This window comes from Lynx canadensis, chromosome X, assembly GCF_007474595.2.
Source record: "Lynx canadensis isolate LIC74 chromosome X, mLynCan4.pri.v2, whole genome shotgun sequence".
NCBI classification, from domain to species: Eukaryota; Metazoa; Chordata; class Mammalia; order Carnivora; family Felidae; genus Lynx; species Lynx canadensis.
The window spans coordinates 14,282,649-14,341,747 of NC_044321.2; the positions used below are offsets into that span (position 1 = coordinate 14,282,649).

Sequence of the window (59,099 nt, forward strand, 5' to 3'; positions counted from 1 at the left end):
GAGCCAAAGCGTAAGAGACTCTTAAAAACTGAGAACAAACTGAGGGTTGATGGGGGGTGGGAGGGAGGGGAGGATGGGTGATGGGTATTAAAGAGGGCATCTTTTGGGATGAGCACTGGGTGTTGTATGGAAACCAATTTGACAATAAATTTCATATATTAAAAAAAAAAGAATTTTTTTGTTTTTTCTTTTTTTTTTAACGTTTTATTTATTTTTGAGATAGGGAGAGACAGAGCATGAACAGGGGAGGGTCAGAGAGAGGGAGACACAGAATCTGAAACAGGCTCCAGGCTCCGAGCTGTCAGCACAGAGCCCGACGCGGGGCTCGAACTCACAGACCGCGAGATCATGACCTGAGCCGAAGTCAGCCGCTTAACCGACTGAGCCACCCAGGCGCCCCTAGAATTTTTTTTTAAGTAACCTCTACACCCAATTCGGGACTTGAACGCACGACCCCAATATCAAGAGTCACACGCTCCTCCAACTGAGCCAGCCAGGCGTCCCTCTCCTTTCCTCTCTTATGATGAATTCTCTTTAAGGCAGTAGTTTGGCCTCCAATTACATTAAACCTTATAATCTTGATAATGAAAGCTTTGCTTTATTCAAAATCAAAAATAAATAAAAGCAAACAGCCAAGAGAAGTTGATTGGAAAGGTAGAAAGGCAAACTAATATAGGTAATAATGGAAATAGCAGGAAATGGTATCTGACAAAAGGAAGAGTATAATCAGGGGAATGTGAGTACAAGGGAACCGGGAAAATGGTGGGTAGAAGTGGTCACCTGCCTACCCTTGAGGGCAAAGGTGACTGGGAGCCTAAGAGCACATAGCGTTTCTTGTCCTGTGAGGCATGCAATGTCCTTGGCTCCTTGGTGGGTTCAATTCTTTTGAATTCTTTTTCTGTTCTTTTGTGTATATTGGTATCTTTGCTGGTTTACCTCTTCCACTTCCCTGGGGCCTCACACATTCATTTCCCTCCCAGCCCCCGTCTTTCCTGGGCTGGCCTCCTTAGGTCTCCCGGAGTCCCCAGTGCTACCTTGATGAATGGCCCCTCTCACTTCTGGTCCTGATAATAGACTTTCACTCTGGCTATGTTACCACTCCTAGTACAGCTTGGATTTCACCAAGCTAGGTCTTCGGAAGTCTTTTAAGTCTTAATACTTGAACTTAACTATTTTTTTTTCTTATGTGTGTATATGTGTTTAATTTTTCAAATACACAAAAGTAGGGGCACCTGACTGGCTCAGTGAGTGGAGCATGAAACTCTTAATCTCGGGGTTGTGAGTTCAAGCCCCACATTAGGTGTAGAGATTACTTAAAAATAAAATCTTTAAAAATAAACAAAGTGAATTAAAATGCACAAAAGTAGAATACTATAATGGACCCTATGCACCCATCACTCAGCACCCACAATTATGGCCAATCCTGCCTCATCCAAACCCCTCTGTAATCTTCCCAGACTCCTATTATATTGAAACAGATTCTAGACACCATACCATTTATTTTGTAAATATTTAATCAGATATCTCTAAAAGACGACTCTCTATATAACACAACTGTATTGGGGCTCCTGGGTGGCTCAGCCAGTTAAGCATCTGACTCTTGGTGCCGGCTCAGGTCATGATCTCCTGGCTTTGGCTTCGTGGGTTCAAGCCCCGCATCGGGCTCTATGCTGTGAGCACAGAGCCTGCTTGGCATTCTCTCTCTCCCTCTCTCTCTGTTCCTCCCCCATTTGCACTGTCTCTGTCTCTCTCAAAAATAATTAAATAAGCTTTAAAAAGAAACTAACTGTATTGCTGTTCTTATGCTGCTGTAACAAATTCCCACAAACTTATCAGTTTAAAACAACGAGAGTTTATCATATTATAGTTCCAGAGGTCAGAAGTCCAAAATGGGTAGGTAGGGATATGCTCTTTTTGGAGGTTCTAGAGAAGTGGTTTCCTTGCTTTTCCAGCTTCCAGACACCACCTGCATTCTTTGGCTTGCGGCTGCTTCCTTCATCTGCAAAGCTAGCAGTGTAACATCTTCTGATCTCCCTCTCTCTCACTCTGACCTTTGCTTCAATCGTCACATCTCCCCTGACTCTGACCCTCCTAAACCCTCTTTCCTTTATAAGGACCCTGCGATGACACTTGGCACACCTCAGTAATCCAAAATCATTTCCCCATATGAGATCCTTAACTTAATCACATCTGTGAAGTCCCTTTTGCCGCATATTCACAGGTTCCAGGGATCAGGGTGTAGATCCCTTTGGGGGAAAGGCATTATCGTGTCTACCACAATAACATAATTAAAAATAATTTGATTTCAATAAATAATTAGAAATGTCTTAATATCAAATATCCATTCACTATTCAAATGTCCAATTGTCCCATAAAATATCAAACATCTTTCTACAACTTAGGTAAAAAAGGATGCAAATAAGGTCCACACACTGCAATTGGATGATATGCCTTTGAGGTCTCTTTTATAGCGATTCCTCTCTATACATTCTCCTCTATAGATTCCTCCTTCATTCTTCATTTTTCCTTGCAATTTATTAGTTGGAGGACTCTGGTTTCCCATGGTCTGGACTTTGCTAATGTCATCCCCACAGTTTAACGTGTTCCTCTGTCCCTCATATTTTCTATAAATTGGTAATTTAGAGCTTGGTAAGAACCAAGTTCTTTTTTTTTTTTTTTTTCTGCAAGACTAATTCCTGGGTAGTACATATAATGTGTTCTCCCATCAGGAGGCACATAACGCCTGTTTGTCCCTCATTTTATGATGTCAGCAGATATTGATGGCAGTGCCCAGATCTGTTAGATCAGCAGTTCTCAAGTGTGGTCCTCAGACCAGGAGTGTCTGCTTTACTTGTAAACTTGTCAGAAAGGCAAAGCCTCCGGCCTCACCCCAGACTCACTGAACCAGAAATACTGAGGTGGTGCCTAGCAATCTGAGTTTGAACAAGTCCTTTAGGAGGTTCTGATGCAGGTTAAAGTTTAGGAAGTCTTGCTGATAGTTCATGGGTTGCCCAATGCTGAAATTTAAGACTGACATGAACTAGGGGCGCCTGGGCGGCTCAGTCAGTTAAGCGTCCAACTCTTGGTTTTAGCCCAGGTCATGATCTCACTGTTCACGGTTTGGAGCCCCGCATGGGGCTCTGCACTATCAGGCAATGCCTGCTTGGGATTCTCTCTCTCCCTCTCTGCCCCCCAACAAAAATAAATACATAAACTTAAAAAAAAAAAAAAAAAGACTGACCTTAACTCAAAAGGGTTTTGGCAAAATAAAGAAAAACCTCCAAAAGAAAGACCATGCTCAAAAGAGGCAGCTAGAAGAGCAAACATATTTTTAAGTGATTAATCCAAAAGGTGTAAATATAGAATCAACACGGCTTCATTCAAAAACACACATGAGAAAAACCAAACTTGGGGGGGCGCCTGTGTGGCTCAGTTGGTTAAGCGACCGACTTCAGTTCAGGTCATGATCTCGCAGGTTGTGAGTTTGAGCCCCACGTCTGGCTCTGGGCTGACAGCTCAGAGCCTGGAGCCTGCTTCAGATTCTGTGTCTCCACCTTTCTCTACCCCTCCCCTGCTCACACTCTGTCTCTCTGTCTCTCAATAATAAATAAAAGTTAAAAAAATTTAAAAAAAAAAAAAGAAAAACCAAACTTGGGGCGCCTGGGTGGCTCAGTTGGTTAAGAATCTGATTTTGGCTCAGGTCATGATCTCACAGTTCATGAGTTTGAGCCCTGAGTTGGGCTCTGCACTGACAGTGCGGCGCCTGCTTGGGATTCTCTCTCTCCCTCTCTCTCTGCCCTTCCCCCACTCTCACTGGCACGCTCTCTCTCTCTGTCTCTCTCTCTCTCAGAAATAAGTAAACATTAAAAAAAAAAAGGAGGAAAGAAAAAACAAACTCACAAATAGGACAAACTGGTGGTTGCAGGGTGGGGGAGGGGAAGGCTGAAATGGGGGAAGGTGGTCAAAAGGCACAAACTTCCAGTTATAAGATAAACAAGTCCTTGGAGATGTAATGTACAGCATACTGATTATGGTTACTAATACTATATCGTATATTTGTAAGCCACTAAGAGAGCAAATCTTAAAAGTTCGCATCACAGGAAAAAAATTCTTTGTAGCTATGTGTGGTGATGGATGCTAACTAGACTTACTGTGATGAACATTTTGCAATATATACAAATATTGAATCACTACGTCGTACACCCGAAACTAATGTTATATGTCAATTGTACCTCAATCGATAACAAAAAAGAAACAAAACGTTGAGAAACACTGATCTAAACCCATTAAAAAACAACACAAAACAAACACACGTTAAAGAAACTCAAAAATAAAGGCTACTCTTTTAAAATATTTTAAATTACTTCTTTGAAATAATAGGGTAAATTAAGAATGCTTTAGAATCTGCACAGTCTCATCAAGATTTTTAAAAATGGAGAACAACTGTAATGTTGAGTTAATGAACAAGTTGATGGAAAGAATAAAAGGCAATGCTTTGGGCACTTTGGCATTCAAATGCTTGGATTCAGAAAGATACAATCACAATTCAAATCATTCTGTACAGGTTTGATAGCAGTACCTCTATTTCCAACATACATGGTTTCGGAATAGAGAATAATAGAGAAAGCATGGGGAGTCAGGGGATCTGGATTAAATTTGGCTCTGCCCCTTTCTGGGACTGTGACTAACTTAAAGAGCGCCGGACTGTAAAGTGAGTGGAAAACAACTCCACCAGCCAGCCATGACCCCCTCTCAGGCTGGTCCAGACAACCTGTCTAAAGCCAGCATCTGGCATTGTAATGCCAGACACATTGTAACACCTTGCACATTCATTTCCCATCCAGGCAAGAAGTATTTACTGAGCCCCCTATGTGCCAGGTCCTGTGCTAGATGCATCCAGTCTGCAGACAAATAAACAAGCAATCTCAAGGGTAAGGGCCATCAGTGAAGTTAACACATTGATTATAGGCACCAACCCGTATTCATTTGTTGAGCAAATGGACCTTTACATGTTTATGTAAATGACCAAAAATAACCCGTCAAGCAAACTCCTGCAAACTTTGAACACAGGACACAGTGAAAGTAGACGAGGTAACATGAAATTCACTCAGAGAACATTTTCCTCCTTTTCTTAGAGAAGTTCTTTAGCTCCTGGCTTCTGGAAATTTCCACCAAACTCTTCATACATTCTCAGCAAGTTGTCTTTCCAAACCTTCCCTCTAGGCATCTAGAGGGAGGAAGTCAGTCAACCACACGGTCTAAAGCCTGGGGTCCGGCAGGTCTTGAATAGCATAGTGCTCTCAATGGCCTCTCTTCTCCCATCTAGGGCCAGGGACCTCAACCCAGGTGCCTGAGAAAAGAAGATGGAAAGTTGTGGTTTTGTTAGGATGCTTTGTGTAAACCCCCAGTGTGTAAACCTTTTTTATTATATAGTGCCGGCTAGGAAAGGGGAAAAAAATATACCAAACCTAAGTCTGCCAGCTTCCAAAGCACGACACAACGCATTAAAGGTTTAGTGTCACGAACAATCAGGTCCTTGTCGTCTACCCATTTGCTAGCACAGTTTCCACAAATAACAGGCAAGCTCTAAATTTTCAGAAAACATTTTGGCAGCACAGGATGGGCCAGCTTTCTGGCGGTCTCTCTAAGGAAATGACTGCAAATGTTTTTTGGTGTGAACAGCCTTAAGTATTTTAAACCCTTGGTAAATAGACTTGCCAACAGTCCCAAATATGTTTTACTATTTCTGAATTGGACATTCAGGATTCTTTTAGGGGGAGTTTTTCCAACAAATATCTCAATAAATGAGTTATCCTAATACCCTTTCTTACATGTTGATGACTTTGGAAAACTTTGTAAATGTGAAACAAACTTTAGCAGCCAAAATTGCAAAGGTTGAGACAAATAAACATTTCCTAGAAAGCATACTATAAAGACAACATGGCTATTGAGGCTTCCAGGAATAATACACACCCACAGTTTTTACTATATGAGAATACTGATTTCTAAATCAAAGTTTTGAGTAACCAGCAGAACTTACTAACTGAAATGATTCTAGACTTCTTTCAGCCTAGTTATCCTGAAGGATGTTTGCTCTAAACCTGCCTCCCAAAATGGTAGCCACTCGCCACATGTAGCTATTTCAATTTCAGTCTCAATTCATTAAAATGAAATAAAACATAAAATTCAATCCCTTAGTCATACTAGCCTCATTTCAAACGCTACACAACTGCTTGTGGCTAGTGGCTGTCATATTGGACAATGCAGAACATTTCCATCTCGAAGAAAGTCATACAGAACAAAGTGGTTCTAAATTCTTTTTTTTTAATTTTTTTAACGTTTATTTATTTTTGAGACATAGAGAGACAGAGCATGAACAGGGGAGGGTCAGAGAGAGGGAGACACAGAATCTGAAACGGGCTCCAGGCTCTGAGCTGTCAGCACAGAGCCCGACGCGGGGCTCGAACTCACGGACCGCGAGATCATGACCTGAGCCGAAGCTGGCCGCTTAACTGACTGAGCCACCCAGGCGCCCCTAAATTCTTTTTTTTAAATGTTTATTTATTTTTGAGAGAGAGAGAGAGACAGCGCATGAGCGGGGAAGGGGCAGAGAGAGGGGGAGACACAGAATCCAAAGCAGGCTCCATGCTCTGAGCTGTCAGCACAGAGCCCGACACGGGGCTCGAACTCACAAACTGTGAGATCATGACCTGAGCCAAGGCCGGACGCTCAACAGACTGAGCCACCCAGGCGCCCCTGTTCTAAACTCTTACTGCTCAAAGGATGGGCTAGCAACCTTAGCAGCATCCAAGCAGCTTGTTAAGAACACAGAATCGGGGCGCCTGGGTGGCGCAGTTGGTTAAGCCTCCAACTTCAGCCATGTCACGATCTCGCGGTCCGTGGGTTAGAGCCCCGCGTCGGGCTCTGGGCTGATGGCTCAGAGCCTGGAGCCTGTTTCCGATTCTGTGTCTCCCTCTCTCTCTGCCCCTCCCCCGTTCATGCTCTGTCTCTCTCTGTCCCAAAAATAAATAAAAAACGTTGAAAAAAAAAAAAAAGAACACAGAATCTCATGACCCCCCTCAAACCCACTTCATCAGAATCTTCATTTTTACAAGAGGCCCAGGCAACTTGTGTGCATATTAAAGTTTGAGGAGCACTGGTCTAAATCAGTGTTTTCCAGATTGGCTTGATCATAAGAATTACCTAGTATACTCATTAACCATTCAGAGTCCAGGGCTTTGCCCTTGACCTACTAAATTTGACTCCTAAGAGCAGGTGTATAGGAATCTGTATGTTAAACAATCACTCTAGGTGATTCTTAGTACTTTGGAATTGGGCACTGGTCTGTTTTTAAAACTCTCCAGGATTCTGATGGGCAGCCGAGGTTAAGAACCACTGCTATAAATGATTTGATCTCAAAACTGCTTCTGGTCTTAAACTTTGAGTATTAGAGTTTTAAACAGAGGTAAAATGAAATGACATTATACGTATGGGGCGCCTGGGTGGCTCAGTCGGTTAAGCATTTGACTTCAGCTCAGGCTGTGATCTCATAGTTCGTGGGTTCGAGCCCTGCATTGGGTTCTGTGCTGACAGCTCGGAGCCTGGAGCCTGCTTCCGATTCTGTGTCTCCCTCTCTTCCCGCCCGTCCCCCGCTCGTGCTATGTCTCTCTCTCTCTAGGCTGTTTAACTAGGCTGTTTAAATAAACATTAAAATTTAAAAAAATGATACTATAAGTAAATCTAACAGTTTATGCACCTTAGAAACTCAGCTAAAGATCTCCTTATTCTATATTCCATGAGCTAAAACAAGTATTGATATAAGGTTTGGGCTGAGTATTTTGCCAATTTGTAGCTTATACAATCAGACAGAATTCTAAACAGTATTTTTCTGTTTTTGCTATGTTTTATCTATTTTTTAAGTGTTGGCTTTCTGAATAAAATGTTTACATCCTTGAGGATAAAAATGAGGTTTTCTCATTTTCTGAACCCTATAACTCCTACCATTAAATACACACTTGTTGACTCTAGCCAATAATAAGACCCAGATAAAACACAACCACAGTATTTTAACAGCAACAGCAGCAGATAAGAAACCCCCAGACAAAAGACCACCTACCCATGAAGAAATACTAGTCCTATAAAGATAAGAACGGATAACAAAAAGAGAAGTGGCAAAATATGCTATTAATAAGGAAGTGTCCAGAATCAGAAAACAAAAAGTAAGTGGTTGGTTCCCAGATACTAATTTTATTGTCATGCTTTATAACTTAACTTTTATTAGATGCCTAGGGTAGAAAACAGGAAAGATTTAAAATTAATTAATTATCCAACCTAAAACATTTAAAAAAGGGGGGCACCTGGGTGGTTCAGTAGGTTAAATGTCCAACTCTTGATTTCAGCTCAGGTCACAATCTCATGGTTTGTGGGTTTGAATCCCACATCAGGCAGCACAGAGCCTGCTTAGTTAGGATTCTCCCCCTCTCTCTCTGCTCCTCCTCCACTCAGGCTTTCTCTCTCTCTTAAAATAAGTAAATACTTTTTAAAAAGTTTTAAAAATAAAGAATAAATCCAAGGAAAGCAGAAGGAAAGAAAAAATAAAAGCAAGTGAGAATATCAATGAAATAAAAAAAGAATAGACTAGCAAAGCTGAAAGTTGGTTCTTGAAAAAAAAGGAAACATACTTAGAAATGATTCTCATATTCAATCAATTTTCCTCAGATTAATCTGTAGATTCAGGGCAATTCCAATCAAAATTCCAATAAGGTTCCTTTCCTGATAAGCTGACTCTAAACTTTGTATCAGGGTTTCTTACCCTTGTATGTTAATGCTGACATTTGGGGCCAAATAATTTTTTGTCCTGGGGAGTTGTGCTGTATTGCATTGGAGGATGTCTTACAGCATCCCTGGCCTCCACCTACTATATACCAGTAGAAACCTATTTCCCCACCTCAAGTTGTGACGATCAAAAATGACTATAGACACTGCCAATGTCCCCAGGGGAGAAGGTGATAATATCGTTCCCAGATGAGAACAACAGCTTTGTAACTTTAAAAGGAAGGAACCAAAAATAGCCAGAATACTTCTGAAGTAGAACAGATTGGTCTCCCAGATCTCAGGACTAATTATGAAGTTATAGTAATTAGGACAATGATATGGTACTAGAATAGACCAGCGAGCCCAGATATAGTCCTCCCGAATTACAAACTAAGAGAAGGTATTTGCAATCGAGACAACTAGAATATATAAAGAACTCCTACAAATGAATAAGAACATATGTTAACTAACCAGAATTTAAATAAAAATTTGAAAAAGAAAACAAAAAAACAAAAAAACAAATGAATAAAAACAACACAAGCAACCAAACAGGAAAATGGACAAAAGATATTGTTATAGACTAAAGGTTTGTATCCTCCCCAAATTCATATGTTGAAATAATAACCCTCAGTGTGATGATATTAGGATATGGAGACTCTGGGAGGTGACTGGGTAATGAGGGTGGAGCCCTCATGAATGAGATTAGCGCCTTTATAAAAAAGACCCCAGGGGCGCCTGGGTGGCTCAATCAGTTGAGCATCTGACTCTTGATTTCAGCTGGGTCAGGATAGACCAAGACCACCGCCCCCACTCCCACCCTCACCTCCACCCCCGCCCCCGCTTCAGGCTCTGCACGGACAGCATGGGGCTACTTGGGATTCTCTCCCTCCCTCTCTTTCTCTGCCCCTCCCCGGCTCACTTACACTTGCGTGTGCATGCGCGTGCGTGCTCTCTCTCTCTCTCTCTCTCTCACACACACACACACACACACACACACACACAAAATAAATAAATAAACACTGGGGGAGGAAAAAAAGGAAACAGGAAGCAAGTTCTCACCAGACACTAAATCTGCCATCACCTTGATCTTGGACTTCTCAGACCCCAGAACCATGAGAAATAAATTTCTGTTGTTTATAAGCCATCCAGTCTACAGTATTCTGTTATAGCAGCCTTGGGGCACTAAGACAGGCATAAATGGACACTTCACAGAAAACACGTATGATCAACTGACATGTTAATAGATGTTAAACACCAATAATGATTAAGGAAATTCAAATCACAAGACCACAATGAGATGCTATTTCACACCTATTAGTTGGCAAAAATTTTAAAGTCTGGCTACCAAGTGTGGGAAAGGATATACATCAAGAGAATCTCTTATATATTGCTGTTAGGAGAGTGTACTGATATAATCATCTTAGAAAATAGTTTGACCTTATATCATGAAGTTGAACAGTCACATGCTCTATGATCCAGTAATTCTACTCCTAAATCCATCACAGAGAAACTCTTATACAAGTATCTTAGGAGACATGTACATGTATGGCCATAGTAGCATTGTTCACAATATCAAAAATCTGAAAACAACCTAAATATTCATTGACAGAAGAGTAGATTTGATCAACTGCAGTATATTCATACAACGGATTATTATACCCCATCAAAATAAATAAACTACAACAACACATACCAATAAGGACAAAGCTTAGCAATATAATACTAAGTAGATCAAGGCTGCAAATATTCCCTATAACTTGATACCCTTTTTATTTATGTATTTACTTATTTACAATTTTTTTAATATTTATTTTTGAAAGAGAGAGAGAGAGAGAGACAGAGGGTGAGTGGGGGAGGGGCAGAGAGAGGGAGACACAGAATCCCAAGCAGGCTCCAGGCCCTGAGCTGTCAGCACAGACCCCAACGTAGGACTCGAACACAAAAACCGTGAGATCATGACCTCAGCCGAAGTCTGACGCTTAATCGACTGAGCCATCCAGGCGCACCTTGATACCCTTTTCAAAAGTTAAAAACAGAGGCGCCTGGGTGGCTCAGTCTGTTAAGCGTCTGACTTTTGGTTTGTGAGATCAAGCCCCGCTCCAGGGCTTATCAATGAATTCTACCTTGGCCACTGCCCTTCGTTTCTGGTTCTAGTAACTTTCACAGTATGTGAAAGAAAATGTCTTTTCTTTGGCTTGGGGTCCTTGAACCAGGGAACTGTCCCCAAACTGCAGCTAATAGATTGAGCCTTGTAAGTTCTTCTTGAATATGCTCGCTGACGCTACATATGCGCACTTTCAAATTACCGTGACTTGTTGAGGATGCCGACTACATCGTCCTGGGTCCCCTATTCCCTGTTTCTGTTAGACTCACCATAATTGTTCTTGGACCTTAAACCCCTTCATATGTCCACCCTTCTTGTTGTTCCAGCTCACCCAAGCTAGGGAGGAGTCAGTTCCAGGCCCCACCTTGCGACCAGCCAGGTATTACTGCCCCTGCCCCCATGAAAACTAGGATACGACTGTAGATGCTAGAACAAGTGTGGGTCAAGAGTGCACAGAGAGCTAAGCAAATGAAGAGAGGGATTTCTTTCTAGACAAAAGGATGCACTTGGGAAGACTTCATGCGGAAGCTCCAAAGGGCTTTTTTAGGCAAGAGCACAAAAGTGAAGAAATTGGTGAGGTGCATAAGAGCAAATCAGTCCACTTGGCTGGAGCAAAGCACAGAGAGCAGAGTGTGTCGGTTAAACAGGCTGATTCCGTTTCCTAGAGGACCTTGAATGACAATCAATGGAGCCTGGGTATTGCTCACTAGAAAATGGGGAGTCACTACAGGTTTTTCAGAATGACATGATCAGAGCTGCCCTTCTTCAGTTTATGGAATATGTGTACAATTTATGGAACGGGCGGACAGTTTATGGAACAGGTGTACAGTTTATAAACTGGAGGCCCGTAATGAGTACCCAACTTAAAGCAGTCCTAATGGGAAGGGATGGGGCGGGGGGGGACAATTACACGAGTTGTAGAAGAGACAAAATTAAAAGATAGGCTGTCATAACCAATACTTACCTCTTTTTTGGTTTCACTATTCATAGATGACTTTGAGACTTGCAGTCCAGGACGATGGCACTGTGTTTGACAGCAATAAGGAATTCGGGTAATTAGGGTTCTGGTCACCAATTTCAATGTGGGTGGGTAGATTCCCCCCACACCAACCAGCTGGGTATCCTACAGTTTAACTCGATTCTGACACGACCTACCTGGAGACAGCATTGATTCCACAGGTTAAGGGTTCAGTCCTACAAGACTGCCCATTCCCCACACTTCAGATGCCACTCACAAATCCAGATTATCACCTGTGCTTCGGACCGACCGGCCACAAACCAGAGGTCCCAACGACCACCTCCCATTCGGGGTGCCAAATGCAAGTCCAGGTTGTCACCTGCATTTCTGATCGACTGGCTATAAATCAAAGGTTCCCAGGACCCCCTCCTGGGTTCAGTTAATTTGCTAGAGCGGCTGGCGAACTCCGGAAACATTTTACTTACTAGGTTGTCAGTGTATTACAAAAGGACGTAACTCGGGAACAGCCCGATGGAATAGATACACGAGGCCAGGCATGGGGAAACACAGGGCTTCCCTGCCCTCTCCAGGGCACCACTGTTCCCGCACTTCCTCACCAAACGGGAAGATCTCTGAACCCAGTCCCTTCGGGTTTTTATGGAGGATTCATTATACAGGCATGATTGATTCAGTCACCGGCCGTGGATGCAACTTCCAACCCTTCTCCCCTCCCCGGAGGTTTGTGGGGGGGTGGGTATCCCAAGTTCCAACTCTCTAATCATAGGTTGGTTCCCCTAGCAACCAGCCCCCATTTCAGTTACCTAAGGGCTTTCCAAAAGCCGCTCATTAACATAACTAAAGACACCTTTGTGGCTCTTATCACAGGAAATTCCAAGGGCTTTAGGAGCTCTGTGCCAGGAACTGGTGGAAGACCAAATATATATCTCTTATTATAAATCGCAGTATGACAGCTGGAGGAGGTAGTGGAGGAAAATCAGAGCCAGCTTACAACTGATCATGCTAAGCTGGAATCCTAGAGAAAGGTACAAATGGAGATATAAATTTCAAAGTCATGGATTTGGGGGGAGATTTATAAGGGAGAGGTATACAGAAAGCGAGGATTAGATCAAAAGCAGAATCCGGGTGCAGGCAGGAAACAGGAACCACACCAGTGATCCTAACAGTGAAAACTGAATATAAAGGGTTGTTAACCAAGCGAAGGGTGGTTAACTACTGAAATGTAGAGACCTCAAAGTCGTAACAGAAATAACTACTGAGGGAAGGGGCTACCACTTGCAGGGCTGAGGGAAAAGTGAACAAAGAAGTACCTTGGAAAATTCGAGGAGCCTCCCAACTCCCGCCCCGGCAAAGCTGAGATTCAGACCTCTGGATAGATGGGGCCACTGCTGCAGGAACTCATTATCCACCGCAAGACTGAGAAAGAAACCCACTGGAGGCAGCTCCGCAGAACTGTCAAGAGGAGCCCACCCCACAGAGAACACCGAAGGGACCGGTAGCTCACCGAGCCAGTCAAGCCAATCACAGCAATGGGAAGATGAAACGAATGAGCAAACAGGAAGCAGAAAAGTCCTCCAGCGCCCCCTATTGGCAGAGCCTAACATCGAGCCCGCTGCCAAAGGAGGAACTGTGGTTTGTAGAGACGGGCTCCAATTTTACAAAGTGGGAAAAAGAAGGGTGGGTTTGAAGCCCGGAGTCAATAAATTAATAACCGGGACATTGGTGGGGCGCCTGTGTGGCTCAGTTGGGTAAGCGGTTAAGTGTGTGACTCTTGATTTCAGCTCAGGTCATGATCTCATGGTTGGTGGGTTCCAGCCATGGTTGGGCTCTGTGCCGACAGCGTGGAGCCGGCTTGGGATTCTCCTTCTCTCCTTCTCTCTATGCCTCTCCTTTGCTCGTGCTCTCTCTCAAAATAAAAATAAACATTAAAAAATATATATCTGGGACATTGGTATTCATCTAAACTTAGAGGATGGGAAAAAGAGACGCTGGGCAAGAAACAAGATAAACTCGAAATTGCAAGTATGACGCATCCACCAATCAAAGTCCTAGAAACTCCACCGTATTTAGGTGACTAGGAGGTTATCAGAGATATCTGGGGTTTTTTCTTTCTAATTTTTTTTTTAAGGCAAAACTAATCTATAGTTCCAGCAGTTAACCTTGGGAGATGGGATACTGACTGGGAACACAAGAGGGACTTTAGAGGTGCTAGAAACATCCTGTGTATTGATCTGGGTCGTGGTAACACAGGTGTAGACATAAGTAAAAATTAATCAAGCTGTACACTTAAGATTTGTGCACTTTATGTATATTATATCTCAATTTTAAAAATCTTTTAATGACATTTGTTTCAATGCTGTATGTTAACTATACTGGAATTAAAACAACATAAATTTTAAAAAATTGAAAGCACACTTGAAACTGAAACTAATAATGTTGTACGTTAACTATACTGGAATTGAAATAAAATGATTTTAAAAAATAACATTTGTTTCTAAATTTAGAAGATAATTTTTTACCTTCCCTGAGTAACTTTGAAGAATAAAGAAAAGAGGACTTCTAATTTCTGCAGTGATAGGCCATGATATTTGGACCAATTCTCCTTATGAAAACAACTACAAAGCCTGAATAAAATATTGTTTTTAAAACTTCATGAAAACAAACAGACAAACTTCATAAAAACATCGAAAAGCCGACAGGATTTTAAGAATCAGGTGAAAATTTAAGAGAAATCAAGTAGACAGAGGGGTAAACAGGGCACTTTTTGCTGCTTTTGCCCTAAGAAAAAAAGCATTCTGTAAAACACTAAGTTGCAGAATCAGGCTTTGGTTTTGAAAGCCAAAGTAGAGGAGTCCAATAGGAGACCTTGACCACACTGAACTGGGACAAAAGTGAACCAGAAGTCAACCTGCCACTGCTTTTACCTCTGCAGGAATGCTTGCCTGGACTCAGAAAGAATAGCAGGGAAAAGAGAGGGACGCCTGGGTGGCTCAGTCCATTGAGCTTCTGACTTTTGGTTTCAGCTCAGGTTGTGATCTCATGGTTCGTGAGTTCGAAGCCTGCATCTGGTCCGACATCTAGCCCTGCGTTGGGCTCCTCACTGACAGTCTGGAGCCTGCTTGGGATTCTTTCTCTCTCCATCTCTCTTTGCCCCTCCCCTGCTTTCGTGCTCATGCTTTCTCTCTCTCTCTCTCTCTCTCTCAAAATAAATAAACTTTTTTTTGAAGGGACAAAAAAGGGGCGCCTGGGTGGCTCAGTCGGTTAAGCATCCGACTTTGGCTCAGGTCATGATCTCACAGTCCGTGAGTTCGAGCCCCGCGTCGGACTATGTGCTGACAGCTCGGAGCCTGGAGCCTGCTTCGGATTCTGTGTCTCCCTCTCTCTCTGCCCCTCCCCCACTCATGTTCTCCCTCCCTTTCTCTCTCTATCTGTCTCAAAAATAAATAAACGTTAATGAATGAATGAATGAATGAATGAATGAATACATAAAGAGATGTTGGCTGGGACGCCTGGGGTGGCTCAGTCAGTTAAGCACCTGATTTCGGCTCTTACAGTTCATGAATTCAAGTCCCTCATCAGGTGAGCTCGTGCCCTGCTTCAGCAAAACACAAGCCCTGCTTCCGGTGAGCCCCACTTCTTGCTCTCTTTCCCTCCCTCTCTCTCTCTCTCTTTCTGCCCCTCATAGGATTTTCTCTCTCTCTCTTTCTCCTCCTCTCTCTCTCTCTCCTCCTCTCTCTCTCTGCCCCTCCTACACTTACACCCTCTCTCTCTCAAAAAAAAAATTGGCTGAAAATCTTTCAGACCTGTTGAAAGATAACAACCCACAGATTCTAAAATATCAGTGAATCTTAAGTGAGATAAAAGAAATTCAAAGCAGTCACATCATAGCAAAACTTCAGAAAACCAAAGACAAAGGAAATCTGAAAAGTAGCAAAGAAAAGGAAATAGACCATTTCAAAGGAGTAATGACTAGATTCATAGGTGAATTTTCAACAAACAAACAAACGAAAACCCGGAAGGCAGATTTTTTCACTATGCTGAAATAAAGTAACAGCCAACCTAAAATTCTATGCCTGTTAAAAATATTCTTCAAGATTGAAGACAAACAAAAACTGAGAGAATGAGTTTCTGTAAGACCTGCACTAAATACTAAAGTGAGTTCTCCAGACAAAAGAAAAATGATCCCAGGGGCACCTGGCTGGGTCAGTTGGTAGAGCCTGCCACTCTTGATCTCAGAGTCATGAGTTCAAGCCCTACATTGGGCACAGAGAATAGTTTAAAAAAAAAAAAGATTCCAGAAGGAAGATCAGAGACACAAAAAAGATTACAGGCTAATGAAATGGTAAATACACGGGTAAATCTAAATGAATATTGGTTGCATGTAACAGTATTATAATGTCGTATGGGACACATACATCTGTGCTACTTAGCTTGGGCTGCCATAATAAAATACCACAGACTGGGGGTGAGGGGGCTTAAACTGCAAAAATTTATTTCTCACAGTTCTGGAGGCTGGAAGCCTGAGGTCAGGATGCCAGCATGATTGGGTTCTGGTGGAGTCTAGGCCCTCTTCCTGGTTTGAGGATGGCCTCCTTCTTGCTATGTGCTCACATGGCAGGGGAGAAGCTCTGGGGCCTCTTCTTCTTAAAAGGGTAATAATCATATCATGGGGGCTCCATCCTTATGACCTCATCTAAACCTAATTACTTCCTAAAGGTGCCATCTCCTAATACCATTATACTGGGGAGTTAAGTCTTCCATATGTGAATTTGAGGAGGACACCAAATATCCAGTATGCATGTACACACACACACACACACACACACACAAATATATATATATAGAGAGAGAGAGAGAGAGACAGGGGCACCCGGGTGGCTCAGACGGTTAAGGGTCTGACTCTTGATTTTGGCTCAGGTCATGATCTCACAATTCATGAGTTCGAGCCCCATGTCAGGCTGTGAGCTGACAGTGTGAAGCCTGCTTAGGATCCTCTCTCTTTTCTGCTCCCTCTCTCTCTCTGTCAAAAAAATAAAGAAAGAAATTTTTAAAAAAGACAGAGACAGACAGAAACAAGAAAATAAAAATATACAAAACAAAGACATGCAAGTAGGATGACTGTATTATTTTGTATACAACCCAGAAATGCTTGAGAGTGAAAGGCGGAGATATTAATAATTACACAGGGACAACAGGCGTAAACCGGGATGTTGCTGGGCAAACCAGAGTATTTAACCATCGTGAATATAAATCGAGAAGTAGGTAAGTAGAATTAAAGTATTCTAAGTGCCATGAACTTCCAGGAAAAAGGGAAAAGTATGATAAATTTTTGTGGGTGTTGTAAATGGTATATTTACTTAAATTTCACTTTCTGTTTTTGTTTTTAAATATAAACATACTAAACAGTCATTAACCTCATTAGCAATAAGGGAAATGCAAATTAAAGTCACAGTGGGATACCACTACAAACCCTCCAAATTGGCAACAAATTTAATGTGCAGTCTTTTCAAAGAACGCCAATCCAAAAAAATGACAATATCAGCTTTTGACAATAATGTGGATCACAGGAAGACTCATACACTGCTGGTGGGACTATAAATGGGTAGAAATGCTTTAGGAAACAGTTTGGCATTATCTAATAAAGTTGAAGGCAAACACAGCCTGAGGTCAGCACTTCTTTATGTATATACTCTGGAAAAACTGGCACATGAACATTGTAAACAAGATAAATGTTTAAGAATGTTCATGGCAACATGATTTGTCATAGTGCCCAAATGAAAACCCCGAGTGCATCTATGGTAAAATGGAAATACATACTGTGGAATATTTATTCAATGGAATGAATATGCTATAGCAATAAAATACACAGCTCCACACTGTGACATAGATGAAATCTCAAAAACATAATGTTAAACAAGAGAAGAGAAAGAGCAAGAGAGTGTGTTTGTGTGTGTCTGTGTGCGTGTGTGTGTGTGTGTGTGTGTGTGAGAGAGAGGGGGGGGTGGGGAGAGAGAGAGAACCCAAACAGTATGATTCCATTCAGCCAATACTCAAACGCAGGATGCAAACCCAGCGGTAAAACAGAAACAAAGAAACGTGACAAACAAGGACTTGATTATCAGGAATTAGGAGTTACATCTGGGGAGGAGATTGAGGTTCGTGGTCAAGGGGGTTGCCTGTGAAAAACTTCCATGAGGTTCTATTTTATTGATGTAGATGGCAGTCACACTGTATTTGTTGGTCTTTTTTTGACTTTGAAATAGAAAGCACATATGTATGAGCCACATTTTTGTATGTAGGTTATATTTCATTATTTTATTAAGGTAAATATGGGCAAGTACAAAAAAGAGAGAAAATATTGTGTATAATCCACCACTTGGGAATATACATAGTTTTGCATTTTAAGAGATTTCCTTCCTGTTCTTTTTCTCTTTTCCTGGACATAAACACCCTTTCTGTTTTCTGTGTTTTTACAAAATTGAGATTATACCATACAACTTATAAAATTGAGACCAAAATTGTTTTCTTTCTCTTTATTAACATTTAACCCTGATCTTATTGGAATTCTTTGAAAGGCCAATGTCCCATAGAGGTAGAGCCAGAAGACATTGTATGGGAGGTTGTCGGTGTGATTGCAAGGTACTGGACAAAACAGTTTACTTTGCTCTTTCAAGAGGCTTAGCAAACCCAATATCTTTTAGAATAAGTATGACTAACATACCATATCTTTGGGTTAAACAGGACTTTGTGGGCACATCTAATCATTGACCCAACAAAATATGCTGAAACCCGGTGCATTTGTAGAATGGTGAAAAGCTAATCGAGAGTGGAGTGCTGGACATGTAGGAAGTGGCAGAAAATTAGTATGAAATAGTGGATGAGGCCACGTTGTGGACAGTTTTCCAATGCCAATAATACCGGATTTGGATTTATCCTAAAGGTAAGAGGTAGCCAGCAGAGGTTGTGTTTTTTTCTCCTTAAGAAATTTAAAATAAAATTTTTATTTTAGAATAGTTTCAGGTCTACATAAAAGTTGTGAAGATAGGGGCACCTGGCTCAGTCGACAGAGCATGCGACTCTTGATCTTGGGGCCGTGGGTTCGAGCACCACGTTGGGCATGGAGCCTACTTAAAAAAAAGTTGTGAAGATAGTAGAGTTCTCACATACCCCATACCTAGCTTTCCCTATTGCTGACAGCTCACATTGGTTTAGCACACTTATCACAACTAAAGAATCACTATTGATATATTGGTTTGTTAGGATTACCTTAGTTTTTACCCAATGTCTTTTTCTTGTCCCAAGAACCCATCCCGAATACCAGATTACATTTAGTCATCATGTCTCCTTCAGGCCCAACTGTCTGTGACAGTTTTCCAGACTTTCCGTGTTTTTGATAACTTTGACAGTCTTGAGGAGCACTGGTCAGGTATTTTGTAGAATGTCCCTCAATTGGAATTTGTCTTGTGTTTTTCTTTCTTTTTTTTTTAATTAAACATTTTTTAATGTTTATTTATTTTTGAGAGAGAGAACGCAAGCAGGGGAGGGGCAGAGAGAGAGAGGCAGACGCAGAATCCAAAGCAGGCTCCAGGCTCCAAGCTGTCAGCACAGAGCCCCATGTGGGCTCGAACCCATGAACCGTGAGATCCTGACCTGAGCCGAAGTTAGACGCTTAACTGACTGAGTCGCCTGGGCGCCCCATCGTCTTGTGTTTTTCTCACGAAGATAGATGTTATGCGTTTCTGTGAAGAACACAGGGGTAAAATACCATTGCTACCACATCATATTAAGGGAACATGCTATCAACATGACTTATCACTGGTGATGTTAAACTTGATCACCTGGCTGAGATAGTGTTTGCCAGGTTTCTCCACTGTAAAGTTACTCCCCTCACTCCTGGCCCCACAATTTCCATACTCTTCTCTTTGGAAAGAAGTCAGTGCAGCCCACCCTCAAGAGGCATGTGTACGTGTGTGTGTGTGTGTGTGTGTGTGTGTGTATTAAGCTTCACCTCCCTAAGGCTGGAGTGTCTACATAAATTATTTGGAATTCTTCCGCGTGGGAAATTTGTCTTTTTTCTAGGGAAGGTTTTTAATCAAGGAAATTGGACTGCTAGATTTGGTTTGGGGAGGGAACCTGACGTCGGTGTGAAGAATGGGCTACAGAAGGACATGGGGCACCTGGATGGCTCAGTTGGTTAAGCGTCTGACTCTTGATTTCGGCTCAGGTTTGATCTCATGGTTCATGGGATCAGGCTCTGCGCTGGCAGCATGAAGCCTGCTTGGGATTCTCTCTCTCTCCCTCTCCCTCTGTCCCGCCCCAACTTGTGCGCGCTCTCTCTCTCTCTCAAAATAAATAAATAAACATTAAAATATTAAAAAAAAAAAAAAAGGGGAAAGACAGGTGACCAAAAGATCAGAAAAGATGCTGTGGGACAAACTAGGCCAGAGATGAAGATCTGGATGATACCAAGTAACCTCAGGGAATTTTTAGGGAGGAGCTTTGATCACAGCTAGAGTTAAAATGTTGGCAGTTCTAAATCGGCACCTGGAAGGTGAAGCCATAGGAGGGGCTGAGATTATCCAAGGAGAACACAGAGTTGAAGAAGAAAAAAGGAACAAGGGAAGAAATTCTGGGAATACCAGTTATGTGGAACAATATATGCCAAGTTCCAAATCAAGAGATGAATCATTTTGGAAGATTCATGCCTTTGCCTGCACCAGTTCAAGAAATGGCTAATAATCAAGGACATATTTTGGTACTGCTTTCTCCCTTTTTGTAATTTAGTACACTTTTTCATGTAGATATTACAAAGGGACAGGGTTCATCCAAAAATGTATGAAGCATGCCAGTGTAATCTTTGTATATATTCTTAGAGTATGAGTAAATATATATATATATATATATATATATATATATATATATGGGTTTTTTTTTTCAAGTTAGAACAAATACTATTGTTCAGAGCAGGAGTTTAAAAAAAATTCAAAGTTGGAGGGGCACCTGGGTGGCTCAGTCGGCTGAGTGACCGACTTCAGCTCAGGTCATGATCTCACAGTTCATGAGTTTGAGCCCCGCGTCGGGCTCTGTTCTGACAGCTCGGAGCTTAGAGCCTGCTTCCGATTCTGTGTCTCCCTCTCTGTCTGCCCCTAACCCACTCACATTCTGTCTCTGTCTCTCTCAAAAATAAATAAACATTTAAAAAAAATTCAAAGTTGGAGATTTAAGAGTAGACTTTGTTTTTTAAGCGATTCCTTTAATAAATTTTAAATTGTGCAATATTTATGGGGTGTCTGGGTGGCTCAGTTGGTTAAGTGTCCGACTCTTGATTTCATCTCAGGTCATGAACTCATGGGCCGTGAATTTGAGCCCCATGTCAGGCCCTGTGCTAATGGTGCAGAGCCTGCTTGGGATTCTCTGTCTCCCTCTCTCTCTGCCCCTCTTCTGCTTATGTTCTGTCCCTCTCTTTCTCTCTCAAAAATAATTAAATAAACATTTAAAATAATAATAAATAAATCATGCAATGTTTAAGATATAGATCATGGAACAGAATAGAGAACCCAGAAATAGAGCCGCAAACATATGGCCAACTAATCTTTGACAAAGCAGGAAAGAATATTCAACGGAAAAAAGTCTCTTCAGCAAATGGTATTGGTAAAACAGGACAATGACATGCAGAAGAACTAACCTGGACCACGTTCTTACACCATACCCAAAAATAAACTCAAAATGGATGAAAGATCTAAACATAAGACAGGAAGTCATCAAAATCCTAGAGAAGAAAATAGGCAACAATCTCTATGACCTCGGCTACAGCAACTTCTTACTTGACGTGTCTCCAGAGGCAAGGGAAGCAAAAGCAAAAATGAACTACTGGAACCTCATCAAGATAAAAAGCTTCTGAACAGCAAGGGAAACTATCAGCAAAACTAAAAGGCAAATGACAGAATGGGAGAAGATATTTGCAAACGACATATCAGATAAAGTGTTAGTATCCAAAATCTATAAAAAACTTACCAAACTCAACATCCCAAAAACAAATTAATCCAGGGAAGAAATGGGCAAAAGACATGAATAGACACTTCCAAAGAAGGCATACAGATGGCTAACAGACACATGAAAAAATGTTCAACATCACTCATCACCAGAGAAATACAAATTAAAACCACAATGAGATACCACCTTACACCTGTCTGAATGGCTAAAATTAACAACACAAGCAACAACAGATGTTGGTGAAGATGTGGAGAAAGGGAAACCCTTTTGCACGGCTTATGGGAATGCAAACTGGTGCAGCCACTCTGGAAAACAGTATGGAAATTTCTCAAAAAACTAAAAATAGAACTACCATACGACCCAGCAATGGCACTACTAGGCATCTATCCACGGGATACAGGGGTGCTGTTTCGAAGGGACACATGCACCCCCATGTTTATAGCAGCACTATCAGCAATAGCCAAAGTATGGAAAGAGCCCAAATGGCCATCGATGGATGAATGGATAAAGAAGATGTGGTATATATATATATATATATACACACACACACACACACACACACACACAATGGAATATTACTTGGCAATCAAAAAGAATGAAATCTTGCCATTTGCACCACATGGATGGAACTGGTATATTATGCTAAGCAAAATAAGTCAGTCAGAGAAAAACAAGTATGATATGATTTCACTCATATGTGGAATTTAAGATACAAAACAGATGAACATAGGGGAAGGGAGGCAAAAATAATATAAAAACAGAGAGGGAGACCAACCATAAGAGACTCTTAAATATGGAGAACAAGCTGAGGGTCTCTAGCGGGGTGCTGGGTGGGGGGTGGGTTAAGGGTGAGGGGCAATAAGGAGGGTACTTGTTGGGACGAGCACTGGGTGTTATATGTAAATGATGCATCACTACATTCTACTCCTGAAATCATTAATACATTATACGTTAACTAATTTGGATTTAAATTGAAAAGAAATAAATAAACAAATAAAAATTTTTTAAGGATTCTGTAAAATGGGGGGATGGAGAACCTACCTGCCCATCAAAAGATAGTTGAAAGGCTGAAAAGAAACAGATGAATGAATCTGCTTAAAAAAATGCAAAACACTGGGAAAAATAACACATTATTATTATGGAAAACATTCTGCGAGCATATTAGAGAAAAGAATAAGGACTGGAATACCAAGAAGAGAAAGGTAAGAAAATCTCAGCTTTTCATATTTCTTCATCCATTCCATTTATGGAGCACAACTGTGGTGGAGCATTGTTGGGGGTGAGGAACTCGGAGTTTTGAAAGGAAGGTAAGCGAGTCAACTGATGCAAAGAGAGGGAAGGACAGTCTACTAGGAGAAAAGTGACCAAATCTTCCCGGGAAAGTAAAAGTTGGCTTCTCAGAGGAGGTGACATTTGAACTGGGTCTTGATTGGGGCACCTGGGTGGCTCAGTCGATTAAGCGTCTGACTTTGGTTCAGGTCATGATCTTGCAGTCCGTGAGTTCAAGCCCCACGTTGGGCTCAGTGCTGACAGCTCAGAGCCTGGAGCCTGTTTCAGATTCTGTGTCTCCCTCTCTCTCTCTGCCCCTCCCCTGCTCGTGTTTTGTCCCTCTCTGTCTCAAAAATGAATAAATGTTTAAAAAATTTTTTTAAAAAATGAACTGGATCTTGATAGATGAATTGGAGTTTGCAGGCGAAAAATTTCAGGCAAGAGACAAAGCTGCTATAGCCCCAGTAAAGGACCGAGGAGGGGAAACGTACAAATATATCATGGAGCTCTGCAAGACAGGGCAAGATGAGTTTGGGAACTTGTGAGGCATTCAATGAACATGCAAATGACTTGTCTCATTAGTATGTAAATGAGTGCTTTCTTTAAAAAAGCTCCTTTTGTAAAATGAAGTCTAATTAGTTTCAAAATTCTGTACATGTGGCAGACTCCAGGCAGGAAGGATTACTGACAGGGGCTATTTTTATAACTAATTTCTATTATGGTTTTTCACATTAAAAAAAAATCCTTAGAATAGTTAAAATGATAAGGATTTTGATGAATGGTAAAAACTTAAAAGTCACATCTTGATCAGATTAATATCGTGCTATTTTTTTCAAGTTAAAAGATGTTATATTTCATTTTCCCAGTTTTAAAAAAAATGCATTAGGCAAGTCTTAGCAATCAAGCCACCCCTCTTTTTCTAGCTACAAAGTTAACTTCACTTAAAGCTTTCACTCATACAGATACCGTCTTAATTGTCTGAAGGCACTGAAAAACATTTTTCCAAAAGCAACTCAAAAGTTGCTTCAAAGTCAGACTCTTCTGCTCCTTAAATTCTAACGGTGGGGAAGAGTTTGCCCACCTGTCAGAATAAAAGCAAAGCTGGGGCGCCTTGGTAGCTCAGTTGGTTAAGCGTCTCTGACTCCGGCTCAGATCTCATGGCTCGTGGATTCGAGCCGGGCGTCAGGCTTTGTGCTGACAGCTCAGAGCCTGGAACCTGCTTCGGATTCTGTGTCTCCCTCTCTCTCTATCTGCCCTTCCCCCCACCCCTCAAAAATAAAATAACATTAAAAAAAAAAAGAATAAAAGCAAAGCTAACATTTGGTTGCATTCAATTAAATACAACAACTTGGAGATACCTCACTTCCATAGTCTGATGAAGGTGGCTAGAGATTAATCAAAATTAACATGGAAAGGGGCCCCTGGCTGGCTCAGTAGGTAGAGCATGAGACTCTTGATCTTGGGGGGTTGTAGGTTCGAGCCCCATGTTGAGTGTAGAGATTACTTAAAAACATAAAACAAAACAAAATTAACATGTAAAGACTCCCAAATCCAGACCCAAAAAAAGGAAAGAAGTATTATTAGAAATTCACCAGGATCTAGAACCCATGAAAAGGTTGGCTGACAGAATGTGTCCCAGGATCCAACATCAGGGTGTCATTTGAGACGGACTGATTTGTCTGTTTGTTTGTTTGTTTGTTTGTTTATTGGTAATCTCTGTGCCCTGTGTGGGATTTGAACTCGATCCTGAGATCAAGAGTCACATAGTCTACCGACTGAGCCAGCCAGGCACCCCAAGACCGACTGATTTTAAAGATTACAATCTCTTCTCAACCTAAAATGTATAGAAAAAATTCTAGTAAACCTGGGAACTGTAACATGTGCATTGAGATTTTGTAATGACAGATGCAAGCAGACAGTGGACCTTAGGGATTCTTTAACAGAAGAGGAGGGTTGAATCTCAGAACTAGAATTTAGTAACACCAGTTAGAGATTTATACGAGGGCACATTTCCCAGCTGGGGGTTTACCTGAAACACAGGAGACACACGGGTCCTTGCTACTTCCCCAGATGCCTGGGACTTGGCTGCACCAGCTGCAGTGGTGGGGGACTCAATTGGTATTCTTCCATAGCAAGGAGTGTTCAAGCAAGAAGCCAGTTCGGTCTTCATGGTAACACGGAGGGGGTGTTACTAGTCACGTAATGAAGGGATGCAGCTTTTCATACAGAATTTTAAAAATCGCAATAATACCAGTTAGAGATAACACCTCACTAGATATGAAATATTCTTTAAAACTATATAAGTGGGGGCACCTGGGTGGCTCTGTCTGTTAAGCGTCCAACTTCGGCTCAGGTCATGTTCTCATCGCTCGTGAATGCAAGCCCATCGGGCTCTGGGCTGTCAGCACGGAGCCGGCTTTGAATCCTCTGTCCCCCCCTCCCCGCCCTCCCTGTCTCTCTGCCCCTTCCCTGGTTGTCCTTTCTCTCCTCTCTCTCTTTCTCAAAACAAAAAACAGTGAAGGCTGTTCTTTAAAAAATAAATAAATAGGGGCACCTGGGTGGCTCAGTCGGTTGAGCATCCGACTTCGGCTCAGGTCATGATCTCTTGGTCTGTGAGTTTGAGCCCCACGTTGGGCTCTGTGCTGACAGCTCGGAGCCTGGAGCCTGCTTCAGATTCTGTGTCTCCCTCTGTCTCTGCCCCTTCCCCACTCATGCTCTGTCTCAGAAAAAAATAAACATTAAAAAAATTTTTTAATAAACAAATAATAAATAATAAATAATAAAACTATACAAATAAAATAATATGGTACTGATGAAAAAACCAGATCAATGAAACTGAATGGGGAATTTGAATATAGACTTATTTATATGAGTAGTTAATGTATGATAAAGGTAGTATTTCAAATCAGTGGGCAAAGGATAGCTTGGTCAGTTAGAAGGGTTGGAACAATTGGTTATCCAGTAGGGAAAAAGGACCCATGCTTTATGATAAACAAAAAGGAATTCCAGATGGATTAAGGGTGTAACTGTAAAAAAAATCTCTAAAAATATTAAAAGAAGATACATAAGGGATTGTGTTTATAAACCTGCTACAGAGTCACTCATCCTAAGCAAGAAAAAAGTTCACAAACCATCAAGGGAAATATTTGTAATTTTGACTAAGTAAAAATTAAAACCTGCTGTCCCATTTTAAAAGACACTATAAGTTTATTTTTTTATTTTCATTAAAAAATTTTTTAAGTTTATTTATTTTAGAGAGAGAGAGAGCAGGGGAGGGGTAGAAAGAGAGGGAGAGAGAGAATCCCAGGCAAGCTCTCTGCACCATTAGCATAGAGCCTTGAACCCACGAACTATTAGATCATGACCTGAGCCGACACCAAGAGTTGGACGTGTAACCAACTGAGCCACCCAGGCACCCCAAAAAGACAATACAAATTTAAAGACAGGCAGTAGATTGGGCTCTGAGGTGACAGCCTGGAGCCTGCTTTGGATTCTGTGTCTCTCTCTCTTTCTGCCCCTTCCTCTGCTCATGCTCTGTGTCTCTCTCTGTCAAAAATAAACATTGGGGTGCCTGGGTGGCTCAGTCAGTTAAGCATCCAACTTCGGCTCAGGTCATGATCTCCCAGTTCGTGAGTTCGAGCCCCTCATTAGGCTCTGTACTGTCAGCTCGGAGCCTGCTTCAGATCCTGTCTCCCTCCCTCTGCTTCTCCCCTGCTGGCACTCACACACTCTCTCCCAACAATGAATTAAAAAAAAAAAAAAAAAAAAAAAAAAGACCGGCAGTAGAGCAGTAAAAAATGTGTGTGACATATATTACAGTTAAGGATTTAATATCCATCATAGGGGCGCCTGGGTGGCTCAGTTGGCTAAACATCCGACTCCCGATTTCAGATCAGGTCTTGATCTCACAGTTCTCAAGTTTGAGCCCCGAGTTGGGCTCTGAGATGGTAACAGCACCCCTTGGGATTCTCTCTCTCCCTCTCTCTCTCTGCCCCTCCCATGCTCATGCACTCTCTCTCTCTGTCTCTCAAAATAAAATAAAATATTTTTGAATATATGAACAAAAAAAATGCATGCCGATTCTGTGAATTCCCTACCTAGAATCCCTCCATAACTTCCCATTATGCTTCAGGTAAAGACAAAAGTCCTTCCCATGGTTTATAAGGTTTTCTGGTAAGCTTCCCCTTCCTTTCTCTCTATGTCAACTCACACCACAACCCTTGCCTTTTAGAAATTAAGAATTCACTCTGGAAAACAGTGTGGAGGTTCCTCAAAAAATTAAAAATAGACCTACCCTATGACCCAGCAATAGCATTGCTAGGAATTTGCCCAAGGGATACAGGAGTGCTGATGCATAGGGGCACGTGTACCCCAATGTTTAGAGCAGCACTTTCAGCAATAGCCAAATTATGGAAAGAGCCTAAATGTCCATCAACTGGTGAATGGATAAAGAAATTGTGGTTTATATACACAATGGAGTACTACGTGGCAATGAGAAAGAATGAAATCTGGCCTTTTGTAGCAACGTGGATAGAACTGGAGAGTGTCATGCTAAGTGAAATAAGTCATACAGAGAAAGACAGATACCATATGTTTTCACTCTTATGTGGATCCTGAGAAACTTAACAGAAGACCATGGGGGAGGGGAAGGAAAAAAAAAATTAGAGAGGGAGAGAGCCAAACCATAAGAGGCTCTTAAAAACTGAGAATAAACTGAGGGTTGATGGGGGTGGGAGGGAGGGGAAAGTGGGTGATGGGCATTGAGGAGGGCACCCTTTGGGATGAGCACTGGGTGTTGTATGGAAACCAATTTGACAAGAAATTTCATATTAAAAAAACAGAAATTAAGAATTCAGTTGGAGAAATGAGATAGACATTTGGCATCACATAATTGATTTAATTTTGCAAGACTACCCTATAAAAATCAGTTTTATTCTCTGTGGCCATAAGCCATTCATTTTGGTGTCTTGATAGGTATCCAGTGGTTAGGCACTCCAATGTGCACAATGAGAGGTGTGTCAAAATCCACATTTCCACTTACACGATCTTTAAAAATTTTTTTTAATTAATTTATTTTGAGAGAGAGAGGCAGAGAGAGAGGGAGAGAGAGAATCCCAAGCAGGCTCCACGTTGTCGGCACAGAGCCCGACACAGGGCTCAAACCCACCAACTGTGAGATCATGACCAGAGCCGAAGTCAAGAGTCGGATGCTCAGCCGACTGAGCCACCCAGGCGCCCCATCCACTTACCTGATTTTGAAAAAGCAAAATCATTTCTTAGAAGAATGGTACAAAGGGATGTCTTGAAGATTCCTCTTTGAAAGGTGTTTTTCATCTGTTTCATCGCCATCTGCCACTGCCTGAATCTAGGCCATCGTTGTCCTGCCCCTGGCCTTTGGCAGCAGCCTCCCAGCTGGTCTCTCAACCTCCAGTTTCCTCCTAGGTTGTGCATTTCCCATACGGCGGCCAGAATAAATTTCTGCAAAGCAAATGTAATTATTCACTGTGCTGTTTAAGTGGCTTCCTGTCGGTCCCCAGAGAAATCCGGAACACCTTAACAGGCTTGGAAAGCCCTTCAAGGCTTCGTTCTCTCTCTGCAACTTCATCTCTCCCCATTTCATCCTCTTCTTCCCCACCTTCAACTCAGAGGCTCTAGATACACTGAACTTTCAGTTCCTCAAAGAAGCTGTCTTTCCCTCGCCTCCGAACTTTGAACTCTGAACTCGGTTGAACTGCTCTTCCTGCTGCCCGAGGGGCTCTTCCCACCCCTTCCCCAGGCCGATTCCTGATTCATCCTTCGGTTGTCAACTTAAATGTTGTTTTCTCTGGTTGTTCTGGTTGTGTCTTCAGAGGTTGTCTGGTCGTGTCCTCTATTTAGTGTTGACTCTGCTGGATTGCCATCTCCTGCTTGGTTACTGTAAGCTTCTCGAAGGCAGGGGCAGTCTGGCTTCGGTTGTATCCTCAGCATGTGGTGCGATGAGTGGGGAGTGATAACAGCTTAATAAGTGTATATCAAGTGAATGAACGCACAATGTGTTATGAAAACAGCCTCCCTCATAGCTTACCTGATTCCACCTTCTTCTCCTCTAATTCTTGCTAGATCTATGTTTCTAAGACAGCACTGTGGTCACGCTAGAAACATTTCATTTCTCCCTGTTTCTTACAGGTCAAGTACAAAAGTGTTCAAGGAATCCATAGTTTTTTCCTACGCGATCTAACTTCACGGAAGCTTTCGTATTATGAGGAAGATACATTTTTTTTTCCTCCAGAAATGATGTATGGTTTTGTGTTTGGGCTTTTTTGCAAGAAAAGATTTGGATCTCCCGGGGCTCCCACCAGCTTTCATTTGCAGGGAGTGCAGGGGGCAAGGAGGGCGCAGAGCCCTGGCTTCTCCAGCTGTCCTAGGGTAGCTCAGAGTAGCTGACATTGGGAGAAAGGAAGTCCTGGTGGCCACTTTTGCCTGGGAGACTAGACAACAGTGCAGTGAGGAAGAAAGTGAGGAGTAAGGGCCTGCTACCGTAGTGATCGGATGCCCAGCTGAAATCTAGTTTCCATGGCTACAATGGCCTCTTTACGCCCACCAGGCCAACTAGACCCCAGGTCTTGGGTGCATGAACCCCACGTCGTCAGGATCGCGCTTGCCAGTGGTAGCGCCGAAGCAACAGGAAGGTGGTTTCCACCTCACTTCCACCTGGGGAGTGTACTTTTTAGCTTTTTAGCTTCTGCGGTACAGGATACGTACAAGAAGGAGGTTGAAACGTCTGCCGGGTGCCAATTGATCATACCGGCCAAACTGGTGTAGGACAAATAGATGGCAGAATTAGAAGCTTACAGTGGCAGCAGCAGCAGGAAAGTGCCAGTGACTTTGAACCTTCTTTGTACTCATGAAACAAACTGCTCAAGACTGTGACATAAACTGAATGTCACCAGGGGATGTATATTTCCATCACCGAAGCTTTTGAGCCTCAGTTTCCTAACTCATAAAATGACATGGTTAGGCTAGACTCCTATTATTTTAGAAATAGTCAAATTTAATAATTACAATGAAGTAAGAAGAGCATAATTTGTTTAGAAAACAGTAGGAATTTCGTGATCTAAATCAGGTTTTCATGCTTTCGAAAACATATAGCATCTGTAATTAGACTTATAATGTCTTACCCAGGAAACCAATTGTAGCAAACAGATAAAAATGTTTGCCATCAGCATACTGATTTAGTGCTTATATTTGGCATATCAAGTGTTTGCATGTTGTTTGTAAAAGGTTGCCTCTAAAGGGATTGAATACAGCCTTTCCACTCAGTAGGCTTGTCTACACAATTAATTTGTTTAACAAACTTTTCACTATAGCAAATGCAAAGGTACGTTTCAGCTCAACCACAAAGTCAATGTTACTGGTATAGTCATTAAGGAAGTTTATTTGTAATTATTAGACACGGTAACAACTACAGTGATCATTTGAGAAAAAAAAATATTATATCACTGTAACCAACAACCTGCTTCCTTGTATTGCCTGTGAATATTCTAATGAGTAATAGGTTACATAAATAAATCTGTGTCCTGCCTCATAGGCAGGCAGTGTGATATACTGGAAGGATCTTGTTGGCTTCAGGGACCACCCTTTCCCCGACTACCCACCAAGTTTCTGATCTTGAGCAGTTACCTTTATTTTCTCTCGTTTTAAAAAAGTTATTTATTTATTTTGAGAGACAGCACAAGCAAGGAAGGGACACATAGAGAGGGAGAAAGAGAGAATTCCAAGCAGGTTCCACACTGATGTGGGGTTCAAATTCACAAACTGTGAGATCATGACCTGAGCCAAAATCAAGAGTCTGACACTTGACTGACTGAGCCACTTAGGTGCCCTGAGCAGTTATCTTTAAATGTAATTTTGTTTTCAGTTTAGGGGCACCTGGCTGGCTATGTCGGTAGAGCATGTAACTCTTGATCTTGGAGTTGTGAGTTTGAGCCCCACATTGGGCACTCAAAAAAAAAAAAAAAAAAGTTGGGACACCTCGGTGGCTCAGTTAGTTAAGCACCTGACTCTTGATTTCAGTTCAGGTCATGATTTCCCGGTTCGTGGGATTGAGCCCCTTGTTGAGCTCTGTGCTGACAGTGTGGAGCCTGCTTGGGGTTCTCTCTCTCCTGCTCCCTCTGCCCTTCCTTCCCCACCCCAAAAACAAATAAATAAATAAACTTTAAAAAAATAAATAAAAGTTAAAAAAAGTCTTTAAGTATGATTTTATTTTCAGCTTGGAACAAACTGAACATGAACCCAAAGCAGTCAGCCGCGAAAGATAAAGAGCATGCATTTGGCCACAGATGAAAAGTCATGACAAAATATCATCATCCACGAGATACAAGCATCACGACCCACATGATCTAAACACTAAAAATCATCACATGTAATCTGATGTTTACAAAAATCTCCCATTCAGATCCCCTCCTCCCTAGGAGCCTTGGCTTCCCCATCTACCACGTGGGGTGTATATGTGATGGGCGTATGGGCTGCGGTCCTCTCCTGTGTCTGCTACCATTCTGCTAGTTTGGTGCCTCTCACAACCACTTTCTTTGTCATTGTGTCACATGGTCACGACAATTTTAAAGGAGCTCAATTACTGTGAAACCAGGATTTTAGGTTCTGGAAGTTTTGACGTTTGCTCCATCATTATGTCATTAGTGGGAAGCCATGAATGGAGAGGTAGAATCTGCTTTCTATTTTTGGTGTTCACACACAACAATTAAATCAGCGAGCGGCAGGATCTCTTCTCTCTGTGGCTGTACCATCTGGGGTTTTGTCTGTAGAACACCCAGGCATCTGTGTCCTGCAGTTCTAACACACTGGTCCTAGCACCCAGGATAAGGTAGTTTTGAAGGTGGCTTGGTGAGAACCCAGATACTATTATTTTGTTTAATGTTTATTTATTTTGAGACAGAGAGAGAGAGAAAGCATGAGCTGGGGAGGGGCAGAGAGAGAGGGAGACACAGAATCCGAGCTGTCAGCACAGAGCCCGACGCGGGGCTTAAACTCACGAACCGTGGGATCATGACCTGAGCCGAAGTCGGATGCTCAACCGACAGAACCACCCGGGTGCCCCAGTGAGAACCCAGATATTAAAGCTACAGATCTCCCATCAATGGGAGCAACATTTGCTACACGTAGTCCCTCAGACAATATGAATTTTAAGGCACAAATTCTAACTTTCTACACCATAGAACTGCCTGCAGCTACTCCAGGAAATGAGGCACCTCCGTCACAATCACTGCCAAGCTCAATTTAGTAATATTGGGGCATAGGGGGTAAGAGAAAGACCACAGCGTAGGAGTTTTAATTAGATGGAGCTTGTAATTAACATAACATTGAAATGGAATCCACAAAAGAGATTGGCCAGCAGAGATTGTATCCAGTGAGAATTCAAGCTGCAGTAGTTGGTTTTAATTACATTCCTGAAATAGAAGCCTGCAAACAGGATTTGAATAAATGGCTTAGATAAATCTTTGCTCCATTTACAAATTTTACTAGCAATATTCTCAGTCTAGCAAAATTTGAAGGTGATAACAAGTTGGTAAAGAAGCATTCTACAGAAGATCGTCAGAAAAGAGATAGAAAATTAAGGTGTAAATATAATTTAAAGATTGTTTTAGGATGGTAGGTACCTCAGAAGTTTGTGCTATTGGTAGTAAGGAAACGTAAGTACCATTTAACAATTTTTTTCCCAGGGTGCCTGGGTGGCTCGGTCAGGTGAGCATCCGACTCTTGATTTCGGCTCAGGTCATGATCTCGCGGTTCATGGGATTGAGACCGGCATCGGGCTCTGTGCTGACAACATGGAGCCTGCTTGGGATTCTCTGTCTCCCTCTCTCTCTGCCCCTCCCTGCTCGCATTCTCTCTCACTCTCAAAATATATTTAAAAAAAAAAAAAGAATTAAAAAAAAGAAAAAAGAAATAACATTTTTTCCCCTCTTTACAAATTTCAGGTCAAATTTTCTGCCGGGTTCTTATCCCTTTAGCTTGCCAAGTAGAATTGAGCATCTGCATTTATGTAATATAGGATATTTCTATATATTTTATAGGAAAGGTCAGGAATGGTGAGAAAGTCTACTTTCCAAACCACCCCCATTTCTACATCTTCTCTTATATCACCTGCCACGGACTGGACAGCTGCAGGTTGCTTTTTAGATAATAACACTGGATTGCTTTCCTATAGCTGTTCTGACAAATTGCCACAAACTTGGGGCCTAAAACAACAAAAATGTTTTCTCTTACAGTTCTTTTTTTTTTTCTTTCATTTTATAACATTTACAAATTTTTTTTTTAATTTTTTTTTCAACGTTTTTAATTTATTTTTGGGACAGAGAGAGACAGAGCATGAACGGGCGAGGGGCAGAGAGAGGGAGACACAGAATCGGAAACAGGCTCCAGGCTCTGAGCCATCAGCCCAGAGCCCGACGCGGGGCTTGAACTCCTGGACCGCGAGATCGTGACCTGGCTGAAGTCGGACGCCCAACCGACTGCACCACCCAGGCGCCCCTCTCTTACAGTTCTTAAGGCCACAAGTTTGCAATCAGTTTTACTGGGTCAGTATCGCGGTGTCAGCAGGGCCGCGCTCTCTCCAGAGGCTCTTGGGGAGACTCTGTTCCCTGCCTCTTCCTCTTCCTCGTGGCTGCCTGCACTCCTTGCCCCGCGGCGGCATCACCCCAACCTCTGCCTCTGTGATCACGGCCCCGTCTCCTCCTCTGTGTGCACAATCTCCCTCTGTCTCCCTCTCATGAGGACCCTTGTGATTGCAGTTCGGGTCAGTCTGGATAATCAGCCCCACCTCAAATTCCTCAGCTCAGTCACCTCTACCAAGTCTTTGCCATATAAGGCAGTATTCCCAAGCTCCAGGGAATGGGTCTGACGCGGTCAGGGGGACTTACTTAGCCTGCTATAAATATCAGTAACACTAACAGCAACGTACATTGGGATTCATCACAGGGGAAGTATTAGGCTAAGCACATATGTTCACTTCATCCTCACCATCACCCCGAGAGGTGGATACAGATGAGTCTTCGAAGGGTAACTTGCCCATGGTCACAGAGCTGGCACCCAAGCCCCACCTCTTGGTAACAGAGAAAATCGGGACCAGGAATAACTTAGTCCGTTCGATAATTAACCCTCTAGTAGTCGTAGTAACTGGAGCCAAGGCCCAGTCCACCACTGAGCCGTGGGTCCCGCCGGGCAGGTTCGAAGGCCCAGCAGGCAGGTGAATTCCTAGGATCTCCACCCTCCCAGATTAGCACCCCGGCTTTCCTTTGGGAACACTGCCATTTGTTCCATTTGGTTCGGTTTCGGTTCCGGCGGAGCTTCCAATGATATCGCCTGGTCTCCCTGACCACAAAGGTTGGCACGTGTACTAGCCATGTAGTGACGCATAACAAATTCCCTCAAAACTCAGTAGCGGACAACAGCAAACATTTATTATCTCATAGTTTCTGTGGATCCGGAATCTGGAAGTGGCTTAGCTCGGTAGCTCTCCCTCAGGCTGTCTCATGAGGTGGCAGTCCAGATATGAGCCAGGACTACAGCCGTCTGAAGGATCGGCTGCGGCTAGACAATCTGCTCTCAAGCTCACTCACGTGGCTGTTAGCAGGCCTCAGTCCTCTGCTTAGTCCTCTGCTGGTCGTTGGGCAGAGGCCTCAGTGCCTTACCACGTGGGCCTCTCCTCCAGACATGCAACTGGCTTCTGCCCAGAGAGGATGATCCAAAAGAAAGACCACGAGGATGCTACAAGGCCCTTTACGATCAGAAGTCACATACCATCACATCTGCTTTTCCTGCTGGCCACACGGACCACCAGCCGATACAATTCAGGGTGACATCACACTATGGCATTAATGCCAAGAGGTGGGGTTCATTGGGGCCGCCTTGGAGGCAGGCCACTGCAGCATTCGACTTCATTACCCCATCCTTTGGCCACTGATTTGTTCAAGGGCTGGGCATATGACTCAAATGAGGTTTGTCGGACTGCATCTCAGAATCACATCTATGGATGCCAGGAATGAGAGTCACTTTCATTTTCCTGGCATGGGAAGCTGCGATGCCATAAGCCTGAAGGTTTTGCTGCCCGTGTTCCCAACCATGTGAAGGAAACCCTTATCACTTGGGAGAGAAGGAAGCCAAACAGAGAAGGAAGCAGAGCTGAGAGTTGGAAATAGAGAAATGCTTGCTAACATCTTGTGGGTCCCTGGGTGCCTCCAGGCCTGAAGTTCGCCCTTGCATTGCCCAGTAACACAAACTATTCCATATCTCCTTTTTGGCGTAAGCCAGTTGACTTGGGTTTCTGACACTTGCAGCTGATCGGGCCTGGAATCAGGCACAGCTTGAGAAGCCTCCTGGGAAGAAACTCATCCTATAGGAACAGAGAACCAAACCTGGTGCCCTGACAGAGCCTTAAGTGTGTAAGGAGTGACTCCCAGAAAGGAAATGGTCATTCATATTTATCTCATGGCCTCTCTCCCTTAGAACCAGGCCTAAGCTCTGTGGGTAAAGGAAGTTTTTTGTTGGTTTGTTTTTGTTTTTAAGCAGTAAAATGGTTTCATTATAAATTCTGTAGGAGTTTGGGGCAAAAGCAATCCTGAATTTGTGAGTTTGTGACAATGAGTCGAACCAAGCGGAGAGGGAGGCACTTCCTAGATTTGGCACAAAACACACCTGGGGTTTTGCAGAATAGAGAACCCTGGCTCAAACCGCAGCTGATGCTGTGGTGGGGGGAGGGTCTTTCTGGTGGGTGCCCTGAGGCTGGAGGTGGCCTGTAAATGATCCTGCTAGAACTGATTCCTTTCCAGATCCTGGAGGTAGAGACATGGCCCTCTCTGGCATTTTTCCACATGGCACCAAGGAGCACCTTGGAGCTTTCTCTCTCTCAGGGGGAAGCTCAGCCCTCCAGTAGCTCCCTCGGGCCCCATCTCCAGAGCTCTGGTTACATGCATGTCCCTGCGAAGGTCCAAACACAGAGTTTTGCCCCCCAGGTGACACTCCAAAAATATTGATGGGATGAAAGTCTTGAGGGTGATAGAATATACTACCCCCAAATATGTTTCTTTGGCGTAAGGATTATTTTGAGCTGGTTATTTTGTAAGAAACAGCAGATAAGGAAATGCTCTGAAAACCAAGTAGTTAGAAGTTACCATTTTGTAAGAGACATTTACATCTTTAATGGAAATCTCCATTTGTAGGGGTGTCCCCTTCTGTGTACCAGGAAGAGGGGGATGACTCAATCTCTAGAAACTCTTATCAGTAGAGAAGGCAGTGACCTAAGTCTGCATAGCAACCATACCCCTGTTTATTGTGCTTTGCCAGGTAACCTCCATAACTGCCCCCCCCCCGCCACCCCCCCCCACACCTTCTCCTATCTTTAGCTGGAGATGATGTTTAAGGTGGTGACTTGGGCCATTTCACGGAGTTACTCAGTTTTCCTGGGTCTCCCCTACATATCTAGGAGGTATACGTGCTATTACATTTCTGCTTGTTTTTCTCCTGTTAATCTTTTATTACAGGAGGGTCTCAGCCAAGAACCTACAAGGGTAGAGAAAATTATTATTTTCTCCTCCCCCAATACCCTGATTGAATGAAAACATGATTTCTGACATCATCAAATAATAAAGATCACAACTTTAGGTCATTCAAGTGCTCAAAGAAATTCTAAAATCCCTATGTAAATGCTTCTATAGAACTTTTAAGCTTTAAAAAGTTTTAGTTATATAGACCTGCATAAATTTATTAGTGTTACAAAACAAAACACACCGCGCACAAAAACAATCTTGGTTCCCTTCCAGAGAGGGAACTGTGGTAAGGGGTGCCTGCCTGGCTCAGTGGGCAGAGCCTGCGACTCAGTCTCAGTGTCTGTGAGTTCAAGCCCCACCACGTTGGGAGTGGAGCCTACTTTAAACAAACAAACAAACAAACAAACAAACAAAAACAAAACTGGTCCATATGCTGGAGAAGGAACTGCTGCGATAAAATACAGAAAGTAACTTTCAGGTGCCTGCCAGTTTCAGACGATAGATGGCACTGTGGGACAATTATAAGCGATCATTTTCCTCTTCCCTCTAAGAGCCAGCCCGGGGAAAGAAACAAAACACACTGTATAATCTTACACGGGTTCCGGATCCATTTAAAATCTACGTCTCCAAGGAGGGTTGTCTATAAAAGCCCCTGCTCAGGTGCGTGTGCTACTCTGGTCTATTCCCTTGTTATTCAAGCGCGTTCCTGGCACGAGCAGCGCTGGCGTCATCTGAGAGCGTGTTAGAAAAGCAGAATCTCGGACCCAGGCCCCTGAGACAAAAGCCACTACTTGGGCAAGGTCTTCTTAGCCGGCCAAAAGCTTTGGAAATGCTTACAGTTGTGTAGAAGCGCAGATGTTCATCAGCGTCACAAAACAAAGCAAACCGAAATAATCCTGGTTCCCTTTAAGAAAAAAACTGCTTTTGTAAAAATACACGCTAAAGAAACTTGCGGTGCCTGCTTTCAGGCAGCAGATGGCACTGTGGGACAACTCTAAAGCAAAGGTTTTTTTCCTGCAGCTAGGACAAAGTCGGGGAGAGGGAATTGAACAGAACAATTTTCGGCTAGATCTGGATCTATTCAATATCTGCATCTCCAAGGTCAGAAGATTAGGAACTCTTCTTGCTGAGGGAAAATAAAATAAGCGTGTAGAGGAAGTGGTGAAAAAGAAGACAAGGACTTTAGAAGAGAAAGAAGTCATATCCACATATGTTCTGTGTCAGAAAGGTTCTCTGAAATTGTCTCGTAAAATCTATTGTTAGAACTCCGGCCCTTTGAATTACTGCTTTTAAGGCACAAAAGCCCCTAGGAGGCAACACATTTCACCATCGTTAATGCCTTTCTGGGCATTAATTTGTCAGCTTGCTTTGTAATAAAGGTCACTCCCTGGCAGCAAAAAAACTGCTACCCCCACCTACCCCCACTTCTCTACGCTCTCCTCCCCCCCCCCCCCCAAGATTTGCCCGAAGACAGGGAGATTAAGTATGATGCTCAGGGGTATGAATCCAGGTGGGATTTCCCACCCTGCCCCGCAGGGGTGAGGGGGTAATGAGGGGACTCTGGAAAGAAAGGGAGCTGGGCTCCAAATGTAAACTCCCACTGGCCTCTTCGGAGGCTTCCGCCACTGGAGGGAGTAAGGGGGAGGCTGAATCTATAAATCCGGAGTTTGAGACGGTAGCATTCTCCTGAGTCTCCTTCAGGGACAGGCCTCAACCGCACCTGAGAGCCCTAGGTCTACTTTGCGAGCTCATGGCCTCACCTACTGTCAAGCCCTATTAAAGGAAGACCCAAGAAGGTGGGGGTGGGGGGTGGGAGAGGTGTGGGTCCCCAAGACTGAAAACTACATTAAGGGGCATCTGAAGAACCTGAAACCATTTCATCACATGTAATGTATGGAACCCAAGCCGTGTTGGAGACACTGTTTCAGGAAGAACAATACTCACACAGGAATGCAACTCCCCACATAGAGCTGTCAGATTTAGGCACAACGAAAGCAAAACAGGACTCCCAGTTAAATTTGATTTTCAGGTAAACAATGAATGGTTGTTTTTAGTGTAAATGGGTTCTATGCACTATTTAGGATAAACCTAAAGTAAAAAATTATTTAATGCTTTTCTGAAATTCAAGTTTTGCCAGGTATCCTATATTTGACCTGGCAACCCTACCACCAATGAAATTCTCACACACAGGCCGAGCGGAAGCACCTAGATGCCTGTCACAGCCTTGTTATGCAATAGGACACAGTATCAACCTAACTAGGCCTATCGTGAGGAGAGAAACACTGTCGGGGAGGGGGGGGGAGTAATTTTCCCTCCACTTTTCTAGTATTTTGGCTGAGACCCTCCTGTAATAAAAGTCAGATTAACTGGAGAAAAACAAGCAGAAATTTAATAGCACGTATACCTCCTAGATATGTAGGGGAGACCCAGGAAAACTGAGTAACTCTGCGAAATGGCCCAAGTCACCGCCTTAAACATCATCTCCAGCTAAAGACAGGAGAAGGTGTGGGGGGGCGGGCAAGGCGGGGGGGGGCAGTTATGGAAGTTACCTGGCAAAGCACAGTAAACAGGGGTGTGATTGCTATGCAGACTTAGGTCACTGCCTTCTCCACTGTTAAGAGTTTCTAGAGACTGAGAGTCATCCCCCTCTTCCTGGTACAGAGAGGGAGACACCCCTACAAATGGAGATTTCTGTTAAAGATGTAAATGTCTCTTACAAAATGATAACTTATACTACTTGGTTTTCTTAGTGTTTCCATGTCTGCTGTTTCTTAAAAAATAACCAGCTCAAAATAATCCTTATGCCAAAGAGGCTTATTTTGGGGTGGCAAGTTCTGCTCCCTTTCAAGAGTCACAGCCAAATACAGCCTGAGACTGGGGATCTCATCTACCTCCCGCAGCGTCTCCCACCTGCAAGCAAGAGAACCCAGGGAGCCTCAGTTCGCAGTCTTCAGAGGTCGGCCTCCGGGGATGTGCTGGGGCCAATTGTGAACGTTTCCTCTCCACTCCTTTTTAAAAAAAATCTTTTTTTTTTTTACACTGACTTATTTTTGAGAGACAGAGTGAGACAGAGCACGAGCAGGGGAGGGGCAGAGAGAAGGAGACACAGAATCTGAAGCAGGCTCCAGGCGCCAAGCCATCGGCACAGAGCCTGACTTGGGGCTTGAACTCGTCAACAGTGAGATCATGACCTGAGCCAAAGTCAGATGCTCAACCGACTGAGCCACGCAGGCAACCCTCCTCCCCACTCCTTGATCAGTGATGATACGTTGATAATAAGTTGAAATTGGCCATGGTGGGAGTATTTACACACAGAAATCAGCAAACCCTACAAATCAGGGTAATTTTTTCCCAATGGTGCTTACGTTAACCACTTAGCAGCACTGCACCGTCAGTTTCCCAGGCACAAAGCAAGAGGAGAAGGGTTGCCAATGTGTTTAGAAGGGAAAATGGAGACGACCTGGCATAACTCTGGTGTCATATTCTAGCATATGAACAATTCTCCTAACCATTCTCCCATACCTCTGTTGCTCATTACCTGTCTCCTCCCCTGGGCCTTTCAGGCTTAGGAGTGACGACTGTGTATCAGTTTGGGGCCAATCAGGAGAGAGGAGTCACACAGTAGTTTGAGGAGAGAAAGTTTAATGTAAAGAATTATTAACTGGGGCGCCTGGGTGGCTCCGTCGGTTAAGCGTCCGACTTTGGCTCAGGTCACGATCTCACAGTTTGTGAGTTCCAGCCCCGCGTCGGGCTCTATGCTGACAGCTCGGAGCCTGAAGCCTGCGTCAGATTTCGTCTCTCTCTGCCCGTGCCCTGCTTGTGTTTAACCTCTTTCGCAAAAAAAGAAAATAAAATAAACATTAAAAATAAGAATAAAATAAAGATAAGAAATAAAGAATTATTAACTATAACAGGGAGTTGGAGTAATAAAAGGCTGACTAGTAAGAAATAGAAAAAAAAAAAACCTCCAGAGAACACAGGCATAACTGACGGAAGAGCAGCCACTGCCCCTCTGGCCACCATAGAGCACCCAAGCAAGGGTCCCGCCCCCTCCAGACATTGCAAGAGGGCACAGTTGTGGCTCATCAAACAGCAGGAAGTCGTTGCAGTGCTGCCCCGGTGAAACCTACTAGAAATCTGTGCTCTGGAACTTGCTGGGAATTGGCTTTGCAGGGCGGCAGGCGAAGCTGGTAACAGGGAGGTGTATCACCGAGCCGCAAACCCACTGGAGATGGGTGCCAGGGGAGCCTGCTGGCTACCGTGAGCTGGCGGAAGTCGTGGGCGCTGCAGGAACTGTACATTGGAGAAGCTGTGTCCCCGGCAGGAGCCTGCGCAGTAGGAAGCAAAAGCCTTTCCTCCTGCAATGTCACACCCAGACTCTCGACTGATACCACGCCAATTGGCCGAGGCAAGATATTTAAAGGGCTCAGATCCATTGCCACAGAGCTAGCAACGCAGGATTTGGAGCAAAGCTAATCTACACAAAAGCTTCCCGATGCTGCTAGCCCCTGGGGTCTCGCTCTCCCCTGTTGGTTCCTTTAACCCTGCCCACTCTAGGAAGAGTCCTTTTCGTGGAGTCTCTCCAGTTAATACTTTTGGATATACCTTCTCATGGGGATCCTGACTGATTCAACTGTTACAATGAATGACAGGCACGACGAGTAAAGGTATCAACGTGAAGAAATCTCAAAAACATAACCTTAGGTGAAAAAGAAGCCACAGCAGAACAGATACAGCATGACATTTGTGTAAACTTTTAAAACACAATTGCTGATATTCTTTACAAAAACACACATCTTTTAAAAAATTGTTTTAAGTTTTATTTTATTTGTTTTGAGAGAGAGAGAGGGAGTGCATGGGAGTGGGGGAGGAGCAGAGAGAGAGGGAGAGAAAATAGGCTCCACGTAGGCTCCACGCTGTCAGCACAGAGCCCGACCCGGGGCTCCAACTCACAAATGGTGAGATCTGAGATCGTGACCTGAGCCGAAATCAAGAGCTGGACGCTTAACCGACTGAGCAGCCCAGGTGCCTTCCTATCTCTTAAAATTACACACATTCATGGGAACGAGGACAGTGGTGGCCTCTGAAGAGCGAGGGGAGGGGCAAGTATATATATGAGTTGGGGGAGGGAGGTGGGCTTGAAGTGTTCTCCATAATGTTTTAATTCTATTTCTTTTTTAAGATTTCTGAAGCAAATTTTGTGAAATATTGGCATCCTTTAAATCTGGGTGTTTGGTAGCTTGGTTCTCTGTTATACTGGAGTCTTTACTCTTCTGAGTGCGTGAAATAGTTAAAATTCTAACAATGGTAACTATTGTGCACATAGCTGTTGAATCTAACTTCTTATATTGTATGTCAGTGCTTGCTTGGCACTGACTGTCCAAAGAAGACAGACAATTTGACATGCCAACACAAGAAATATTAGCAATGGTAATAGAAGATTGATGCTCACGTGAGAGGTATTCGAAATAGACTGCTTTAAAGGTATTCACAAGAGGGAACGGACACTGGGAAGGTCCTGGGAAAGCTTTGCAGAAGAGTGGGAACAGAATGGGGTCTTGCTGCTGGCTGGGATCCATATAGCGGATGGGAAGAGGGTTAGGGTTAGCACTCCCAACAGTGAGAACTGAATGTTTCGAAGCGTGGTGGTCACAGAGCGGGGACTCCTGGATGGCCCGCAGAGTGCTGGGTGGGTCTGCACTTCTGGCCCAGGAGAGTGAGTTGGTGGAGCAGGACTCTCTTACGCCTGAAGCTTCTCCCCATCTGGATCATTCTGCTCATGCCTCCAGCTTCCAGGCGAAAAGCAGCCTGCAAAAGGCCTCCAGAGTCCCTTGAGGAGCCTGGATCTTTCTTTGTAGAGCGTGGGCAGTCCTAGCTTTTCTTAGCTAAGCAGTGACAGGATCCAAGCTGTGATTTAGGCAGATCAGCTTGGCAACTCCACACAGGGTGGACTGAAGGGGAGAGACAGCTAGAGGCGAGAGAAATTGTTGAGAAGTCAAAGTCATTGTTGAAAGATATGTGGAGGCAATGGCCTGAACTGGAACCATAGTCCAGGGAGTGAAAATGGGAAAAAAAAGGAAAAGAAACTTGGAAATCACTGATAGAACTTTGGAACTGGTGCATCCAGAAGACTAAGGAGAAATCGAAGAGGGCTTCAAGGGTTGGGAGAATAGTGATGCTCTTAAGGACAACAAGTGGCATTGGGAGGGGCAGGCAGGTTTGAGAAGATTAGAAGTTCATATGTATAAATTTTGAGCATAAAGTGACATCTAAGTAGCCAGTCTGTTAAGCAGGAGATTTGAGACTGGGCGGATGGGGGCAAGTCATAGCTGCCGATTCAGATTCAGGCACTGTCTTAGAAGTCACAGGATTGTACCAAAGGCCTTTTCTCGGAAAGTAAGGAGTGGGAAGATGCAAGGAACCAGGGAAAGAGAAAGCGGTAGAACTGGATCAAAGGGAGAAGCAGACGAAGAGGGTTTCTAATGGTTTCCAGCTTTCCGTCTGCTCTGGCAGGTCGCGAGCACCCAGGATCTTTGGATCTTGACCAACCTTTAATTCTCTCAGGAAACTATCATTTTATCAGTTCTCTCCTTCCTCACCTATCTTGAAATGACACTAACAATTAAGTGTGTCCTCCTCCACAACCCCACAGCACATTTCTTGCCCCTCCATTGACCATCAAATGAATCTCCCCAAAGGAGATTCTAGACTCACACGTCTGGGTTTACACCTAGGCTTCATCGATTACTACCCGTGACCTTAAGCCAGTTACTACACCTGCCATATTTGATTCAGTTTGTATCCTGGGGGCCTGACACGGTGACTGATGTTGTTAACATTTATTGAGTTGAGTCAGATTTTGCAAAACCTCTGGCCCCACACGCTACTCCTACTTCGTCTCCATGTTTTCATTCCATCCACACCATGGTATTTGCAGCAGAAAAGCACGGGGTACTGACCACACATTCAAGGACCAGAGCAGTAAAGAACTGAGAGAAATGGGATGGAAACTAGAGAAGACAGTGAAAGCCTTTTCCAGAAAGCCATCATGCCAAATGTATTATTCCTCAAACTGATCTTTCACCGAATCCTTGACATTTTCATGCACAAACTGATAAAGGTATATGCACTTGTATTGTCCATGTATGCCTAAAAAGGATGAAACAAACTCATTCAACTCAAGCGATTCTATTGAGAAATTCTATTCAAGAGGAACTTCACAGAAGTTAATGAGCTACCGAACTCACCTGGAGTACAGTCTGGTTCTTCTGTTTGTTCTTTAATTAAAATTTTATTTTGAAAACAGTTCAAAACTGTAAGAAATGTTGCATGAATATTACAATGAACTCCTGACTTCCTTTCCCCCGATCTAACCATCGTTAGCATCATGTACTATGCATTTTATCTCGTTCTTCAAATATCTGCACATATAACAATATACACATTACTGTTTGTTATTTATGTAGATACGTAAAAAATATACATATATATATTTTGCTCAGTTGTTGGAGAATGAATTACAGATATCATCACCTTCTCCTCTAAATACATAGGTTTATGGCTCCTAAAAACCATATGGTTTCCTTATGTAACCATACTGCAATCATCAAACTCAGGAAACTTAATACACAATGCCTAATTAATATATAGTTCATATAAAAATTGCACAGTGTCTCAATAGTGTTCTTTATAGCAACGTTTCCCACCCTGTCCCCCCATGCAAGATCCAACCCAGGAGTATGGGTTATATTTTATTTCATGAGAGGTTTGCTTTTATTTTATTTATTTGTTTATTTATTTATTTATTGTAAGTTTATTCATTTCGAGAGAGACAGAGAGAGTGAGCAGGGGAGGGGCAGAGAGAGGGGGAGAGAGAATCCCAAGCAGGCTCCACACTGTCAGCGTGGAGCCCAGTGTGGGGCTTGAACTCACAAAATGTGAGACCATGACCTGAGCCGGAACCAAGAGCTGGACGCTTAACTGACTGAGCCACCCAGGGGCCCCTATTTATTTTTTATTCTAAAGTAGAACCCATGCCCAAAGTGGTACTTGAACTCTGGTACCTGAGATCCAGAGTCCTGTGCTCTACCAACTGAGCCAGCCAGGTGCCCCAAGGGGTTTCCCTTTAAAAAGAGGACTGACACTTCTACCAAAACAGTAAAGAAGGAAGAAAGGGATAAGTGTGGAGAAGGAGATAATCAGTCATATTTGCTGACCTGATGTCAGTACAGTAGAGGGGAGGACATAGATTGGGGGTAAGGGAGGTAGATAGAACTGGAGACTTGAAGCAAGAGGGAAGTTTTTGAAGAGATGTCTTTTTTTACTTTAAAGCAGACCCTACACCCAACATGGGGCTTGAATTCATGACCCGGAGATCAAGGGTCACATGCTCGACCAACTTAGCCAGCCAGGCGTTCCTTGAGATGTCTTGATGTTGGAGACAGAGATAAATTAGAAGACTACACAGTAGTGTTAACATCCAGTTGAAGTTGGACAATTTAAACTTATAAGATGTTTAATGTTTATGTTTGAGAGGGAGAGAGAGAGAGAGGACAGATGAGCACGAGCAGGGGAGGGCCAGAGAGAGGGAGACAGAGGTTCCCAAGTGGGCTCCACACTGACAGCACAGAGCGGAGGCTTGAATTCCCAAACTGTGAGATCATGACCTGAGCCAAAGTCAGACGCTTAACCGACTGAGCCACCCTGGTGCCCCAGCTGAATTACCTCTTTAACAGCCCTGTCTCCAAATGTAGTTGGGTCAGAGCTCCAACACACAAATTTTGGTGTAACGACTCCTTCCATGAAGCCTCTCCCGAGAAACATTCTGAGGCTGTGGTTGTAATAAAGAGGAAGAGCTGGAGAACCGCAAGGTGCATGGCGGTTTTAATAAGATTGCGTTGGAAAGGGGAGCAAGAGCTTCTAGCAGGGTGAAGAAAATTGAACTAGAGCGTCTAGTCAAAGAGGGGGAGGGGCGCCTGGGTGGCTCAGTCGGTTAAGCACCAGACTCTTGATTTTGGCTCAGGTCATGATGTCACCGTTCGTGAGTTCGAGTCCCGAGTCGGGCTCCGTGCTGACAGTGTGGAGCCTGCTTGGGATTCTCTCTCTCTCCTTCTCTCTGGCCCTCCCCTGCTCTCTCTCTCAAAAAAATAAATAAATAAACTTAAAAAAATACTTTTTTTAAAAAAGGGAGAAAATCATGTAGGTTACCTGTTGTAGAAAGATTTTTTAAAAATTTGAAGTGGGGGGTGCCCTGCTGGCTCAGTCAGTAGAGCAGGGGACTCTTGAGCTCGGGGTCATGAGTTCAAGTCCCACATTGGGCACAGAGCTTACTTCTAAAAAATTGAAGTGGAGAACGAGGGATTGAGAAATCCATGGCCCTTGCCTGATGGGAGAGATACTGCAAGTGAAAGGAAGGAGAAAACTGGATTGTAAGTATTGTAAGAGTTGCAAATTGGGCCTGACTTGTCACTGTCTCAGGGACTCCAGTAAGTGTAGTTACCTTTGGAAGCTGGGCTGCTTTGAATGTCACTCAGTGTGCAGACTGGATTGTGTGGGGTGCTGACTTTTATGTGGGTTACAAAAGAAGCAACGTGCACGAAACTGGAAAGAAGGTGTGAGGTCAGGGTTTCTTGCCCATGATTTGCACGTTTTTATGACTTAGGTATTTGAGTAATGGATGTCAGTACAACTGGAAGCTTTCAACCGGACCAAATGCAAAGAAAAGAAAAGAAAAGAAAAGAAACGAAAAAAATTAAACATTAAATATAGACAGAGGATCTCCCAAATGGTGTCAGTTTCGCACCACTGCTCCCTCAAATTGTTTAACAATGACTAATTCTTTCCCTCAATTTGACATATGTAATCTGAAATAGAGGTCAAGAAACCTTCAGTTGCTGAGTTAATATAAGGCTGGTTGTAGTCATTTCAGTGGCAGTCATGGCGATAAAACCTGATACTTTCTTTAAGCTTATTTATTTGTTTTTTTTAGTAATCTCTGCACCCAATGTGGGGCTCGAATTCATGACTGAGATCAAGAGTCGTCACATGCTCTTCCGACTGAGCCAGCCAGGTGCCCAAAAACCTGGTACGTTCTGAGCTCTGACTCAGCTCTAACTCTAAGGAAGGTGAAATTATGAAGAAAGGGAGACTTACAGAGGTGAAGTCACCTGCCCAGCTGGTGAGCTGCAGAGCTCATGGCCCGCTGAGGGCAAGCGTGTGTCGTCTGAGCACCGTGCCACAGGGATGGCCGGCACGTAGGTTCCCTTCAGTGTACATTCTGTCTATAGAAATTTGCTGTAGCTTAATTAATTAACGAAAGGATTTCATTCACGTGATCTGAAACTCATATTTTTAGAAACTTGCATGGGTTATAACCTTTGATTAATGCTTAATATATATAAATATGTATGTGTGTATATGAGGAAGAGGAAGAGGAGAGGTTTCAATACACAAAGAGGTTTTGCTGCCAATGTTTATTTTCATTTTTTTCTTTTTCTTTTTTTATTACTATTTTTTATTGTGTGTGTGTGTGTGTGTGTGTGTTTTAAAGTAGGCTCTATGCCCAACATGGGGCTTGAACTCACGACCCCAAGATCAAGAGTTGCATACCCTTGGGACTGAGCCAGTCAGGTGCCCCCAAAAGTTTATTTTTAAATCAATGGCATTTTCTCTCAGAAACAGGGTAGGGGCACCTGGGTGGCTCAGTCGGTTAAGCATCCAACTCTTGATTTTAGCTCAGGTCATGATCTCAAGGTTGGTGAGATCGAGCCCTGCATTGGGCTCTGTGCTGACAGTGAGAAGCCTGCTTGGGATTCTCCCTCTTTCTCTCTCTCTCTCAATCTCTCTTTCTCTCTCTCTGCCCCTCCCCCCTCTCAAAATAAATAAACTAAAAAAAAAAAAAAAAGAGTTGTAGAACTTGATTAAGGGCACATTTAACCAATGTTCCAGAAGCACCATAGTATCACAGAGCCCGAACACTGCTCTATAACGGCAGTGTTTCTGTGAGAAAATGTGTTGAAGGTTCAGACGTGGAATGCCAGGGATGACTGTCCCTGTGGACCCTCTTCTTCTTTCCTTCCCACCTGCAGGGCAGTGGAAGCCACCATCTCCCTAACATCCAAGTGCAGATGGAGGTTTCTGTGCCCGGGAGCAGAGGTGCAAGATGGGAAGTGGTCTGGGATAGACAGATGGGGCTGGGAGCAGGTCTGGGACCCTGGGGAACAGTGGAGAGTTGTAACACGGCACTTTATTGGGTGTGTGGTGCTCTGCCAATCCTTTATTCATTCTTTAGCTGGACCCAGCGAGGGCCCACCTGCTTCCCTTACGGCTACTACCAACCCATGCTTCCGAAAACTTTCTTTCTTCCCTCGCCCATTCTGGAGCAGCACGTGGCCTCCGTGTTTCTTCTGGATATTCTTGTCCTTGAAATAAGCATTTACCACCATAGAAATTTAGTCGACTTTAGAAGAACGGTCAGACTTTGGCTTTCCCTGCATTTTATTTCAAGAGCTATAAGGATTTCTTTTGGTGACAAGCTGGATAATGCCTGGGGCCACTGGGGAGGCAGATGATAGAAACGGTGACATCACTGTGACCAGTAGGAAGATTTGAGTGGCACAGAAGGGCCACTAGTCCTAACGTATCTTCAATAGATTACATTTTTTTAGGGAAGGTGCAAGTTAAGAAGATTCTTCCTTTCCAGATTCCTTGGAGAGTAGTGATACTTGGACAATATCTTAGCCACAGTTGCCTAGTGATAACAGAGCTTTTTGGGTTAATGGAAAAGCTCACTCTCTGTACTGATATGTTGCTAGATTATAAAATGCCCTTCCACTCCTCATTTCCTCCTATAATGTTCTTTCTCCATTGAATATGAGATGGATTTTTGGTGAAAAAATAAAATAAGAATTGAGATTTGTCACAGATTGGATTCCCCAGGAAGTAGACTTCTGAAATTGACATAGAATGTTTATTAGGGAGTGCTCTGGGGGTCAACTCCTGCGGAAAGGAGAGGTAGAAAGCAGGACTGGGCAGGCAGAGAAGTCCATCTGTCATACAGGCCCAATCCATCAGTCATTGGATGCAGGCCACCTGGGCCAGGTGGCTCGGTGAAGCTGAGGCGCTTCCTTAAACGGCTAATAGCTCCAGTCTTCCAGCCAACAGCAGTCCCAGCTGCTGGGACAACAGCCCTTCACTCTGAAAGGGGCTTGATATGGTGCAGCAAGGTAGCTATTGAGATGTTCAAAATAAAAAAAGGATGGGGCACCTGGGTGGCTCAGTCGGTTGAGCGTTCGACTTCGGCTCAGGTCATGATCTCACAGTTCATGGGTTCGAGCCCCACGTCAGGCTCTGTGCTGACAGCTCGGAGCCTGGAGCCTGCTTCGGGAGATTCTGTGTGTCTCTCTCTCTGCCCCTTCCCCACTTGTGTATATGTGTGTGCGCGCGCTGTGCGCGCGCGCACGTACGCTTTCTGTCTCTCCCTCTCAAAAATAAGTAAATAAACATTTAAAAATTAAAAAAAAAAGGATGATGGGGCACTTGGCGGACTCAGTAGAGCATGCAACTCTTGATCTCGGGGTGGTGAGTTTGAGCCCCATGTTGGGTGTGGAGATTACTTAAAAATAAAAACTTTAAGAAAAAAAGGATGATAACTAGGACTCTACAGTGTAAAATCAAAAAGTACACCTGTTTAAATTGCTATTCCTGTCTGCACTAATTCATTCAATAGGAGGAGCAACAGACTGCATTCCATGGGCCAACCTGTTCACCTACCTGTGGCTGAGTGCAGAAGTCAGGCTGAGACCAGGTCTTCTTGATTTTTCCCATGGCAACCTCCAGCAGGCATGCCATGACAGCCAGGAAAAAGAAAAGTCTGCCTCTCTTCAGTATTTATTATTGTTTTTAATGTTTATTTATTTTTGAGAGAGAGAGAGAGAGAGAGAGAGACAGAGCACGAGCAGGGGAGGGGCAGAGGGAGAGGGAGACAGAGGATCCCAAGTGGGCTCCACAGTGACAGCAGAGAGCCTGATGCGGGGCTCGAACCCACCAACCGTGAGATCATGACCTGAGCTGAAGTTGGACCCTTGTAGACTGAGCCACCCAGGTGCCCTTCTTCAATATTTATTTTTAAGAAAAGAGGTGAATTCTATTATTTATTCTGACTACAAAAGCAAATTATGTTTGCTGTAAAAATATATATCAATGTATATGTATATTTATAGTACCATAGCCCAACAACCAGAAGTAATCAGAAAATCATTGTCAACATTTTAGCATATTTCTCTAATCTTCATATAAATAAACAAACAAATATTTTTTCCCCATAGTTGAACTCGTGCTGGACTTCTGGGAGGCAGCAGTATGTTGTGATTAAGAACATGAACTCTGAAGGCAGGAATACCTGATCTGAATTCGGTCTCTGCCCCTTATTAGTGGTGAAGCTTTCATTTCTTCAAAAAATAACTGGGAATATGTGGGTGAAAAAGAAAGATACTTTCCTTCATGAACTCACATGTTAATGAAACTTACCCTTTCTTAAGGTCTCCACTTTCTCACCTGTGAAGTGGAGATAATACCTATCCCGTAGGGTTTCTGTGAGAATTATTATCTTGTTAAATGAGGTAATGTTGCAAAATGCCTACACCTGGTAATGACCCCCAAAATGGCAGTTACTATCTTGTCACGTAAGTTTTGCTTTGTTTTCACCAAACATTATATCGTAGTTTCCCTATGTCATTAAAAAAAAAAACCTTTTTCTGGGGCACCTGGGTGGCTCAGTTAAGCTAAATCCGACTCTTTTTTTTCTTTTTTCTTTTAGTTTATTTTGAGACAAAGAGACGGGGAGAGAGAGAGAATCCCAAGCAGGCTCCACACTATCAGCACAGAGCCTGACGCGGGGCTCTGAGCCGTGAACCCATGAGACCATGACCTGAGCCGAAATCAAGAGTCAGATGCTCAACCGACCGAGCCACCTAGGCGCCCCTAAATCCGACTCTCGATCTCAGCGCAGGTCTCAATCTCGGGTTGTGAGTTCAAGCCCCACGTTGAGCTCCACGCTGGACAAGAATGCCTACTTAAACAAACAAACAAACCAAAAAACCCCTTTGTTGAGGCCATCATAGGGTTCCTGCAATGTTGGTGGGAATACAGGTTCTTGGCTTCCTTCAAGTAGCATAGCATTCAGAACTCCAGCCACCAGGCAGCACAACCTTCTGGGTTCAGGGGCACCTCGTTTGCCCTTTTACTTTCCATTCTGAGGAGTGGTAAGCTTCCTGATTACATATAACATATTAACAGCCATTTATAGGCTGGTTTCAATCAATTCATCAGGTGTTTTCCCCAGAGCTACTTTTGAAAAGGAGAGGGTAGGAGAACACAGGGGGTACTGAATCTGTAATGATGTGGAGGCTGGAAAAAGGAGCAGAAAAGGGAGGTTGGGGCTCCTAACATGAATACAATTCCTTGATCTTGCCCTGGGTAAATGCATCCTTTATAGATAAAGTCTCCAAAGGGGAGTGGGACACTGTAACCATTTAATGGATACATTTAGTTAGATACTCTTTTGCTTGAAAGCCAGAGAATAGACAACAAGACGCATTGAAATTGCCTATCAACAAAGTCCTGAAGTTTTATCTTCTACATTAGTGAAATCGATTAGTTAGAAAATAAACTTAGGTTTTGTTTTTATCTGGTTAGGCTATGTGATGTTTTCAGGAGTTGATTGCCTTGCTTATGAATCAGTAAAGTAACAGCCTTTTCTTTCTTTTCTCACAATTACTTTTTGATTATGTCCATGTTTATTAGCAGTTTGGAGGAGAGATAATAAGGAAAATATAGCTTATGATGATTGGCTGCTCCATTTATGTATCCCCACTGTGATAAGTACAGTGTTTTCTATATCACAGGCTCTCATTAATCTTTGTTGGACGGATGAACTCAAGCCAACCTGGCCATTTGATAGTAATTTTCATGAAAAAAAGGTTTCATATGTGACAGACTAACAAAATTAGTTTAATTGAAATAGCTGGATTATTGATAGATGTCAGTTGGTTGCAAAAATCTGTCTCCTATTGCTGCACGACAAATCACCCCCAGAAGCAGTGGCTTCTGATTATTTACTTTGATTATAAATCTCAATTTGAGCAGGGCTTGGTGTAGACTGGTTGTCTCTGATTCAGGCAGAATCAACTTGGGTGGCTTTTCTAGGGCTGGAGGATACACTTCCAGAGGTGACTCACTCACACACATGGTAAGTTGAAACTGGGTGTTGATTCCTCTCCAGGCTTTCTCACAAGAGTGTAGCTGGATAAAAACAATGAACTCCCCAAAAGAACCAAGCAGAGGCTATATTGCCTTTTTTAACCTGACCTTGAAAATCACTTGATGTCATTTTCACCACAGTTACAAGCCGGCCAAGATTCAAGGGAAGGCACATAGACCCCCACTTCTCCATGGGCAGAGTGTCAAAGTCACATTGCAAGAAGGACGTGTGGGATGAGAGGTATTGTTGCAGCCATCTTTGGAAAATACAGTTTGCCATGGGGATTATTTATGATCCTCCTTCATACCCCCAATTTCCTACATTTAAAGATTTTTTTCTCGATTTGTCTTTTTTTTTTTTAAGATTTTATTTTTGAGTGATTTCTATATCCAACATAGGGCTCAGTTCAAACCCACAACCCCGAGATCAAGAGTTGCACATTCTACCAACTGAGCCAGCCAGGTGCCCCTCTATTTGTCTTTATGATCTTTTTTCCCCACCTGCCCCCTCTAAACTTTGTAGCTATAGTATCTCAGAAGCTAACAATTTTTTTTAAGTAAGCTCTATGCCCAGTACGGGGTTTGACCTCACGACCCTGAGATCAAGAGTCAACATGCTCTACTGACTGAGCCCGCCACACACTCCTCAGAAGCTAAGGTTCTTTAAAATAACTTCTACATAGAGAATTGTCTTTCTGGTACACTAAAGGCATATGCCAAGCAACTTTCTAGGATAGGGGTGTATCCAGCTAGGTTTATTCTTCCATGTAATTCTTACCTCTATCTTGTTTGGAGAAGAGACTAACACACAGGCATAGCCCTACATATAATAAATAAAATAAATGAGAAGATAAATATATAGGTAGATAGATATAGATGATATAGATATAGATATAGATATAGATATAGATATAGATATAGATATAGATAGATATATTGCCCTGGCAGCTTTAAGTCAATTCTTGGAAGGTTCTATGGTGCAGGTGATGGGTGGATTCAGCTGAAAATCTTACAGACATGTAGAATAAAAAGTGGTCTCTATTTTGGGGTTATTATGGCAATGCAAGTTAATGATTTATGTCGTGTGTGTGTGCGTGTGTGTGCGTGTATGTGTGTGTGTGTGAAAGTGGTCCCAGTTAAGTTGGAATACTAAAGCTGATTAGCAACGATTTGGTCATAACTTCAAGAGAAACTTGAAATCATAAAGCAACATACAATATTTCCATCAAAGTAGCATTTCCCTGACATTTTTATCAAAATGTTCCAAATACCAAAAGTTGAAAGAGTTGCACAGTGAACATTCACATACCCACCATCCAGATTCTACAATTAACATTTTACTTTATTTACTTCATCACACACCTATTCGTTCATCCATCCCTCCATTCATCCACAAATCCATCTTGATTTTTTAGACATTGCAAAGTAACTTATAGTCATCAGCAGACATATTTTGAGTTCTGTTTAGAAATGTAGCCATTTTTCTTATTTCGATCTATCTTGTAAAAATTGTATTTGACAAATGTATAAAATCACGTGGACTTGATCTTTTGTCATTGTATTAAAAATGAAATCTGTGAGAATTTAGTGGAGAAGTTGCTAGAGAAACAAACTGTAAAGATTCTGCTCTGTGACACATCTTATTTAATGTGCTTCACATCATATCCTTGCCTTTGCTTGAGAACATAATAAAAACTTATACATTCTGAACTGAATAATTGTGTCCCTAGATAGTGAAAAGGCTATCATGTTTCATTTTCTGTGCATTGTACCTTTTCACTTCCTTAAGCATGTTGGAAACCATATTGGATTTATATGTGTAAAGCTGGTCAAAATTTCTTTTTTTTTTTTTTTCTTTTTTTTCAACGTTTTATTTATTTTTGGGACAGAGAGAGACAGAGCATGAACGGGGGAGGGGCAGAGAGAGAGGGAGACGCAGAATCGGAAACAGGCTCCAGGCTCTGAGCCATCAGCCCAGAGCCTGACGCGGGGCTCGAACTCACGGACCGCGAGATCGTGACCTGGCTGAAGTCGGACGCTTAACCGACTGCGCCACCCAGGCGCCCCAAAATTTCTTTTAGAGAAATGAAATCAAGCCTTGAGGCAATTGTGCAAGGAGATCAGGGTCACTCCACAGCTCCCATGTTTTCTTATTCCAACCTGCCTCCTCCAAAGGGTATAGCCTCAATTTACCTAGCCACTTTTCTATTTATCCTTTTTTTCTTCAGGTAATTGTCTAAATCCGTAATTTTCCTCTATCGTGCATCAACATGGTACAAAATGATGTGGGAACTCATTGATCAGTTCACTGATTCGTTCACTCATCAAGCAAATGCTGATTGAGCATCAAGTCCTGTCCTGGGCACTGGCAAAAAACAAAAATGAATAAGACATAATCTTTATTTTCAATGCAAAGCCATTAATATGGTACATTGATCAATATAGGTGACAAAACTAAATAATTGAGGACTGCTAGAAGAGTTTTTTCCACTTTGCCAAGGGCAGTAGCTATTGCTCTTTACCTAATCTCTGCTTTATGTTGTGTAGGTACTGGAGAAAAGTATACACAGAAGACCAATGTTTGCTAATGATGCATTATTATATTAGAACATTTTTAGAGAGTGAGAATTGTTTTATGGATTTGAGAAGAAGCAAGATCAATATGCTTTCCACTGTGTGTGTTTTTATATAACTAGCCCAGAAGTCCAAGGTATCTTATAAGAAGTCTGTAAAATTGCATTGAATGAGGTCAGATAGTAAACCTAGGAAGCGAAAAGCACAGCCATTTTATTACATTTTAATACTTAGACTGTATGAACTCATTTGTTTCCTTTACCAATTAAATGCTGTGTGTGTTTTTAATTTTTCCATTTTTAATTAAAATATTGAGATAAAATTACACACACACACACACACACACATATATATATATATATATATATATATATATATATAAGCACAGAGCCTGACATGGGGCTTGAACTCAAGAACTGTGAAATTATGACCTGAGCTGAAATCAAGAGTTGGACACTTAACCGACTGAGCCACCCAGGCACTCAGGGTTATTGTGAGGATTAAATGAGATAATCCATGCAAAATGCTCAGCACAATGCCTGGCACACAGTAAGCACTCAGGAAATGTTGATTAATATTATTTCTAGAGGAAGATGAATAGACTGCTGTTTAGCTAGGGAAGTATGGTTTCATCTGGATTAAGACATTAACATAAGAAAAGATAATTTATTGGTATTTAAAAGTTGTGTAGAATTATGAATGTTCAGTAGAAAGAGGTGTCTGAGGCAATAAGTGTTTCTGACCAACTCCTCTGGCTTTAAGACTCTTTCATAATTTATTGTGCATTGTGTTGGGGAGGAAGAGAAACTGGATGTTTGGGAACCTGCCTTTATACCTAAAATCGTCAGGTTGGGGATATATAGAACTATTAAATTATTTAGGCCAGATGGAAAGATGCTAGAATTCTTGTTTTTTCATTTTTTCATTTTAATTGTATTTTACTAGAGAGAGAGAGAGAGAGCACTAAAGCACAGGGGAGGGGCAGAAGGAGAGAGAGAGGGAGAGAATCCCAAGCAGGCTCCATGCTCAGTGCAGAGCCCGATGTGGGGCTTGATCCCGTGACCCTGGGATCATGACCTGAGCTGAAATCAAGAGTCAGACGCTCAACCGAATGAACCACCCAGGTGCCCCTAGAATTATTCTTCATTGTGTGTCCTAATTCTCACTATTTTCCTGTTGCTATCCGTAAAATTAGCTGGCTCACTGCTTACAAAGACAAAGACAGTGCATCTCCCTTATTTTATTAGATGTTCCTCTTGAAATAAAAAGCCCTTCTACATCAGCAACAACATCTATTAGCACTGAGACATTCCAGCTCCCTGGATACTGCTGATCTCAGATGATCTGAGCAGACAAGACTAGGGTAGACCAAGGAATCCACAGCCACCCTATGGGATTGAAAATGGGGCAGGGAAGGGGTGGTGGTTTGGGAGAGGCTTCTATATGTGACTGTTATCTCAGAGGATCCTCAAACTAGCCAAGTTTCAGGCTTCTTCCTCAGAGGTTTAAATCTTTCCAAGATCCCTCATCAAATGTGGAGCCCGTATTATTCTCCACTATTTCTGCTGGCAGCCTGTGGTTGGAGAAAATTCTAAAGATGACTACAATTCTGGGGCACCTGGGTGGCTCAGTCGGTTAAGCGTCCAACTCCGGTTCAGATCGAGGTCTCGTAGTTGGTGAGCTCAAGCCCCCAGAAGGGCTCTGCGCTGACAGTGCAGAGCCTGCTTGGGATTCTTACTCTCCCCTCTATCTCTGCTGCTCCCTCATTTGCACTTTCTCTCTCTCAAAAATAAATAAATAAATAAATAAATAAATAAATAAATAGTTAAAAGGCAGTAAGTCAACGTAATCTTTCCTTTAAAAAAAATGATGTGTTGTATGGAAACCAATTTGTCAATAAACTTCATATAAAAAAAAAAAAAAATAAAAAGAAACAAAACAAAACAAAAAAAAAAAAAAAAAAAAAAAAAAAAAAAAATGATGACTTGGCACAAAAACAGACACACAGACCAATGGAATAGAATAGAAACCCCAGAACTAGACCCACAAACGTACGGCCAACTCATCTTTGACAAAGCAGGAAAGAACATCCAATGGAAAAAAGACAGCCTCTTTAACAAATGGTGCTGGGAGAACTGGACAGCAACATGCAGAAGGTTGAAACTAGACCACTTTCTCACACCATTTACAAAAATAAACTCAAAATGGATAAAGGACCTAACTGTGAGACAGGAAACCATCAGAACCTTAGAGGAGAAAGCAGGAAAAGACCTCTCTGACCTCAGCCGTAGCAATCTCTTACTCGACACATCCCCAAAGGCAAGGGAACTAAAAGCAAAAGTGAATTACTGGGACCTTATGAAGATAAAAAGCTTCTGCACAGCAAAGGAAACAACCAACAAAACTAAAAGGCAACCAACGGAATGGGAAAAGATATTTGCAAATGACATATCGGACAAAGGGCTAGTATCTAAAATCTATAAAGAGCTCACCAAACTCCACACCCGAAAAACAAATAACCCAGTGAAGAAATGGGCAGAAAACATGAATAGACACTTCTCTAAAGAAGACATCCAGATGGCCAACAGGCACATGAAAAGATGTTCAGCGTCGCTCCTTATCAGGGAAATACAAATCAAAACCACACTCAGGTATCACCTCACGCCAGTCAGAGTGGCCAAAATGAACAAATCAGGAGACTATAGATGCTGGAGAGGATGTGGAGAAACGGGAACCCTCTTGCACTGTTGGTGGGAATGCAAATTGGTGCAGCCGCTCTGGAAAGCAGTGTGGAGGTTCCTCAGAAAATTAAAAATAGACCTACCCTATGACCCAGCAATAGCACTGCTAGGAATTTATCCAAGGGATACAGGAGTACTGATGCATAGGGGCACTTGTACCCCAATGTTCATAGCAGCACTCTCAACAATAGCCAAATTATGGAAAGAGCCTAAATGTCCATCAACTGATGAATGGATAAAGAAATTGTGGTTTATATACACAATGGAATACTACGTGGCAATGAGAAAAAATGAAATATGGCCTTTTGTAGCAACGTGGATGGAACTGGAGAGTGTGATGCTAAGTGAAATAAGCCATACAGAGAAAGACAGATACCATATGGTTTCACTCTTATGTGGATCCTGAGAAACTTAACAGGAACCCATGGGGGAGGGGAAGGAAAAAAAAAAAAAAAAGAGGTTAGAGTGGGAGAGAGCCAAAGCATAAGAGACTGTTAAAAACTGAGAACAAACTGAGGGTTGATGGGGGGTGGGAGGGAGGGGCGGGTGGGTGATGGGTATTGAGGAGGGCACCTTTTGGGATGAGCACTGGGTGTTGTATGGAAACCAATTTGTCAATAAATTTCATATATATAAAAAACAAAAAAAAGAAAAAAAATGATGACTATAATTCTGAAAAACGTGTTCTGTAAAATGGTCATAGTTGTGGGTTCAGTAGTGTGGCCAGGTGGTAAAATGGGTGTAATAATACTCTTCCCTGGGGGACATACTCTTGTTACCCTAGCTGTATCTCTGTGGCACTCACCTCCATCTGCCCAGGGCTGCTTATTGTGATCACTTGGGACTCTCTTCCCAAAGGTTCTTTCCCAGGCTGAGGCAGCACACTCTGCCTGCACATTGGGAGAACTAGAAATGCTGGGGAGTTAATACCTGGAAGACCTTTCAGTATGCTGGAGGAACAGCGCAGTTTCCTGGAAGGGAAGAAGGTTCTACATCATCTGCCAGCAGTCCCCAGCAGCCCCCAGTAAATCCTCCTGAGCTCCAATTACCCACAGCAGTAAGTGGCTTGATAACGCACCTATTATTGGCTTCCTTCTCTTCCCTGTCTCACCAGCCCACTCATCTTCTGGTGTTTCTTGGGATTAACTCTCAGACAACACTACTAACACTCAAACTGTTGTCTCAGGGTCTTCTTTTGGGGAAACCCGAACTAAGACATCACTCATAGGGTCAATGTGAGGACTAAAAGAGATAATGTATGCCCAATGCCTGGTGTATAATAATTGCAATTAGCATTTATTGATCAGTTTCTTTGTGCCAGCACAGCCTTAAGCACCTTACATGCATTAACTCATCTAACCCAACGTTAATCTTCATAACAGCTTATTATCATTCCTCTACTACAGATGAGGAGACCGAGACAGAATCTTCAAGATCACATACTATTCGAACCATTGGAACCATTATTCAGACCCAAGCAGTGAATGTGGAAACATTCTTTCAGGATGCTGGAATGGTTCTTTGAGTTATTGGAACTCTGACTTTTATTGAGTTAACCTTGGGAGATTCTGGCTGGTTTTCGGTGTGTTGTTGACACACGGGTGAAGTATCTTGAGAGAGATTTTTCCTGTTGCTTCCTCTGACAGAGGGCTTCTGTCAGAGAAGTGACAGCCAGAGGCCGTGGGTAGTGGCTCTGCAGACGGGAGCCGGAAGGAGGATTTACACCTGTCATTCAGATGCCCTCTACACAGAGGTCAACTATGGCCAGGATGAAGGGTGGGGAGACGAGCACAGGAAAGCGGGGTGATGTTCATGGGTTGTTAGAGAAG

The 59,099-nt window shown here is 42.9% G+C and overlaps 1 protein-coding gene across 1 annotated transcript; it reads right to left on the minus strand.

Moving 5' to 3' along the window:
- Nucleotides 1–4,387: 4,387 nt before the first annotated feature.
- On the minus strand, nt 4,388–41,133 carry LOC115507739. Its single transcript, XM_030306203.1, has 4 exons — nt 40,828–41,133; nt 13,205–13,393; nt 11,883–11,942; nt 4,388–5,350 (listed from the first exon to the last, which is right to left on the minus strand). The coding sequence occupies exons 1-4, from the start codon at nt 41,131–41,133 to the stop codon at nt 5,246–5,248; spliced, it is 660 nt and encodes a 219-aa protein (XP_030162063.1). The 3' UTR covers nt 4,388–5,245.
- Nucleotides 41,134–59,099: the final 17,966 nt, after the last annotated feature.

Bases quoted from the DNA above. Each gene is read 5' to 3' on its own strand.
- LOC115507739 (XM_030306203.1), bottom strand. From the start codon at position 41,133: ATGGATCTGAGCCCTTTAAATATCTTGCCTCGGCCAATTGGCGTGGTA. The intron at 11,943-13,204 runs GTACTTCTTTGT...TGTCAAACACAG, and splicing joins GGCTCCTCGAATTTTCCAAG to TGCCATCGTCCTGGACTGCA. The intron at 5,351-11,882 runs GTAAGTATTGGT...TTCTTTTCTCAG, and splicing joins ATAGTGAAACCAAAAAAGAG to GCACCTGGGTTGAGGTCCCT.